General features: G+C 30.8%; 2 protein-coding genes across 2 annotated transcripts; one reads left to right on the top strand and one right to left on the bottom strand.

The window, feature by feature from the left end:
* Positions 1-27,808: 27,808 nt before the first annotated feature.
* LOC129911238 (protein lozenge) lies at positions 27,809-71,290 on the bottom strand. Its single transcript, XM_055988968.1, has 5 exons — positions 70,530-71,290; positions 59,961-60,200; positions 48,936-49,049; positions 39,213-39,434; positions 27,809-28,733 (listed from the first exon to the last, which is right to left on the bottom strand). The coding sequence occupies exons 1-5, from the start codon at positions 70,783-70,785 to the stop codon at positions 27,934-27,936; spliced, it is 1,632 nt and encodes a 543-aa protein (XP_055844943.1). The 5' UTR covers positions 70,786-71,290; the 3' UTR covers positions 27,809-27,933.
* On the top strand, positions 45,261-46,333 carry LOC129911239 (antigen 5 like allergen Cul n 1-like). Its single transcript, XM_055988969.1, has 3 exons — positions 45,261-45,414; positions 45,487-45,881; positions 45,947-46,333. Exons 1-3 carry the CDS (start codon positions 45,283-45,285, stop codon positions 46,185-46,187), a joined length of 768 nt encoding a protein of 255 aa, XP_055844944.1. The 5' UTR covers positions 45,261-45,282; the 3' UTR covers positions 46,188-46,333.
* Positions 71,291-72,089: the final 799 nt, after the last annotated feature.

The raw sequence follows: 72,089 nt of genomic DNA, 5'->3' as shown, positions 1-72,089 counted from the left end.
ATGCGTGTCCGAAACCAATTAATCAGGTGTTATCCTGTCTAACAACCGAAAACAAAATTTCCCTGATCCTTGATGTTTTGGAAATATTTTGACATTTTCAAAATTTTGTGTTTTTGTTTTTTCTTCTTCTTCATCGTGTTATTCATTCGGTCTAATGCTTGAATTACTTACATGCGTGTCAAGTGATTGGAAACAATTTTCGTTCTTGGTAAACATTTATTTTTTTTTTGGGAAAATATTATCTTATAATTGCTTGCAATGGTTCGCACAGTACAATGCCTTTGGGGAGGAGGATATTCATTAGGTAGGAGCAGATTATGATCAAGATCAATGAATATTCTTACAACTGACAGAGGGATACCGGAGGCAGCAAAAAAAAAAATTATACCAACCCAAAATTCAGATGCAATTTTCTGTCTAACGGAAGATGCTGATGGACATACGATTTTTGGTTGGTCATTGCAATAGCCTACGGTGAATTTGGATAGTAGCTGATATGTACGTCATGTCAGTAGGAAAGGATATACTCTTAACTCTTTTGGACATTCGATAGAAAGGTTTCTCACAGTGAAACCCAGAATATATGATTAAATGATTGAATTGCATTGCACTGGAAGTGGAACAATAGAAGCTGATGGTTGATTTCTTTGAATTGTTTCAAGTCTAGTGCACAGTGGTGGCAAAAAGGAGTTTTTGTTTTGTTTCAAAATAAATGTAGAACAAAATAAATTATCATTCTTTAAAAGAAACTCTAGTTTTGGGCTAATTTGAGTTAGGAATGAAGTTTGAAAGGTCTAGAGAAGGGACATCGTCTGACATGAAAATTTACGTTCAATTAAGTTGGCCAAATTGTTTGATGAGTAAAACAGCTAAATCCATACTCGCAAACCCCTTCTAACTCCATCAGAACGCCATAAATCAATAGTTATCTCATTAATAAATAAGAAATTAGTTATTAGTTGACATAAGGCTGACAGAGGTGATGAAAAAAACCTTATGCAATATTAGGTCAGTGTGAATAAGAGCCTAGTTGCATTCTGTAATTGACGTGTTCGATTGAACTAAGTATTATTATTAAGCTGGGAAATGATACTTGGAAGAAAGAAGGATGAAAAATGGAATTATTATAAGTTAAAAATAAAATAGAAAAACGAAGAACAACAATGCAAAAATTCTGAAAAAGGGGCAATGCAATGTTTGAAATTTTCAAAGAATAAGAGCATTCATATTTTGGGCTTTGAGTTTGGCTGAGAAAAAAGTTTTAGTAAATAGCCTAGTGACTTCTGCAATTGCTAAGACATCAAGAGGAAGAAAAGTTGTCAAGAAGATTTTACTTATCATTTCGATAAATTTGACACTATTTTCAGAGTATTCAAGGCTTTGATTTTAATTTTTTAAACACTCTTGGAATCAGAAGATGGACGGTTTTTCATTGGAAAAATAAAAAGATAGAGCAACAAACTTCTCAGTTCCGTGGTGGAAAAAATAGGTACGACCTCAGCCTATGGCTTTTGCCAAGGAATAGGGATGGGAAAAACCGGCCGCTTTAAACCGGTTTCGGTTTCTTCGCTTCCGTCAACAGTTTTTGGTTATTTTGTTCTCCCGGTTGAAACCGGTTTTTGCGAAAAAACTGAAAAACCGAAAAAACCGGCTGAAAAAAATACCTCGAAAAAAAAACCGACGAGACAAAAAACTGAAAACCCTCAAAACTTTCATTCCCTCTCTTAACTAACCATATTATTATAAATTTTCATTCATATTCAGCTTAAAAAATTCCTCAAAACTGCTACTAGGAGTGAGTTAAGAACTCTTATAACGAAATCAACCAAAAAAATGATTTGCTTAGAGATTTTCTTAAAAGTTTTTTTATTTTGGTTGACAAATAATTTAGTTTAATTTTTTGTTTTTGGCTGTCAAATCAAGCAAAAAAACCGCGGTTTAAAACCGGCCCGTTTAACCGAAAGGAAAAAAACCGGTTTTTGTACTAACAACTGCCATCCCTACCAAGGAATGTAGAGAGCTTGAACTTTATTCATTGCCAGCTATTTAGGCTGACATCAGTCACTATTTTTATTAATATTATAAAACCAAATCAATGCTGCAGAAAAAGGGCACCTTAAAATTAGATGAAGAGGAGAACCAATTTAAATCCCAACCTCTTAAAACAATACGATTTCGACTTAAAATAAGCGGGATCCGCTTAAATTCTGTTAAATTTAAGGTGAGCTTCATTCAAGCAAGGTGATCTTCATTTCATTTTAATTAATTTTCATCTTAAAAATTTTACTTAAAATAAAAATTTAATAACTATCGTCAGACTTCAGCTTTAATTCCAGCTTATCTATTTATTTTAATAAGTGAGATAGCTTGATGCTATAGCACTCGCGTAGTAACCCAATAGTTGTAGGATGGATCCCTAGTAATGGCTGACAAGTTTATTTTCTATATAAAATTGTTTCCACATAGTAATAAAATGATTTCCTCTTAAATTAAGTGGATTTCTGTTAAATACGCACATTCCAGAAATTAAGATGATTTGTTCGCTTAATTTAAGACGGAAGTCATCTTGGAAAAAATCCCATGCAAAAATCCGTTTCATTATGTAAATACCGAACCCGCTAGTTTCGTATTTGGATTTTTTTTTCAAATTAACAATCGAATTTTGACATTTCAATAATGCACATTTTCATAAAATCAATTGATTGACAAAAAATGTTAACAATCTTGACCAACCCGTCCTGAGGAAAGTTTTAACGTAACTGAAGATTTTGTTTTCAAAAAAGACAAGCCTTTTTACTTTTTATTTACAAAAGAAGCACTGGCTTCTAAAACCAAAAAAATAGTATGAAACTTCGTTCTTGTGGATTCTCATCAAATCGAGTGACATTTTTCATAAATATTGTAATGGCTTACAGAGCCGTCGCTTTAAGTAAAGTTTTTTTTCAGCGGAAATTCGTTACAGGGGATTTTGATTTTCGGGTTTTAAATTTGCGGGATTTAAAAACGCGGGATTAAAAGCACCCAAATTGTTTACAATTAAGCTGTAGGAAAATCGCTTTAGCAGTTTTGGCCCATTTCAGACAAAACTGTCGAATATGCTTTCACACACCTGGCAGCTGACATGAACTTACCTGACTTGTTAGCCGAACGCAAGCTTGATGTAGAATGAAGAAAAATTACTTAAACGCTTACGAGAACCCACTGTTCGATTGATTAAGTTCATTGTCACCAATCGTATCAGAAAAAGACCTCCTGTCCAAAGTGAAATTGTTTTAACATTTTCAATGAACCGATGCATTTTGTTCTTTGTTGCATCTTTTCTATCTGAAAAAGTGACTTTTCTGCCTTGTTCTACTAAATGCTGCATCTGAGTACCAATTATAGTGCACCATAGAAAAATTTGCATAAAGAACACCTTCGTTGGAGATATTATAGGCATTGTCATATAAATGACAACTTTTGGATATTTACAAAAGAAGTGTAAAGGTAATCTATCTATAGATATTGTCATGCAAAGCTAACACTTGTAGCTTTGCTGACGAATCTCGTTTGTGATTTTGACGATTAAATTGATTTGCGTAGAGTCTGTCTGGAATACTAATTAGATTGAATGGAAAGTGATACGTGCAGAAATAAACTATACGCTCAAATATAAGTGACTCACAATAGTAGACTCTGATAGCAATAAGTATAATGTGAGGGCCTGGCTACGTGAAAAAAAGGTTTTTTTTATTTGTAGATCCCACCAAAGATGCAAAAAACAAGCAATGGTGCATGGAAATACCAAGTTGAATTGTAGCAATACTTATATCCAATCGACAGTAGTATTTTTTTGTTCTTGGGAATTTTTTCTTAGTCGTTGGTAATGTTTTGCATTTGCATTTTATTTTCCCAGCACCTATTGGGCTAGATCGGAAATTCCAAAGGAAATTAATTAAATAACTAGATACTCTCATCCTATTTCCTCAGCGAAATTGTGACAGAAAAGCAAAGTTCTAGCAGGTCATGATTGTTAAAAAAATTAAATATACTCATTTGAAGTGTAATTTAGTAGAGTAGGGTAGGATGGTATAAGAGTGCGCGGTTGATAAGAGTGCGCAAGGCCATTTTCTACTGTTTGAAAGGGAATGTAAGACTGAATGCACTTATTTTGGAAAGATCTAAATGAGTTTGATCTGCTGTCAAAATTTCATGCAAATGTGCTTGTAAACAGAGGTGCTAGTTAAGTTTAAGTTTTTTAGCACTTTTTTTTCCAATATTTCTTGCCAAACAAATTAAATTTTCCGCTTAACAACAAAAAATAACAATAAACAAAGTATGGGACATTAAAAAGTCGACAAAAAGAAACATTTGAGGAACACGTAAGACTGGTCATAAAGTGCATTGTGAAATATATATATATTCTTCGATTACATGTCTGAGCGTGTAAGAGTGCGCACCATGATGATGTATAAGAGTGCGCGGGTTATAAGCGCAGTAAATGCTATCCAAGGCTTCAAAATAACTGGCATTTGTCCATATACCAGCAAACAGCAGCTAGAAAAAGCAATTCCAAACAAAAAGAAACCAAATAAAAGTTTTACAAAAAACAAGCGAATGAAAGTAACTAGGAAATATTGAAATTTTCTCGGAACCACTAATCGGAGACTAAATTGATTGTTCCTCGTGCAAGGAGTGATGGGTTGAAAAATACTCTGTTTATTTAAAGATAGGCAATTTTATTTGCGACTTTTGTGCGAACTTACACCTGTGCGCAGCTGCGCACTCTTACAAACTAAGCCGCGCACTCTTACACAATAGGATGTATAAGAGTGCGCAAATTTCCTAATGTGGTATTTTGTTTATAACTTTTGAATTAATACATTTTTGTTACCAGTTTTAAGTTTTTTTCGTTGTTTTGATTATAAACTAAAAACTATATATAAAAAAAGTAGTTAAATTCTTTTTGTTATTGTTTTATTTGGTATTTTGTCTAAAATGCGCACTCTTATACCACCTTACCCTAACTAAAGTAAATTATTAGGAAACCCGGCCGAAGAGCTCTGATTTGGACGATTTTTTTTTTCAAACGTAGGTAATTAAAAATACTTTAAAGTCTATAGATTAAAAATTGCCAATGTTGTCGTATTGCTTTTTAAAATTAAAATTAAATTTTTTTTGAACAAAACTTTGCTTAAATTTCATAAAAAAATAATAGCAAAAGATTCTCTAGGTAATTTAAGGAAAAAAAAAATATAAGGGAGTAAGGGACAATCTTCCATTGTTTAAGCGATAAATACAATTTTCTCATAATCTGACTTCAAACACAAAAAAAAAAATATTTTGAAAACAAGGGCAACACCTACAATATTTTGAAATACATTTTTAAAAAGCCAAAAGCTCATTCTTATTTCTTTAATTTAAATCCACTAAATTTAAGTAAGAGCTTTTGAAAAAAATGGTCCTCAAACTCAGAATTAAAAAAAAAAAATGTTATTAAAAAAATTTAAAATAAAGATTTCCAAATTTTTTTCTAATAAAATATGAATTTATTTAAAAGAAATTTTTCTCCATAAATATTATCAGTTAAATTCCGAAGCAGAAAATGTAATATATATCACACTTTTGAAAAAAAAAATTAAAAATTACTTCAATTTCAATGGGTTTATTTGATAAAAACTGAATTTTTGCATTGATTTTCTCAAAGATTTTGGCAAATAAGAACTTTAAACATTGAATAAATAAAAAATAACTTTATATTTAAATGTTGAACTTAAAAAAAAAAAATAAGTTAAATTTTTTTTTCAAAACTTCTATTAAAAAAAGTTCTTTGGAAATGAAATACTTTTAATTTTTTTTCATTAACTGTAATACATATTGACATTTCCTTTTATAATTTCAAATAATGATAAATATGGCCTAAAAAATTTGAAAAATAAATGTATTTTATATTACGAAAAAATTTTAAAAACCACATGTTAAAATTTTGTCAGTAATTTTTTTTTTCAAAAATCTGAGTTCAATTACCATTCTTATAGATAGAAGATTGTCCCTCTCTCCCATATATTTTTACTTGCGATATAGGTACTATAGGGCAAGTTTAGGATTCGTAAAAAAAATCGAACTCGAGATAACAATTTTATATGACATTACGATGATGGAGAATGCCAAAAAAGTGGGTCCGGCAATTCTGTCTGTCTGTCTGTGTGTCTGTCTCTATCTGGAGCTGCAGCCTAAACGAGTGAAGTGATTTTCTTCAAACTTGGTAGTTAGCAGTTTTTGGTGATTCCCTAGAGGGGAAATTGAAATTTTTTTTTTATGACCAAAACTAACGGTACTTGCCATATAACGGAAATAGAAAAGTTAATTTTTTTCAAAAACGGCTCTAACGATTTTGATTTAAATTTTTGTGTGTAGTACTACACATAAGAGCCAACTTTTAAAATAAAATAAATATTTTTTGTACAGTTATTAATGGTACCTGTCATAGAACGGTTTTTTTCGTTTCTGAATATCTCGTACAACATTAACCCTGATTTAAATGAAAATTTTTATACAAACGTGTGTAAGTAAAGATAATATTAAGAATTTAGAAAATTTTCAAATAACCCATTTTTGGATTTTTAAAAAATATTTCAAAATTTTTTTTTGAAAAATCAATTTTTTGAAAACGAATCAATGAAAAATTTTGAAATTTAGTTTTTATGTGTAAATTAATTATTTCTTCAAAATGGCATACCAACTTTTTTTTTGAAAAATGTTAAAAAATTTTTATACATAAAAAATTATCTTGTATAAAAATACCTTTTTATACAAGAAATAAAATGGCATATTTGTTTTTTTTTTTTAAGATAATTTAAAATGGAGTTTAATTAATTATAAAAACAGATTTAATTTTTTTATACTACCTACTTATGAAATTTCTTCAAAATATCAAATTTTAAATTTCTTGAATAAAAAGCTTTAACATTATAGTTACTTTAAGCATAAGAGCAAGTACGTGCGACCCCAGTCTTACAATTTATTTTTTTTTTGAATTTCCTAGACAATGTTTTGGCATCAAATAATTTATGAAATTTAAGAAAAATTTTTCTTTCACAAAAATCTTCAATTAAATTAAAAAAAATCAAAACGGCAACACCGGCAATTTTTAATCTATATACCTTAAAGTATTTTTAATTATCGACGTTTGGAAAAAAAGATCATCAAAATCTAAGCTGTTCGGCCGGGTTCCCTAATATTGCCAATTTTTGAGCTTTAGTTACTCCACTAATTTGCGTTCAAATCGATTCGATTCTGATTATGTCCTTAAAACCAAACCAAATTAAATATAGATACCGTATTAAAGTCTTTGCACAAAAGTTGAAAGCTATTTATGTATGTACCTTACCTATACCCATCAAACAATTCCAAAAATCACTAATTCAACTATTTAATTCGAAAAAGCAATAATAAAATTTTAACTTTACAATCAATCAACAGCTAAACAAGCATTCAAAGTAGGTAGGCTATGTATATAGGTAGGTAGATAAAGGTATACGCTGGTTAACATCATTATTGTGTGGGAAAAACACGCACTTTGTGCCCCCTAAACACTTCTAATTAGCGGTCGGAAGAGCCCAAACAAAACTACACATACCGGATGCAAACCACGTCCAATGACGCGTTGGCATTTCGCGCGCCAAATTCCAAACGAAAAACAGGACTACCGCACCACATCACGAGAACAAAAAAACAAAACAAAAATCTACTAAAAAACAATCAGTTTCATCAAAACCGCTAATCAAGTTCACAGGTCAATCAATGAAAATAACCCACATTCCCATCATGTTAGTGTAAGCCCCCCTTCAGATGGTCCCCCATCATCATCATCGTGTCGCGTCGCTTCGTCTGAATCTCGCACTCGCTGGATGAAGCTTTAGGAATTCGGAAATAAATTAGCGGATACGCGGCACAGCTATTAACCGTTTTGCATATAGTTGCATGAGCTCTTTTACTAACATAGCCAGCTTCATCTGTCACTTCTTCATCCATAGCCAGAGCCAATATGCAACAATGAGGTATAGCGGCGATATGTTGGGGTTAAATTTTCAATCAAATCCCGCGAATTAAAACGTACACAAAATACTGTTCGTTCCTAACACATACTTTGACTGCCAGCTTCAAACGGATGGTTTGTTGGAGTGAAAGTATAGGTGTTATAGGAGTGTAAAAGGAACATTGTTTTGATGCATGGCTATAAACCACTTCGTCGGACACCTGTCATGCCGATGCCACTGCACGCAAAAGGCACACGTCCTAATTTAAACCTGGATATAATGACGCGGTGTATATGGTTAAGTAGCGTCCCTCACTGCGATTCCGTACACATTGAGCGTTAGGCCCTAAAAATTTCATAATGCAATATACGAATATTCAATAAAATGAAAACAACAACAACAACAAACATGTATATAAAACCTAATCAATTTTATTTTTTGCCAAATTTTTGTGGTCACAAATTGTTTTGTTATATTGAAACATTGAAACGATACCTCTACATCTCTTCCAAACCGAGGCTAAAGCTGAGGCTGACGAACCGACACATAGACGAAAAACGTTTAACCGCTGATTATGGGGTTAAAAGTGGTTAGAAAACTGTTAGAGGTTTTGTTTGTTTTTATATAAAAACACTTTAATGTGGATTCGTTTTAACGTTTGAATTGATTGCCTTGAGGTTTGTTCCAGGAGGTGTAGTAATATATTTAACAGTATCTGTGGCAATTTCACTATCAAATATTGGTTTTGACGAAATTAATGATTTAGCATATTTATTAACTAAATAACTGTGACTTAACTTACAAAATGATCAAAAACATCTGTAGGATCTATGATTAGCAGTTAATTAAATTTTAACAATGATTTTGAGAGCTGGTAAAATTGTTGGGTCATAGTTCTTCTGAAAATTCTTTTGCAAACGAAAAAATCTGCATGACAGTAAGTTCTTGCCCGAATGATTTGTTTATTTTTAAAAAATAAATAATTCTAGTTTTAAGATCTTAAATTTTCAAACAGCCCTAGTCTGCTATTCACGTGAATCTCAGATGCCATTAAAACATTGGATCCAATCTTACACTACCTTGTCATTCTGCTATCCATCGGGAACTGCATTGTCATACCCCTATTTGACGTCTGCCTTAACGTGAACTTAAAACAGAAAAATGGCGCCTTTCAGAACCTTTCAGAATACAAAAACTTAAATAATATGGAAAAATTACCTAAAAAAAGTCGGATTTCTTAAGAAAAAAAATTTTATCTCGGTTATTAATGAAATATTCCCAACAATGTTATACCATTTTGAAAAGAGAATTGAACACACCAACTTTTAAGGCAACTACCGAAACATTGTAGTGCATTTTTTTTTACATTACGGCTCATTGAATTAGAGTCATGTAAAATTTTTTAGTACTAAGTTGGGTATAAAACTGATACAGCTGAGTTAAAATTTTTGAATGCATTTGATAGCAGGGTTATTCAAGGTTCCGTAACAAAAGAAAAAAATGAGAAAAATTAAGATTTGTAGTCACGGCACATGAAAAACCGTCACAGCGTGACCATTTTTTCGACTTTTTTTCAAATGCCCATAACTCCCAAAACATATGGCTGCGATTTTTTTAATTATTTTTCTGATAACTGTCACCACCTACCCTATCTACCTTTTTCGTTTCGACGTTAACTTTTGGGACACCCTGTATAATAAAAAATACTTAAAAAATTTATGAGAAGTGTGGCATAATTTAAACGATTGTGAATTTATTTTTACAACCAAAAGTGACAGATCGGCTGCATTTTTTATGCGGATTGCAAATGTATGGATCAAGTTCATTCACGTTAATAGTGGAATACCGAACAACACTACTGATATTATCGATGTGAGTTTAGATACCCCGCCGATGAATAGCAGAATAGGGCTGATAATTTAAGAATTTTCCTTTTTCTTCGTTTCTCAAAAATGGTTTTACAAAAGTTTGGTCATTTGGGATGCGCTTCTTCTTCGACGCACTTTCAATACGAGTATAACATAAATAAATAGAAGAGTATTCTTATTACTTTGCTTTTTTCTTTTCTTAAAATTTTAATTTACTAGTTACTAGAAGTGGAATCCATAGGTACAGTAATGTGTTTGAGTGTGAGAGGTTCGTTCGATTTTGGAGACTCCAAGTTGGTTGGAGTGGCACCGAACTTGAATTCTACGAAATTTTGAGATGGAGAGAGTGTATGTGTTAACCTTTTTTTGGTTGACTGCGAAAGCTGATAGAAGTTTGATAACATTTTGAAGAGAATAAAGAAAAGAAAAAGAAATTGTAACTATAAGCGAGTTTTGAAAACGTGTTTTTTTATAAGTGAAAAAGAGTTAAACCGAGTGAAAAAAGAGAAGTGTTCGAAAATCACCTGAAAGGAACGAAAGAAAGTTAGAATATCGAAGAAACAGGAAAAAAATATTATGTAAAATAAATATTTAGAATATTTAGAAAAATAACAAATTTTGAATTTTAATAATAAGTTTTGCCTTTGCTTTTAGTGCTTTTCATCTTAATTTTTTTTTTGCTTAGTTTTGTTAATTTGATATGTATACAATAGAGTGACCGCAAGAAATCGATTTTCGAAATTTGGTCGGGGGAACCCCATAAAATGTTCCGCCTTTGCAGATTTTTAGATAGCCAAAATTTCAGCTCGATTGGATAACTCTAAATGGTGCCGACACTCGCTCAAAGTATCAAAAATCTCTGTTTTTTCACTGTTTTTCGAAGAAAATTAGCTCTAGCTCCGAAACAGATCGGGTTATTTTCACTTTTTATATATTTAATTAAAGGTAGTGTTGCTACACATAATTCAGATGCTAAATTTGTTTAGTTTTACTAAAAAAGAAAAATTTTGTCATCAATTTAAATTTTCAGTACTTACCTCAAAAAGAGCTGAATGCAAACTCGATTTAAAATGAAACTTTGTTTTAAACTGTTTTATTTAAAAAAACGAAACATTTAACAGAATTCTAAGGCTGTGTGTGAATTGCGTTAAATAGTTAACACTGTGTAAAATTTTTGACACTATTGAGGTGAACAAAAAAATTTCAGCTGTATGGCTTATTGTTTAATATTTTTCTGCTATGAAACTCCTTTTTAATAAAAAAAAAAAAAACAAAATAAAACCATCTGCAAAAAAATTTAACTCAAATTTAACCAGGTCCCAGAGCCCAATAAATTTTTAACAGCTGCAAATTTTTTATTCACCTCAACAGTGTCAAATATTTTACACTATGTGAACTATTTTACGCAATTCACACACGGCCTAAAAAACAAAAAAAATAACATCGTGTTACATTTCTTATACAATGATGTAATGAAGTAAATACTAAAAAAATTTAATCAACAGATTTACAAAGTAGTTTTGGAAGAATCAGGATACAATTTTCGGCACTCACTGACTACTTGAAGACATATTGTTTTTGTTCCTCATCTTCAGTTAAAAGGTTATTAAAATCCGTTATTAATTTGACTCCTCTTTCTGTCGAGTCATTTACGACTTTAAGTGATTGCACTTTTTTAAAGCCTTCTTTAAAATGCGGGTTTTCGGGCCAAAGATTTGGAGGTTCTTTGAGAAAACTTGTGTCTGTTTTCAATCGGCTGAAAAAGTTCAATGTTTCTTTGTTCACAATATTTTTTAACCCTGCTGTGACAAATTGTTCATCTTCATGTGTCTGTAGCTTTGGATTTACTATACAATATATATACATACCATTCAGTAAAATGACTAAGCTCCCCATCAAGGATTTAAAACAATATGTTTTCTTTAAACTCATTTGAAGAAAATTTTCAGCTCCCTGTTTTGTAAATGATCCTACAAAAAAAGTTTCTGGAGCCCATTCTCCCCGTTAATACGTCCCTGTACTTAGTCTCCTTTCGATTTCGCTCTTTTCATAATATTCGTTTTACATAATAAATTCGTTCTCTTTTTTTGTTATCATCATAATAAATTCGTATAACCCATCCGTAGTTAACTAGACGGTGAGCTGCTTATTCAGGGTAGCAGTTGTTACAATATTTTATTTTCTTATATCTTTCTCTTTAATCTTTTTTCGATTTTTGACAACCTCTATGTTCCCCTTTGGATTACTCATTTATGTAATAGGTCCGAGGAACTAAGTAGGTAAGTAATCTCTGTTATACAATTAAAATTAAACAGAAAATAAGAAAATGTTTTCAAAATCCCTTGAGCCAGAACCAATCAAATTGGTGATCAAAATATTAAATTCATATACCTATGGAAAAGACAGAAAACTGCAAGCCCTTGCAAGACCTTAAGTGCTGTATCCTATTTAAAAACCTTCGCATGCTTCAAGAGTAGAAAAAACTTGCATTACAAATTTTACATAAAAAAGTTGCACATCTCAAGTAGCACAAAAGTCTAAAATACACCAAAATATTTGGAGTATTTTTTGCACTTTCGTGATATGCATTTTGAATATAAAAATATACCATTTTCTCGTATATAATAAACTCCGCTGGTTAAAAAATTAAACCGATTTTGGTATATAAATAGAGCTAATGGTATAAAAAATTAACTGGTTTTTGGTGAAAAATTATTCCTTTGAAATTGAAAAATACACAATAAATCTATGGATAAAATACACCATTATAAATAAATTATTCTGATTTATAATTTGAACCAAAGTTTATTTTTTAACCTTAAATAGTTTGATGAATTAAAATGTACACTATTTCTTATGAAATAAATGAAAATAAATTATTCTCTATCACAATACAATTAACTAATGATTAAATATGAATTTGAGTGCCTAATTTAAGAATGAAACAAATTCCATCTACTGATTTTAGATACTACCCCGTCTAAAAATCGATCGCCTCAAAAATTTTAATGAATTAATGATTTTTTTTCGATTTTAAAAATCAGTTTTTCAAAAATAATAATTTTTTTGTTGTTTTTACATTTTTTTAGAAGCGTTCTCTTATTATAATTTAAACGAATCGAAAAAAAGTAAGAATGCGGGATAAATAGGCCGATATAGTAGGTACTATTAAAATAATTACTATAGTACTAGTACTAGTAAAATAATTAATCGCTGACTTCATTATTTAAATGGCGGCCATGGAAAAATATGACGTCTCCCACTTATGCAGTCTGGTGAATTTTATGTCCACAGGGTGTACTTTCTACACCAAATAGAGTGTACAAAATATACCGTTTCGGTTCATTTGAGAATCGAATAATTTTATGCACCAATAATGGTGTATTATAAAAACAATTGAATTTGGCACGGAATCTTAAAAGAAATGTTGAAATTTTGCACAGAAAAGATGATGGTATAATTTGTATACCATCTTTTTTGATAAATACACCATTTTATTCAAATTTCTCAATTTTACATTAAAATTAATGAATTTACACCAATTTATACACCAGTGTGCTACTTGAGATACGCCACAGTGACCGTATTAATTCCCTTTGATTTTATTACTTACTAAGTATAGTTTAACACGTTCACTTTTGTTGACCATTTACCATTTTTTTGAAGCCTAATTTTAGATTAGTTGGGTTTTATTTATTTATTACCTATTGTAACTAATTTTTCAAACAGTCAGGAAAAGACTCGATTTGCAGTTTTACTGTTTGCACAAATTTATATTACCTGCAGAAAAAAGTCAGACAGGAAATCGTTCATCATCTGCTAAAACTTGTAATTAGTACCTACTCCCAAAAAAGAAATCATGGATCCGTCACTGACTTGCCACTTTAATGCTATTAGTCAAATCTTCAAAATATTTAACCTTAAGGCCATACACGTGCGACCCATATGAATATTTAATTTTTGTTTTATTTATTTATTTTTTATTTTTTTTTTCAAATGACCAGTTCAAATTTTGTTTGGAAGAAAACTGCACTTAACTTCCATAATGCACCGTTTATTGGCCTTTTATAAAATTGAAAGTTTAAAATCATTATTTTTTAGCAATTTAACATTATTGTATTAATTAACTATATGACAATAATCAATTATAAATTCTAAAGTGTTGGCAAAATACATATCATTGACACAATCATTTTGTTGCTGATGTTTTAAGTCACGAATATTTAAAGTCTGTTTGATTTGATTATAAACAAAACACGTTTTGTTACGGAGAAACCTAGTTATTAAGATTTAAAACCCTACTCAATGACGTATGGGAATCAACTTAATAAACTTGTTAACATTAATAATAATTCATTGCGCAAAGAAAAAACAGTAAAACAAAAACCACACCGCAAAAATCAAATGCGTCATCATGATGTCCAGCAGGTGTATGCGAAAATAACCGAACCTGGGGCAACACAACAATGAAAATAGACGCAAGTATATTGTTTAAATTTATGAAAATAATATTAATTATACAACAAAAAAAAAATACGTCAGGGAATTATTTTTTTTTTTTTTTGAATACATTAATCTGTTTTCTAAGCCAATGGGTATGAACAAATTTTTATTAGCATCAACACAAGCCTACAATATTAACATATTTGAGCCAAAAATTATAGATATGGGTATTTTCTTTTCCCCAAAATTGTAGACACACGCAAGATCAAATGACAACAACAAAATTGGTTAAAAAATACGAAAAAAATATTAGAAGTTTTTATTTTAATTTATTCAAAATTTAATCTAATCGCGTGAATATATTATTGAAAAAAAAAAAAATGGAACCCCCTTTAATATGGACTTTGACGTCTTTGAAAGTTCAATGTGAACTTATTTATAGTTTTCTATTAAGTAAGTTAGTTTTAGTTGGAATAAATTGATTCATAATGAAATGAATGATGACGTTGGTAGTCGACAACACTGAATTTTCACTTCTGATTATTATTAACGGTTGCCAATATGAGGTAATTGTTAAAGATGCATTTCTTGTTCGGTCTTTTGCCTCTAATTTGTCGAGTTTTATAAAATATTTCACAATTTTCAAAACTCAAACGGTTCATGATTTTCCACAAGATTGACTTCTGCAAAGAGAAGGACAATGATTAGCATTTTCTGCATATCCCATTAAAAAAAATCGAGTAAACCTTCTGTAAAAAAAGTAAATAAAATAGGACTCAGCTCATACTCTTGTCTTATCCAATCTCTCTTTTTTTTTTCAAAGAATTTTAAATCCTTTGCACCTTTTCATACTGTTTTCAAATTTTAGAAGACGACGTAAACTTTTCTATTTTGTGTAAGAATCTAGTCAGCTTGAATACCAAATTATGCTGAATAGCTGAATAAAATGATATGAAAACGGCTTGAAATTTTTTCAAAAGGGTTTTTTTTTAGACATTCAATATTGTGTACGTTTCATTCCGAAAATAAATGCTTCTGTAGATTATAGAAAAACCTCCATTAGAAATGGTAAAAAAAATTCTTCTAAAACGAACGAACCGATTTCGATGAATTTTTGTTTTACCAAAGTGGTAATCATGGGTCATCTCCATAATCTCGCTCACTCTGCAATGACGTAGGTTTTTGTTCGATTCAAAACAGCTGATTTCTAATGAACTTTGAATAAAAACAAAAACTTTATTGATTTTATTAGGTATTAAAAGCTTTTAAGTTTTTCTGGTTTTGATAGTAAAATCGATGAAGCTGAATATAAAATTCATTTTAAATGGGGAATTTGAGAGCGAGATGGTTTGCTGAATTTGGAGATGTTAACTCAATTGATTTTGTTTTTGTAATGAAATTACGAATCTGAATTCTTGTTATGCTTTTATCAACCCGTCACCGTCATATTAAGGCGATGAGAGAGTACAATAAAAAAAAAAGGAGTAGTGAGAAACATAATCACTGCGCAGTGTCGCTTAACAGGCGCCCGGGCGTGTCTTCTTGTTTGAGTATAGTAAGATTGAAAAAATAACGCCCATCGGTTTATTTTTGAATGAAAAATATTTTTATTTTATTTTAAAGTTCATTAGATAAATATGTTTGTATATACCTACATACAAATATGTATGTAAATAAATATGAGAAATAAGTGGGCTTATGTGTAAGGGAATATTTACTTACATAGTTATGTAGGATAGATATGTACATACATTTTGATTAAGATATATTTACATAAAAGATTTTATAGCAATCTATGTACAGTATATAAATAAAAATTTGTAAGTGTATTATAAATATTTAGCTTAACAATAATTAGATATTTATCAGAATTTGTGAGTTTATGAAATTAATGAATGTAAGTACTACCTAAACATATCTCCTGCTCTTATGTACATACATAAATCTACATGTGCTTGACCTTTTTATTTTTTAAACATTTTAACGATCCTTAACCACTTTGTAGGTATTTACTAATCATGATTTAAAAAGGTTCAGTTCACAATTGCCAATTAGTTTTAGAAATCTAAAAAAGGAATAAGATTCCTAATCATATGTTTACATATCGTTTCCAGAAGAAGTTTACAATTAAAAATTGATTGCTGACGTGAAGTAGGCATTGGATAGATTTGAAATTGAAATATAGCTTACTTTTAACTTATTCTCCTCATTGCCTCAGTCTCTTGACATGAACCATAAAGCAAAATATACATAGTATTTTAAAGGATTTTTGTATAGTTTTTAAACAAAATTAAAACAAAAATTGTTTCCATTATTTAACTACTAATGAAAAAAATAAAAACAGTCTCCACTAACATGTTGTTACCAAACACTTACCTATAAAACAATTGAATTTTTCAATTTATAAAAAGTAAACATAATAGAAAATTATGTTTAAAATAACAATCCACTGACTAAGCAAACAAAAACAAAAAAAAAATATCTAACTTTAATTCGAATTCAAAATCGCTATTTTACAATTGCCTATGGGGACAAGACCGTTTTTGTACTATGTATGTTGTATGAAAAAATATTAAATTGGTAGGGCTTTTAATATAAAATAAATGGATTCTGGTAGGATAGATTATGTCTGTAAGTGTGAGCAAGTTTTGTTGAAATCCCGAAAAGTTATAACAAATTTTGTGATTTTTCATCAAATCGTAATGTTTTGGGTGAAAAGAAATTTGTACTTTGTTAAATGAAATATTTAAAAGTTTAAATTTTTTCTTTTTATGTAATAAAAGTTTGGAATCGATTAAAATATATAGCATACGATTGTGATTATTGCAAAAAATTCCATATTTTAAGATAGAAACGGTTTTATTATCAAAACATGGCTCCAAGGCGTTTTTTGTTTGATGTTTTTTCAAAACGTATTATATTTTGTTCAGTATTTTTTTATATTTTTTTAATGATGAGATTTTCTACAAAAAAAAAACATTAAAATCAATGAATAAACACTTTATTTCAATTAAAAGATGTTTTTTTATTGGTTTTTACGACGGTTAAATACTTAAGAGGCAGTCTTGCCCCCACTTCCCCTACTGTATATATACAAAAGCTATAATTTTCAGCAAAACTAATTAATTAAATTTGCTTTTAATAGTCTATTGAATAGACCCTTTTCAATGGAACAAATTCGTTCAAGAGTTTTTATTGCTGATTATGATTCCTTGGCATAAAAGAATACTCCCGCCAAAAGTGCTACTAAATCCATTGGTGCATTTCTGAGAAAACGGCAACACTGATCGGTTTTCAGTTTTTTTGATTTAACTCGAAAACCAAGCCTAACTTTGAAATGGTTCAAAAACACTTTTCGTAGCAAATTAAATTTTCTGTCAAGTTAAGATGGTTAGAAAATTTTTAAAATTATTTTTGACTAAAATTCTAACCTAAAATCAAAGAAAAAAAAATTAAAAAATTGACGATTTTATTTTTTTTACTAAATCAAGGCAAGGGGCATTTTGTGTATGTAGCCGGTACGTGCAAACTTTGTACTAATGAAATAAAGTAGAGGTAAAATCCTTTGATAATATGCAATTTTTTTTTTTCAAGAAACAACTTAAATGTACCTATTCTATTTTTCCAAATTTTTGACTTTTTTAGTTAAAAGCAAGTTTTTAAAACTCGATAAAATCGTATAAATTGGTAACTTTTAGGCTTTTAAAGTAAGCATACTTAGAGGGATTGATTTAATATAAACTAAATATGACAACAAACAAATTTATTTGTATCCTTATGGGCTTGTGTGCAATTTTGTGTATGTGCATTTTTATAAATACAGATCGAATGGATCGACGGAGAGCCATTAGCTTTGGTCTATTGCATAGAAGAACATTTAATACCAACTCTTTCACTGTTTTCAATGGCTTGAAAAACAATTCTTGTAAAATAAGCCACCAACGAAAAGTTTCTCTTGAAAAACGAAAAAAATATTCAAATGAGTTTTAAACAAAATAGGCCAGGCAAATTAGTAAATCAAATTGCATTTTTCGCGGGACAAATTTTTTTCATGGAACGTGTTTGGATTTATATCCTTATCGTAAAAAGGAATTTTTTGGGATGGTAGAACATCGGGAACAGCCACCATCTTGGAAAAGAGGTCGGTGCCGTTTCTATTTCATAGCTCCATTTTTACTCATTTAAACCAAAAATGTCCAAGGACAAACTTATTCACAATGAAATTATCTAAAAAATGATATACAAATGAATTCCGTCAGTTAGTTAAATTCAATTTTATAGTCAGTCAAAGTCCGGGTTCTTGTAGCAAGGTTAGGACAGTAAGACATTTCTTTAAATATCTGAAGAACTTTTGATTTGTTTTGAATTTTCTTTAAGAATTTTTCTTTTTAAAATTTTTTAACCATTTCAAAGTTAGGCTTGGTTTTCGAGTTAAATCAAAAAAACTGAAAACCGACCAGTGTTGCCGTTTTCTCAGAAATGCACCAATGGATTTAGTAGCACTTTTGGCTGGAGTATTCTTTTATACCAAGGAATCAAAATCAGCAATAAAAACTCTTCAACGAATTTGTTCTAGTTTTGCTCTGGAGATCCGGTCTATTAAATAGACTATAAGGACTCTTTTTAAAGTTTAAAAAAATATTCTAGCTTTGACGAACAAAATTGTAATCGTTTTTAATTTTATAAACTTCTGCAAAGACTATCGACAAACTCAATTTTTTGGATAACTTTGATAGCATTTTAATTTTGGACAATGGACTTGCTATTAACAATTTTACGACCGCGTATCAAAGTAAACAGGTTTTTGCTTTGCGTAGATCACCGCCACCGAACCGATGCAAATCCTTAGGATTTTTCTGTCAACCATTTGTAGCCCCCTGTACATGTAGCAATTAGTGATGGGAATTATCGAATGATTTGAACTATCGAATAGTTCATTCATTTATTCATTCGAAAAAACTTTCGAATAAACTATCGGGTAAAAACTATCGAATAAACTATCGAATAAAAAAAACTATTCAAATGAAAAAACTATCGTTTAGGAAAACTATTCAAATGAAAAAAACTATCGTATAAAAAACTATTCATATGAAAAAACTTTCGTTTAAGAAAACTATTCGAATGAGAAAACTATTGTATAAAAAAACTATTTGAATGAAAAAACTATCTAATAAAAAAAAAACAATTCGAATGAAAAAACTATCGAATAAAAAACTATCGAATGAAAAAACTATTCGAATGAAAATAGTAACTAAATGAATGAATAAATGATTTAAAACTATCGAATGAATGAATATTTTACAACTATCGATAGTTTGATAGTTTTTATTCGATAGTTCCCATCACTAGTAGCAATGTAATGTCGGTGAATCTGTTTGTAGATCAGCAGTTTCGTTGACTCGCTTTATTCACTTTTTCTCTTCATCTGAGAGTAAAGGAATGGAATGTTATTGTTGTTACTTGGAATGGTTGGATTGTTTTGTTTTTTTTTTTTAGAACTTAACAAAAATGTGGGTAGAATCGCAGCTTGTTAAAGTTGATTCGTATACCTTGGCGTTGCGTTTGGTCTGCAATTAAGTTCCTTCAAGAAGTATCAATGTGATACTTCGATCCGTACCACTTAATCGCGGCCTACAATATTTTAAAACAGCTACATATATTTGAAATTATATCGGATAGAGCTGTTGGTGAAATTTGTAGGACTTTATTTTGTTACTTTTTTTGGAAATAACTTAATAAATAGTAACTCTGAGTCTGTAAATTTCATCAGAGAGCTTGGTCACGTTATCTTGAAATTCATCGAACTGAACTTTATGCTTACGTGTCCTTTGCAAGTCTTATAAAAAGCTATTTAAACGGTTAAAAAATCAGTCTGTATTAGTGTTAGTTAAATATCCATTGGCAAACTGCTAACAACGAAATTGATGATAAATGAAACATGAATCTTTTAAACACACAAAAAAGTGCCTTGACAATCGGTAAAAAAGTGTTTAAAAGTTTTGCAACCAAGTAATAAATACGGTAGCTAATAATCTTGTCTAGTTATTATTTAATCACAAAAAAAAAAAGAGCCAAGTTCTCCTATCCTTAAAGAACTGAGATGGTAAAGTGTACCAAGTTCTTTAAAATTTGTATCAATTAAATTTTGATTGTTTACTTGACAATTTTTCTTTTAATTTTATTGATTTTTAAGGTAACTGGTAAAAGTACCAAGTAAACAATCAAAACTTAATTGATACAAATTTAAAACCAAACTTTAGAACTTGTTACACTTTACCATTTCAGTACTTTTAGGAGGAGAACTTTAATCTTTTGTTAAAAGTTATGTTTTTGTGGTGATTTCACTACTTTTTGCAAGTTATTTTGCAATAAAATTTAAAATCTATATTATTTGGTCATTCCAGCACCTTTCCCTAGAAAATATAATATAAGCAATGCAAGATTCTATTAGAAGTGCTCAATAATATTTCGAGACAGTTCAGCTCAGAACTAAAATGGGCGGTTATCACGCCCCTGGCTAAAATTCGAGTTGGAAATTTCTGGCATATTTGGTATTGAAGTTAGAGGGGGGTCGAAAATGACCTGAGTTGTTTCCTGTAAATAAGGATGAAGCGCCAAAGTTGCTACATTAGAAGCTATCACAAAAGCAAAAGTCCATGATTTCAGTGCTTACATTTCTATTTTTTGACATAAACTGTTTCTACAGCTTATTTGACCAAAATGGAAGATAACAGTTATAAGGAAATCAAGTTAACGAAAGTGACATACTTTTTCTAAAGTCCGTTCAAAACAACTCCTTGCATAGTTAGCAATTCTTTTGTACCGACTTAAGATCAGCGATGGATTGGACCTTCTCTTGTCATTGAGTGGAAGGCGAGGATTTAACTATTGTCTACAAGAGCTTTGCAAGGAAATTGATCTGAGCAAAAAGTTGCAGACACGGCTACTAAGATATCTAGGAAAAGTAGTAATCCACCTGTTAGACTCATTGGGTTCACCTCAGAAAGCGATGACAAACGTCCCGTTTTAAAATTGTTCCATTTAAGCCAAGCTTCTTATGGAAGTATGTCCAAAGGACCTGCAAACTCCAAGCACCACTGTTTGGAAGGTTTATCGATCTATTTATTGATGAGTTAGCTGAAAAGAGACTAAACTCTAGTCCTACATCCATATCTTAGAACCATCCACAAAATCCAGTTTATCAAAATTCTATCCTTAAGGAAAACTGGGTTCATATCTTTATCAAAGCTTCGTTTGGAGTATTAAGACTTTAAAATGTTTTGCTTATACCGGTTACCAACGAAACACCCGGTCAAAAAGAACTTGTATCTATTTTTACCTATTTGAACCACCCACGTTACTGTGCACATGCATTTCACTCCTTGATGTAGAACTTAATTATCGTTCAAAAATCTGATGGACCCTCCGACTCGCATGAGCCACTGGACTTTGCTGTTGTAGTCGTAACAATCTTTTCTGTCCTCTCCTTCCATTGCAGGTTTCTGTTTAGTCTTTTTCTTTGTCCCGAATAGAAGCAGCTTGCCCTGATCATCAGTACAAAATAAGACAGTAACATCGTGGATGATGAAGAAGAAGAAGAAGACGATAAAGAAGATGAACAAAACAGTGTTTATCCGTCACCATCGATCGGGCTTCTGTCAGCACTCCAGGCTGCCTCCAAAAGATATCACAATACCTCTCCTCTTGTTTTAGCTTGTTGATATTTTTTTTTATTTTGTTTGCCACCAAGGTAATACATTCCACGTTTTGATTAGAAAGTTTCTACCGCAAGGTGATCAAATATTTTTTCCGATACCTACACCCATTTTATATGCAGGCAAGGAGTATCAGTATAGAATCGATATACAAAAAACGTATCGATCGATAAAACAGCTCTAATGCAGGAAAATCCAATAAAGTGAAATAGAATCTGGAAAACAGAGAACTTGAGTATTATTTTTTTTTTTGTGTTGTTCTGGCACTGGCTTTTATAGCTCATCGAGAATGTCTAGATAAAAATACGTGTGCTGCTGACGATTGGCCTCCGCTCCAACTCCAAGCGTGCGATCGATTGCTCTTCATCGTTCTGCGAGCTGTAGTACGCTCCTACAAAGACAACAATAACAACAACAACAACGACGAACTTGATATCACGCCAACATTTTAATGTCGCTGTCGATTTCGCGCTCGAATGATGATGCATGTCTGTCCGAGTGCGCAAGGCATGGCAGTTGGCTTGGCAGTGGTGTGTGCATGGCATGCACTTTCGGCTTTCGTTTGGCTTCAGTTGCTGACAAGGGGTTGTCTCACTGTCGCCATGCGACTGGTGAGGCTTGTACGTATCGATCGAATCGATACTTGCGACAGATCGGTGCGTTAAGTGGCGCGTAGTATGCTTCTATAATTGCACTCCATATTCGATTCGATGAACGTATAACTGGGTTTTTTTTTTAAATCTATAGATTTGATTGGGTCTGAGGCTGTGGAGATATGTTTGTATAGTTAGGAGCTTTGGGTAGGTGTTTTCAATGATTGTGAATATAAAGAAACAACGATTGTTGATGGAGACTGCATTTAGTGATCATGTGTTTTATTTTTCATTAGCTGTCTAGACTAACAGAAAAAATTATAAGTTTATTTTTATATTATTGGTTAAGAAATTCTAATTTATTTTTTTTAATATCATCTCACTCAACTATTTTGTTACTGACAGTAAAATTTGATCGCACAGCTACTACCTTTGTTTGTATACGTTACTTACTTATACGATATCGTAGGTAGGCATTAATTTTAAAGTTATATTTTTTCAGGGTTTTACTTGGCATAAGTTCGACATGCTGTCGAAAAAATTATATTTTGTTTCCGGTTAATTTCACACTAGGTTGGCGGTTGGCACAGCTTTTGTTCATAGACAAACCTTATTTAAAATATCGGGAAGGTACTTGTTTTTCACCTCAAGTATCACAAATAATAACGTAATTATCTCACATATTTGCACTAGCAAGGTATCTGTTTAAGGAATTCATGGGGTTGACCTCAGCCCAACTTCTTTTCAAAAGAAATAACGTAAAAGTGTCTTTACATTTTACCTATCTCAATTGCTTTTGCGACTGAAAACATATGCAATGTTGATCTAAGAAAAAAACACGCATTGTTTGAACATGGTATTATACAGTCACCATCTATTGGTTCCTTAAATAATTCTAAGCCCAAAAAGATATGGTTCTTGTCTTCGCTTCATTTTTAAGTTGTAATATGTTATTTTTATGTTTTCAATTTCCTTTAATTTAAAGGTCCTGTCTAAATTGTTATTAAAAACTTTGAAAGGGTTTAGCTCCAAACACAGTTTTAGGTACACTTGGGCGTATACGTACTATTTATTTTTTCTTTTCTTAATGGGTCAAATTTTTAATTTCCAACGCGTGTTGCAACAACGACACGCGTTGTTTTGCTATATTCACTTTTCACGAGTCAGTTTTTGCCGTGCGGCAAAACTTTTCGGCGTGCGACTTAAAGTGCTGTTAAAATCGACTCGTGAAAAGTCGGCATTATTATATTATATCGTCAAGAACCAGCTATCTTGATTTTCAAACTTTTGAGAAAATTTGCATAAAACACATTCACCTGGCTGGTAAGACTCATTTTTTTCCTGAAAATACTGATAAAACGATAGTATATAACAACACTAGAATCGGAAAATTAGTTATTCGTTTATTGGAGTTAAAGCAAATCGGTAAAAAAAAGAAGAAAACCAAGGTATATCAAAAACGAAAAAAATCGAGTTAGCTGATTCTTGCATTCAAGACTATATAACATAAATACATACATTTTTTGTTATTTGTTTGATTTGATAAAACAAGATCTTTACATTCATCATAAAAGAATAAGAAAAACGTGTACCTATAGGTAATCGTTGAACTCTTCTATTTTGCGAGTCGTTTTTAGGTTTAAAATATACATACTTTACATTTTATCGTTGCTTCAGTAAAACACTTCTTGTTAAGCGATTAAATGGCGTTTTTAGCTGGATTCTTGCAACTAATATGAAAAAGAAAACAAATTTAACCTCAATTTTTAAAAAATATTACATTTGATAGCTATTATGAGTTTTTTATACACTCTCTGAAAATCAGGGGTCGAACTACGGCATACGTTCGTTAACGTTTTGACGTATTGATAGAGACATAAAGCGTCAATACGTTCAAGTATACGTATGCCGTAGTTCGACCCCAGTATTTATTTTAAATAGTATTTTGCCCATCATCTTTCTTGTCAATTTAAGAAAGTTAAAAGTTGGCATTATTACGATTAGTACAAAATATTTTGAGATTATGTGAAGGTCACAAAAAAAAAACCATATCCATTATCTTCTAAACGGTTAAACAACCAATTTGAGGCCAAGAACTTTTTTGTAGAACATTTAAGCCCTTACAATAATCCATCTTACTAATTTAATAACAATGACTTTTTAGTTAAGTAGAAAATTTTGAAAAGTAAAAAAAGTTTTTATATTTTTGTTTAACTTTCCCCTCGAATATCTTTCAAATGTTTAGATTAATAAAAAAAGTTAATAAGACCTTTTTTTTTTGGAGCAATCTGTTTCCTACAAGAATATTTCACGCGCGTTTGATTATTATAATTTTTCAATTTGTTACAAAATTAAGAACACAAAACCAATTTTTAAAGATTTTCTCGATTTTTGGACCTCAAATATCTACTAAACGGTTAATTCATTAAAGTGTATTTAACCTTTTTTGTAGAGCGTTCAATTTTCTACAAGAATATGTAAAGAAATTGGCTAAAAATTAATAAAAAAAATATTTTTTTTGTAGAAACTTGATGTAAAAATGGAAAATTGAAAAGCGGAGGACCTTCCCATTAAGATAAAGAGCTCATATTTGGTGAGTATATTCTAGAGGTGTCTAGCAATCGAGTTTTCGAGGTACCAAATCAAAAAAACGAATTTCGATTTTTTTGACCCACCCTAATATCCATATCCCAAAACAGAACGAATAACGATTTTGAGAATGCTGTATGCTTATAAAAAGTAGCTCGAACTAAAGATGTTATTCTGTTTATACACCATGCAAAATTATAAAAACTTTAGAGAACGATATCATACGGACTAGAATTCTAGGATTTTGAACCACAACTTTTAAAAATTTTATTGGCAGGCCGTTTTCTTTATTTTGACTGCATTACGAGGTGATTTGAGTCGAACGTTCGACTGCTGATCACAAAAGGCTTAACTTAAATTTTTGACTCTTCAACAACGAACTTACGAATTATAGTACAATAAAATAATAATAATAATAATCTTGGAATAAATGCTAATAGACTTTGTTTACTTACAATAAAAGTCGAGAAAAATCTAGAGTAGCAAAGTCGCGATTGCCAACATCTTTTAAAAACATGACACAAGGTACTTCTTAATGAAAAACCTATCACATCAAAAACATTACTGTTAAAAAAAGAGCCAAGTTATCCTATGTTGAAATTATGCTGGCACAAAAAGTATTGAGATATAAAAGTGTACCAAGTTCTAAAGCTTGGGTTCAAATTCATATCAATAAAATTTTGATTGCTTACTTGACAATTTTTGTTTTAAATACCGATTTTTAAAGTTATTTCAAAAATTTGCCAAGTAAACAATCAAAATTTTATTGATACGAATTTGAACCCAAGCTTTAGAACTTGGTACACTTTTATATCTCAATACTTTTTGTGCCAGCATAATTTCAACATAGGATAACTTGGCTCTTTTTTTAACAGTAATGTTTTTGATGTGATTTCACTACTTTTTGCAAGGTATGGCTGTAGAATTGAAAATCTCTATATTTGATGAAAATTCAGTGAAAATGGGCGGTTGCCACGCCCCCTGGCTGAAATTCTCAAACTTTAATTTTTTTCCTTTGTATAAACTACCATCTCTACCATTCTACCAAATTTCAAGATACTCCGATAATCAGAAGGGCTCTAAAATATTTAATGAAAATTCAGCGGAAATGGGCGGTTGCCACGCCCCCTGGCTAAAATTCTCAAATTTTAAATTTTTTCCTTTGTATAAATTACCAGCTCTACCATTCTACCAAATTTCAAGATTCTACGATAATCAGAAGTGCTCTATAATATTTGATGAAAATTCACCGGAAATGGGCGGTTGCCACGCCCCCTGGCTAAAATTCTCAAATTCTAAATTTTTTCCTTTGTATAAGCTACTTGCTCTACCATTCTACCAAATTTCAAGATTCTACGATAATCAGAAGTGCTCTATAATATTTAATGAAAATTCAGTGAAAATGGGCGGTTGCCACGCCCCCTGGCTAAAATTCTCAAATTTTAAATTTTTTCCTTTGTATAAACTATCAGCTCTACCATTCTACCAAATTTCAAGATTCTACGATAATCAGAAGTGCTCTATAATAATTGATGAAAATTCGGCGAAAATGGGCGGTTACCACGCCCCCTGAATTGTCAGTTACGGTTTTCGCGATTTTTGAAGTCCTTTATCTCAGAAACTACTCATCGTAAGAAGCTGAAATTTTGTGAGGTTCGGCGAGCTCAACAAATGTAGCGAGTTTGAAATTTCTGGCATCTTTGGTGTGGAAGTTAAAGGGGGGTCGAAAATGGCCTGAGTTGTTTCCTGTAAATAAGGGTGTAGTGCCAAAGTTGCTAGAGAACTTGGCTGGGCACTACCGTGCCCCTTGATTAGATCAAAATTACGAACGGACAACCATAACGCAAGTAATGTATTATTGTATGTTAGCTGTATAAAAGTTAAATTATTACAGAAAAACCATTAGATGCTATGGTACGTTAATTTCATTTTAAATGAATACTTTGTTGGTTTAAAGGCAACAAGATCTAAAATATTTCATACAAATCTTAGAGTAAATATAAGGAAAAAATGTGTTTTTAATGAGGAGTATTTAGTACACGAACTGCAAATAAGTATCAAAAGGATCAGTGAACAAAATGCTACTATTGTTAAATTCCGTACAACCACAAGCAACAACTGTTTTAAACAAAATCTCTGGCGCTGGAGGTGTCTCCACTCAGAGGGTCGAAAAGGTTTTCGAGATATCACTTTTCAAAATGTTTCAATCTTTTCAAAATCGAAATTTTTTTCAAATTAAAAATCTTATTCTATCGTTAACCGATTTAACGAGAATACTTACACTTATTTACTGTTCTCTTTTCATCTCGATAGTACCAACCGTAAATATCAAAAAACATGTTTTTAATATTTTTATAAATTTTAATTTATAAATTTTAAGTAAATTGATTGAATATTTATGTATAAATTATATGAAAACTATTTACACTTTTATCTTAAAAAAAAACAAAATTTTCGCTTCTATTCACATACAATTTAATGAAATATTCAAATAAAAAAATAAAATTCAACTAAAATATTTATATAGTTTTTTTTTTTTGTTTTTAATTTTATTTAATGTTAAACATTTAAATAATCTCTCCTAGCTACCTACTTAAAAACTAAATTCTTATCATTATAAACTTATTACACTTTATAAACACTCTTCAAACAACAACAAAAAATTTAGATTCTAATTCAGTTCGATTTCAAAATAATTGACTGACGGTCAGTAAGGTCGCCACACACTGCCCGGATCCACAACATCCTCATCGGTTCGATGGTCTTGTGGAACTTCAGTCTCCTGTTGTACTTGTACGTGTTGCGGGTGTTGTTGTTGTGTTTCAGTTCCTCCTTCATTGCTCATCATCGCCGATTCATGATCTGATGTTCCAATTCCAATTTCAATCCCCGATCGACTACCACCAATTGAACTTATAGTTAGGGAGTTTTCAGGACCAAGGTATTGCTCAAGCTTATCGGTGCCATGCAGGTGTAGGTGGATTTGGTTTTGGTTGACAGTTGAGTAGAGCTGAGGATAGAGAACCATAGTTGGGGCTGTATGTCCAGGATACTGAGCTTGTGCCGCACAGCTTCCATATTGGTAGTTATTGTAGCCATTGGACCAATTGTTGTACGATGGATACGACGGATTGAGAGAATCAATTTCAGGCTTTGTGGATCCATAGGTTGGGCTACAGATTGGTGGTTGGGTGTGAGACATAATTCCACTTGTCGCTGCAGTTGGAGCGATTCCCGTGTGGTGGTATTCGGAGCCGGCACAAAAGGGTTGCATGTCTGTCAACACAGTTGGCAGATGGAAATTACCATGATGATCTGGGGCTGGCGGTGGAGGTGGTGGCCCTGGCGGAGGATTACCTGCTGTGTGACTATCATATCCATACGCTGCCGCTGCACTTGATGCATTCGTTTGCAGTTGCTGGTATGTATGATACGAACCAATACCCGGCGTCGTTGTTGTGCTCGGCGTGTAGCCCGTCCAGTCGGCAGCACCCATCAAGTTATTTTCTGCAAAGACAGAAAAATTGAAAAATATTTATTAATTCAAACGTATAATTTTGTACAAGGCGAAGAAAAGTGTAGAAGGGTGTAGAGTAGACTGTTATTGGCTTGGACTTTAATAGAGCTATTAACAGTGGGTATTTCTCATTAGGGGTATAATTAATGGGATTGTCATCGAACGATGACAAGTCCCTTGCAATTTACCAAACGTCAATTGAGGGCAAATTAATGGCAATCGCACGACAGTAAATGTAAAGAGTTGTTTTTGTTTTTGTCTTCTAGAAAGACCAACAAGAAATAGAGTCATTATCTATTATTTCTAGCAAAATAGGTTGTAAGTTGTATTTTGTGTATATTTTGAATTAGGGTGACTGGCAAAAGGTAGCGACAAATTGAAATATCACCAGACAAATTTAATATTTAAAATTATCTTAGGGTGAAGTAATAACTTGAAGTATTGATTTCGAATATGTACGTAAAACGAAAGGTATTTGAAATTGATAGAGTCTTGATTTATTTGTAAAATTTTTGTTCGATTTATTATTATTACATAAATAAATTACAAGCAGTCAGGTTTCAAATAATAAAAATATTGTTTTGAGCAAAATGGAAAGTATTTAAAGATGGTTCTGTTTATCTGTTAGTAACGAATTACTTAAGACAAGTAAAGGGATGGGATTTATGGAGAATCCTGATATATCTGATAGTCAACCTACAACAAACTAAATCATTTTTGAGCAATAGAGTACAAACTTTTGGTGACATTCTCTTCTACCTTAAAAATGTCGGTTGACAACTTCAAAAATAACGGGCAAATACTCGGCAACCCTTCGAAAATGCTAAAAAAAGCAGAAAAACTATTTTTTCAACAAAAATGTATGATATTTAATAGAGTTAAAGTCCAAAAGATAACATATGGTATCACACATTTTGGTGGAAAAAATTATATTTTTAGTGTTTCTTAGCATTTGCATAGGGTTGCCGAGTACGTGCCCCCATTTTTGTGAGCTAAAGTTTGATGAAGAAGGTATAGTTTAGCCATTAAGTGCATACAAAATTGTACTCTGTTGTTTAAACAAGATTTTTTAAGTTCTTTTTTTTGTTAATTTTAATATGGTTGCCATATTTGTAAATCCTTATTAGACTGTTCAAGGTAATACCGAAAATATTTTAGGAAATGACCAAAAAAAAATTCTGTAAAAGTTTCAGCCCTTAATATTACTATTAAGTACCGCTGCGTCGCAAATTTTTATTTCCCATAGGTATGATTTACATGGGAAAGATTGTGTTTTTGAGTTTGGAAATTTATAACTTTTTGATGGTTCACCAAAAAGGCTAAATTTAATCATTTTCTTGTATAAAATTATAAAATTGAAAGCTCTACAAAACTGCTTTTATAAAATTTTTAAAAAAACAGACGCGAAAAATTGATGAAAATAATTTTTAGTTGAAAAAATGAATAATTCTAATTTATTGAAAAATTCTAATATGATAGTATTAGGAGTTTGAGAGTTAAATAAAAAGATCTGTGAAACCAAAAACCAACATAGAATACAAATATTGGAAAAGTTTGAAAAATTTTTCGTCAAAAAATTGGCAAAAAAATGAAGAGAAAATTACATTTAATATTTGAAAGTTGAATAACTTCGAAACGGGTCAGTTTATCATTTCCTACAATATTTTCGGTATTACTTTGAACATTATATTATATTATTAATTTTTTTTTTAACTATTTAGGCTTTGTTTGGCATTTCCAAAATGTTCTTATTTGATCATACTACAAAGATATGATAGTATTAGTTATATGCCTGTCATTCTTTTAAAATAGGGTTTAGGCAGGGTTCCCATATTATAAGTGGTAGCCCTTTTTTTTGTTTTTACTGTCTCTATCAACTTAACTTTCATTTGACACCGTCCCTCCGACTATTGCATATCCTTACCCTGTTTTACATTTTGTATATCTATAACTTTTTTCCCACAGCGAATTGAAGCTTGTCGCCAAATAGCAATTAATCTAGGCAAAAATATCTTTTCTGTGACATATCGTCGGTGAAACCAGAAAAGTGTGTAACTCCAAATTTTCTGAAAATTAGATTTGAATGCCATCTGTTAGACAAACCTAATATCTACCGTTTCTTAAACTCAGAATCCCCTTAAAGTTCATAGTTTTTATTTTATTAGCAAATTAGAAAATGAAAACTCATACAAATGCCTTCAAACCGTTTTTTTTTGCTCTCCTATAAAATTTGCTAAAATGGAGTTACACACTTTTCTGGTTTCACCGACGATATGACTTATCGTTTTTGGTCTGAGGGCCAACTCCCATACATAAATTATATCATTGCCCTTTATTACTGAAAATCCGTTTAATTTTCGTCATTATTTAAATCTATACCAAGGTTCTCAAAAATAAGTGGATATCTCGGAAGAAAGAACTAAAGCTACGGTTTTTAATACTTATGTAGGTATATGGAACTAAGCCTCAATTTTTTTTTATAATGTTTTGTCTTTTCTTGCACGGATAAGCCAAACACAAACCCAGGAATCCTGGGTTAGGATGGATCCTAATCTCTATAATTAAATAATCGGTTTGCCTTAAAGAAATATTTTGTTCTTTTCCTTAAGATACAAGACATCTTTAAAACATTTCAAACAAAAATTTCTTTTTTTTTTAAGACTAGTAGGTATCTTCTTGGAAAAACATTTACTCTTTAATTTTAGCATATTGTTCAAAGAATTTTCTTAATTAATTTTTCAAAGACACACAACTTTGACAACCCTTATAGATTCCAAAAATAACATCGTGCGAATATAGAACTAATTAGTTAAAATAATGAAAACATTCTCTTACAGCGAAAAGGTATAATTAATCAAAATATGTTGCGAAAGAGTTTTTGAAGATAGAAATGACTTTGTTGAAATCGCGTACCTACATTAGAAAATACTTCGATTTATTATAAAATAAAATATTTTCTTAAGAACTAAGAAAACAGCTTGTCGCCAAATAATATAGGGCATGGTAAGGGCATTTCTTTCAACCCTTTAAACACACATGAAAAGGTGTATCGTTTATTTTGAATCTTTTTATGTTTTGTTTTTTAATTAGACTTCTAAAATATGAAACATGATGAAGTGTCAATGTAAGGCTTAACCAGATGACATGTGTTTGACACCATATAGGTTAAAATTTTAATTAGTTTTATATTCGTATGTGAACATTTTCTCAAAATATGTCTATAGAAGGATTAATAATTATATTTGCTTTATGAGGAGGGAAATAAGTTTGTGCTAATCTGCCAAAAATTAAAAATAAGTTTTTTGGAAATTAGAATTTTTATGCCCCTGATTTGAAATTGTATCTTAGAAATCTTAAATCAGAGGTCCTAACAACTTTAATATTTTATTTCTGGCAATTTCTTTTTGAATTAAATTAAAATTTAAAAAAATATTTTTCTTAAAAGTAATCAGCATCCCGTTGATTTAAGGAAGGTCTTATTTTGATTTCTTTGTGATGACAGTTTTTGGGGGGCTCACGCCCAGTCCAGGGTTTGTTGCCCATTTGAATAACTTGTAAAAAGTGGTAAGCATGGGGTATATTACTGTCTGCATCACTCTGGATCCCTCTGTTTCTATTAATTCGTTGATTTCTACGTTCCATAAAAATAGTCATAGGATACAGCTTTTACTTTCAAATTAAGACGCAGGAGGGATTTCTGAACGATTTATTGAACAAATTGTAAGCATGCCAAAACTATTTTTTTCAAAAACATTTTCAATGTATTGCAGTTTTCACAAAAAAACATTCTATCGATTTTGATTTAACTTTGAGGTGCTAAAGTAAAAGTATGAAAATTTGTGATAATAGAATCAAATTATAGCGTTGTTATTACAATGTATATATTGTATATAACCATCATTTTAACATATTGGAACACTTAATATTTTACATAGAAACATTTATATGAGCCTTCTTAGACTTATAAAAGCATTGAAAACTTTAAGAGCATTGTTCTCTCTGTTCACTTGATCGCTTTATGTTAATCATTGTCGGTATGCGAAAAAAGAAAACACAGCAAATTGGATTGGGTTTGATTTTTGCAAGACTTACACTGAGGACGCTACATTGAAATTTGCAGAGCAATCGCAATTCGCAACTGTTCTCTGCTCAGTGAAATAGCAGAGTGATTGAGAGCAGCTATTGCAAAAGCAGGCTCATTTCTAGTTCTGGCTTCACAGAGTTAAGGATTCAAGGTTATTTAAAATAAAATGCACGACTGGGTCGCACGAATTTGCTCTTAGAGTTAAAGTTGCTTAAATTTTAAAGACTTTTTATAAAGAAATTTGGAAAATAAATAAAATTCGTTTTTTAAAAAAATAAAATAAAATCTGAAATCAAATTGCCCTCCAAAACAAGTATGCAGTTTTGATTGATATATTAACATGCATTTTTAGAAAAAAAATTTTCAAAATCGTTAGAGCCGTTTTTTAAAAAAAACAAATTTTTTATAAATAATTAATTTTTTGGAAAAAATGTTTTAAAATAAAATTGGTATGCCATTTTGTAGAAATCACTAATCGACATCAATGTCCCGTTTTCGAAAATTTGATTTTTCAAAAAAAAAATTTCAAAATTTTTTTAAAAATCCAAAAATTATTTTTTTGTAAATATGTTTTATGGTTTATATTTAAATTGTATAAATGCTTTGAATTGTATAAATTGTATGAAGCTTTTAAGAAAATTGATGTGAGGTTTAAAAAAAAAAAAAGAGATAGGGTAACTTCGGGCATTATGGCGCACCATTCAACTACCATACTTCCAATACTCGTATTTAAATAAAACCAATGCAGAAACTTTGGTCTTCGTCGAACACTAGCCTTGTGACGATCACAGGTCAGTGCTATTATTTTTGTACCAAACAAAAAACAAAACAAAAAAAATATACCGGTTCTGGGTTCCAATATAATATCGCTTTGTTTTTGTTTGTGTGTATCTCGGTAAGTATACAGTCAACGTGTTTGTTGTAAGAAGTGAAATGCAGAGTACAGTTTTGATTTGGTTATATCACTTGTTATATTTTAAATGAAGTAAGAATTGTGTTTAGTTTTTGGAGTTTTGTGAATATGTGTATATTTTGCAATATGGCGCAGACGCAATAAGGGCATTATGGCGCTACATTATACCCGACTGCGCCATATTGCCCTTATGTAAAACTAATTTCAAAAGTAACTTACATTATGTCTCTGCATTTTTTTAAATTTGAAAATAACATCAATTTAACGTTAATTTTATGAAACTTATTTACAATTATATTTCAGAAATGCCGAATATACGTAAAAAAAAACTAAAGGGCTCCGAAGTAAATGGGGTTCGCCATATTGCCCGTTCATAGGGCAATATGGTTTTTTTTGGACTATTTTTAACTTAATTTATTTTTTGTTAAAAAGCTTGAATTTTTATTCTTTAATAATTTATATATGTTACGTTTTTATGAAATTTAATTAAAAAAAAATGATTAAAGTAAAAATTGTTGTCCGTAGAAAAGTTATTTGAGTTTGTGCTTAGGTATGCCATAATGCCCTAATTTACCCTATAACAAAACGACATAAATGACCCTATGTGGCTTCACTCAATAGCATCGTTGTGTCATGATTTTTGTCTAAATTTAGCTCTGAAGTAACTCTTTAACAATATAAATGTAGGTAAAAACAGTATTTGTTCATCATCAAATTACATCTTCTCTATGAAGATACTATGTACACAGTTTGAGATGCTGGCGCACGCTTTCTTTTTCCATCAACGTGCGTTCTTTGTAATGATGAGCTGATGCGAAAATAAAAATATAAATCTGCCAATGTGAAGCCTGAAAAAATCCATCAATACCTAAAAACCCTAACACAGCTTCATCATAAAACAAGAATCAGAACATAATAAGACCCTTCTATAACGTTCATATAACGATGCTCTCTACACAATATATTGGACGACAACAAGAACAACGCGTCTCGAGACAACAATTGAAATTCAATCGGTTCAATAAAGTGTATGTTTACCGATTGGAAAATAATATTTTGTCGCAATATTAATTTCACCTTTCTGCATACCTCGTCGATATAACTACAATAAAAATAGCAGCATGCGATGTTCCTTTTTTTTAACTTTATCAAGAGAACCTATACATATTCGCCCTCCTGTCCATCATCACACTACGAAGGTATTCCTTGCCTGCTTCTCTCTGAAGCTAGTCAAAATCGGAGCGATACTCGTTGGAGCGAAAACAATGAAAATGTTACAAGACTAAGAAAAAAATGTACATTAACTCCAACTATTTGCAACCTGGAAATAAGGAATTCTACCGCTCCACGAGCTCTTTGTCACTCTGGCAGCAGCAAGCACAATGCAGCGGCATCAGCAGCAATGTTATAGCAGAACAAACTCTTAACACACAGGAGTGGGCAACCTATCAAACTGAACTTGGTTAAAAAAAAAGAATGAGATTGACATGCAATGAAGGGGTCGTCGAATCCAAATGAGTTCTTATTTTTTTTTCTGCCTCTGCTCGCAGGTATTTGATTACAATTCGGGATTCAAAGGGGACTTGAAGTCAAACTGTTTTGCATCTTTGAATGTGTAGATCATGCGTGCTTGTACACATCCTTGATGGTCATCGTCTTTTATTGATGGCAATATAGTGTGATGATGAATACAGTTCATGAAACAATATTATTTCAATAAAAAAAACGGAATTTATCTGCCAAACTTCTTGGGGCTTGACGTTTTTCTCACACTCTCTGTGAGCTGAGAAAAGGAGTCCCTATTATTATTCCCAGAAAAGAGAGGTCAACTTGTTGCAAACTTACACATGAATGCTATTTTGCCATCAATTGATGCAAAACTCCTGGAAAATTAAGTTTTCGGCAAGGCAATCGACGACGAAGACGGAAGTCGATGTGGTTTTGGGCTTCACCACAACTTCGTTTCGGGGGCCAGAACGATGTGGTTTGTATTTATTTTTGTCGGTTTGGAATATAGAAGTTACCTACCTTCTATAGAAACCTGCTGCATAAAGACTTGTATTGCATTTTAGTTTAAAGGATTCACTATAATGGTGGGATATATTCATTTTAATATTTTAACTGTAATCTTAAATGAAAGAGTGATAGGTTGATAAAGCTGCTTTAAATAGCTTCTTTTACTGAGATGTCTTCTTGTGCACCTTAAGTTCAAAGACTTGCAAAAGGTAAGGCATCTGTGTAACCACATTTTGATTGATTTGCGGATGTCCGCAATACAGACTTCTATTTGCATTTTTTTTTTATAAATTTGTGCAAGAAAAACTTAAATTGGATAAATACTTTAAACCGTTATTTTAAAGTTCCAAACCATTTTTCAGTACACAATGATTGTTTCTTTGACTAACAAAATATTTGTCATCGTTCTGATTTTTTGATAAAAAAAAAAAAACCTGATATTGCTAGCGCCTTTCCCATCGTAGTTGATGATGCCCAGATTGAAGCATTTCCGGTCATTAATCGTTTGACAATGGTTCATTTTCGTACCGGTACCCGTGAAGAAGAGTTGAAGGTGGCAATATCGCATTTATAACCAAATTCAATAATAATTTGAATGTTGTTTACTCATAGACCTATAATTCTTATTATCAAATGAGTGTTAATACGAGTTTTATGAATGAAGTTGAAGATTTTATGACTTTAGTATAGGGGGAATTGTTTAAGCTACCAACATAATAATATGATGGCTCATGGAATACTTTGTCATGATGGGGTAGCCCATAGTTTATAATTTTTAAACAATTTATTGATTGAATAAATTAACAGGTTTGATATTGGTACTTTGATTGCGAAGAAATTGAGTGAGTCAGAATAAGAGAAGATTTGACTTTCGTATAGACGTTTGAAGAGTCATAGTCATGAGAAGGTTAACAAAATGTATTGCATTTGAATATTTTTGACGTTTTAAGCATGACTGGCCAACCTTCAGAAAAAAAATATTTGTTTTGAATGAGTAACGTTTTTGAGTGTTTTTTTAACTCAATAAGTAAAAGTGAAAGATTTGTTTAAACTTTTTAATTTACATGCATTAAAAAAATCTTTCTGTTGTTTATTGCGATATGAAAAAGCTCTATCAATAATGTTCGATTGGAAATATTTAGAAAAATAAGCACTTTAACAAGCACTATAATTGACCTCGTTTATACAAAAGAGCTGAGCAGCGAACTTTGTTTTTAATTTTTTTTTTAATTACTTTTTATTTTTTACTTAAAAATATGAATTCACAGAGTGCAGTGAAAGTAGAAAATGAATGTATTTGCTCGGAATCTGTTTTTGAATACATCATCTCTGTTTTTGCACTCAATAAGTGCAAAAACAGAGAAACAACGGAATAAGAATAAGTAAAGATTTTTTAAGTGAAATTACGTTTATTTTACCAAAAGGAATATGTAGTTGAGGGTCCATTAAAGAACAGTGGTCATACGTTTTCAAGGTCAAATGTCCGATTTTTAGCATATAACTTTCATAGGGTTAAAAAAAAATTATTATAACACAACTCGTAGGTAAATCATAAGATTCTCCAAAAAGGGTTGGGTTCGATATCCCGCTTTTTATAATCCCGCTTTTTAAAATCCCGATTTTTATAATCCCGTTTTTTACTATCCCGATTTTGCAAGCAAAACTAGTTGTTTTATTTTAAAAAATCACGCGATCGGGATACTAAAACAAATTAAAAAATGAGAGATTGTTCTAAACGCATTTAATTAAAACCTTTAACAAAAAATATAATTTATAAAAAAAATAAGAAAAAGCAAGAAATGTGATACTAAAAAGAAATCAATTAACAAACTAATATTTACTTTAAAGTTTCAGAAGAACAATCAAATCATGATAATCCCATAGATTAATAATAACATTAAATGATCACAACACCTTAAATTAAGTACACACTACATAATTAAAAGAAATTTCATTAAATATATTTCAACTTACATTTGGATGCATTTCAACAATTTTGATATTTAAATAAAATTTCTTTTACTTGAGAACTCAATTTAAGGCTTTAATCATTTTATGTTTTTATAAAAGAAATTCCGTTTTCATAATGTGTTGAAGGTACATAATTGTGTGGGCTTTACAACTCAAAAAATCATTTTTACTAATTTTTTGTCTATTTCTCATGATTTTTTTATTTGTGAATTAAGCATGTATTTTGTAAAAAAATCGGGATTTTCGGGATTTGACGGGATTTTAAAATGCGGGATTTCAGAAAACGGGATTTAAAAAAGCGGTATTTTAGTAAACGGGATTTTAAAACTTTTTTTTTTGGGATTTTCGAAAAACGTAGGGGTGGTATTTTTAGTTTTTTTATTTGTCTTAGCTCAAAAGTTATGGCAAAAAAACGCATATTTTTTAAAGTCGTCACTTGCATTTTTTCCGCGGAAAATTTATATTTTGCCTGGGCTTATAACATAGTTAGTTAATACGATTGGGGCTTGGGAGTAGTCACCAACTTAGTATACAGGTTAATTGTATACACCGTTTGTGAACTTCTGTTTCATTTGAACACACAATCACCAATATTGATTCAATTAGAAATTATATCAAGTAGCTAATATTACGTAGTAGCTAATATTACGTTTAGTTATTTTTTTCCTTTTTGTGTGACTTTTGGGTTAATTTTTGGAATCAATTTGTAGAAAACTTATTTATCTCTATATCAAGAGCTATCCACTGTTTTTATAGGCGGAAAACTGTAAAACATTATATACCATCAAAGTTTACTTTGCTATGTTGAGCTTCCCGCAATGTTCACGCAATGGTAAAATTTCATTTAGGGGCAAAAAACGATTCTTTTTGCCTTAAATTTTTGTGTGGCAGTGTCGTGAATTTTTTACCGATTTAAGTGTTTTTACCTACATATTTTGAAAAGAATGTTTTTTTGGGGGGAAAAACTAAATATGAGGTTTTACTGCGTTCAACTAGACATATTTTGTTCATTTTGTTATCAGTGATATTTTTTATCTAAAGCAATTACTGCAAATAGATCTTCCCTTTTTCCCGTTCCCTTACGTGTTGGAAACAATTCTGATTTTCCTGAATTCACTTAAAATAGTTGAAGTATGTATGTATTTAAATCAGTTTTAACGATTGCTTTATAAATTCAAGATTCAAATATACACACATTTGTACCTATCTTCATTCAAACTTATTACACTCTAAGCTCCGATAGTACCAAATTTGTCAGTTTTGTACCCCTTCTTATAAGACTCAAAAACAGTAATTTAAGAATAAACGAACCGCATTTATCCACTTTGATACCATTATTTTTTTTCTTTTAAAACAAAACGAAAACATCAATGAAATTAATCAAATAAAAAAGAAGGTTGGTACTTTTACAATTGCTCTATTAACGAAATAATATCATATGAACAAAAAAAAAATCAAAAAATTTGTATCTTAATCTTTTCTTACCTTGTATGTGCGGTGCATTTGGTTTGTAACCCTGTCCGTCGGGTGAATTCATTGTACTATTGGAGGATGAGTGATTACTGGCTAATGGTGCTAGCGATGAACCAGTAGTTGGAGCCTTACGTCTTAATGTCTCTAATTCACGAACATGACTATAGAATGGTGGATCGAGAAAGGGTCGTTGACCCAAACCCACTGCTCGATATTGATGACCACCGGTCGGACCTATGAAAAAGGAAAAATACAAAAAATACAAAAAACCGTAAATAAATGTGAAAAATGAGGTCAATTTATCGTCTTTTTTTTTTTTTGGAATATTATTTTTTTGTAAGTACTTTTGTGGACGTTATAAAATTCAAAATATTTTTTATAAAATTCCGGAAAAGTTTTATTTTTTATGAAAAAAGGCGAATAAAAGAACCTTCCCTTATCTTTGTAAAATTTGCTTGCACTTGCTCTGTTGCAATTGTATAGTTTCTTTTGTTTTCTTTTCAAAACCACAATAAACAACAAACAATGAGGTTCTGCATCAGTTTCTATGAAATTAAAAATGTGGCTACAAACAAAAAAAAATATAATTCCTGCAAAATATAGTGCAATTCTTTGATGTTATCCTGACACACTAACCCACAACATACCTACCACCAGCTAGTACCACGCTGACATAACACGAAGAATAAATTTAAAGAAAAAAGAAAACTAGGGTTGTTACATGTGACGAACAAAAGGTCGCATAATGGTATCCAATTACATAAAATATTTTTTTTTTCACTCATTTTAGACATTCTAATGTTTTGACATTGAAGTTAATAAGGAAACCACCTCCTTAAGTATAATTTGTTTTTTTTTTTTTGAGAATAAAATTTTCATAATTGGTAGTTATGATATGAAGGAAACCGGCATTAATAGGGTATTTATTGAGATGATCTGCATCAAACACATGCTTGATGTCAAGAAAAAAGAAAAGGATGAAGGAGATGTTAATATTTATGTCGAGTATAACAGCAGGAATCAGGAAGAAGAAAAAATAATCAGGACATTAAAGAATTTAAGTTTGAAAAGTACCAGAATTTGCTGAGATTGTTGGAAAACCTTGAAATTATTTGAAGAATTTCAGGAGAATTGAGAAATTATATTGAAAAAGAATCCTTTTTATATTTAAAAAAAATTATGACATGATTTTCATTTAATGACGCGTCACATTATTAAAAAATGTGATTTTTTCATAACTGAAAACCAAAAGTTGCATTTTCCTGATCAGTGGCGTAGCTAGCCCTTTGGGGGCCCTGTATCCAAATTTTTTTGGGGGCCCTTCCATCTCAGACTTATAGCCCCGGAGAAATAGATTGTTTCAAGGAAAAAATTTGTAACAGGCTAATTTTTTCTATACAGCTTGGTGTTAGGGTGTTTTACAATCTGTGGAAAGTCCTGAAGTTTCGTCTGTCCTATAGTCCCATTATAAGGAATAAAAGGTCACAGCATTTTTTATTTTTAAAACGGTAGGTTTTCGACAAAAATTGTGTTCCGCAAAATTGTAGCTGAGGTTATTTAACAAAAAAATGCCGTATAAAGTTTTCTTGTATCACGCACCGTTTAGAAATTATATCACTCCAAACTCTCATATGTTTTTCTTGATATTTTACATTTGTTATTTTAATCAAATTACATGTTGTTATTTCTAAACGGTAGGTGATACAAAGAAAACTTTATAAGACAATTTTTTATAAAATAACCTCAGCTACAATTTTGTAGAACGTAATTTTTGTCTAAAACTTACAGTTTTTTTAAATAAAAAATGTAGGGAGCTTTGACTCCTTATAACGGGACTAGCAGACAAAGGAAACTTCAGGACTTTTCACAAATTGTAAAACATCCTAATACCAAGTTGTATACCAAAAATCAGCCTGTTACAAATTTGTTCCTTTCTTTGAAAATTTTTCATCTACTCTTACTGGGCTATTGGACACAGCTTAACAAGCTTTTTTTTTAAACTAAAACACTTAGTTTAATAATTTTCATTGCACCAAAACTTTTCAAAGTAGTACTTTCCTTGTCTTTCAGCAAATTCGCTGATTAAATCTTCCATAGCTGAACAAGATCAAGATTTTTCGCTTTTATGGATAAAATCGATAAGTCCGATAACCATCAATGTCCCATAGATGTTATGAGATATTTTTTTATTTTGGCTTGAAAAATGATTTTTCAATTGTCCTAGTAACCGGAAGGGTCAACAAACCTCAGATAAATTTTTAACAAGAATATACACTTCGATAACCAATAATTTAGCCTTATGGCGGAATAAAAAAAACATTTCCCCAGGAATTGTAGCTAGTTAAATGAGAATTTGTTGCATAAAATGTTTTTGTTAATAAAAGTTAGCTCAAAAGACACCTTTCAAAGTCCAAAAAATGCGAAATTAAAAAAAATTGTTTTGGTAGAAATTTGAATTTGAGATCCAGATGAAATGCTAAAACATCGATTTTGTAGCTCGGATAGTTTTCTACAAAATCGGGGATGTAAGCGATTAATCTCGGTGTAAAAATTTTTAGAATTTTGAGTTTTTTTGTATTATGAAAGCTTACTTTTGAGCTCTAACTTGAATTTATAAAACCTAAAATATTTCAAAAAGATTTGAGCTACAAAATCGCATCGTAAAAGCTACAATTACTGACAAACAAAAAAAATTAAAAACAGGAGGTTTTTTTCTACCAATTTAGTTGATCCTTGTTTTATTAAATCAACGGAAATAGTTTATCTGCTTCTAATGTGTCGAACACAATATTCAGGTCACGAAGGCACTAAAATCATTGTTGATTTTGACCCATCGAAATATCCAGGCGGCAATAGTAAGCGTTGACTTTAAAATACGATTCCGAATTTGAAATTCTTACTTTATTACTTCTGCCAACTCATGTTATGTTCCTGCTTTTACTTTTAGGCCCATTTGCTCATACGGATCATAAATTTGATTCATAGCTAGGTCAAACATAGGTCTTATTTTTTACTTAGTTTATTCCAAGTTTTCAAAAAAATAATTATGTTCAACCTAGCAATGATTAAGTTTCATGCTAGAAATCCCTGGGAATTTTAATTCAAATGTCAAATAAATTTTAAATTCAATTATTTTTCATGTTTTCTCAATTTTTTGGATTAAATACTAGTTATATATTGAATTGTTTGTGTGTGTCCTTTTATCTTTTTTGGAAAAATTACTAATATTTCGAAAATTTAAAAAAATTTATTTGACACAAGAATAAAATTAAAAACGTCACATAAACCTAAAATTGTGAATAAGTTGGATGAACGTCAAATTTGTGTGCTGCAAAATCTTGTGTAGAAAATTTTACCCTCCACGGATGTTTAATATGGAAAATATGTTTGCACGTAAGTTAAGTTTAATTTAAAGTAATCTTTTTTACTACCCGTGGCATTTTTTAAGCCATATTCCCTCGTATTTTGTAAAATAAATTTGCTTAAGTAAAACCTAAACTGCTTAAGTTCTACAATTTCTTCCACCTAAGTTATATTAAACTTAAAGGAATTTATGACACAATTTGAAGTTCGTGCAAACCATTATGTAGAACTTAAAGGTTTATGTTTCACATTAATATTTAAGACTCGTTTCAGCAAATGGGCCTTAAAAACATGTCTCACTTCCCAAAAGAAAATTTTTTCTTTCTCTTAGTCATTGTGTTTATTCTGATTTTGAAGGAGTTTGGAAACAAGATTTATAATTATTTCAAACACAATAATCATAGGTTTGTAAAATGTTACTTACATTATTTTTTTTTGAGACACAAAAAAATCCATCTCAAAGACACAATGTACAAAAACTGGTTATCAGAAAATTTTTAATACACAATTTTTTGGGGGCCCCTATATCTCGGGGGCCCTGTTACATGGATACAGCTGATACAGCGGTAACTACGCCACTGTTCCTGATATATTTCCAACCAAACATTTTCCTTTTTCCATGGCAAAAATATATTTTATATTTTACAAATGTGCTGTGGTTTAAAGCAAGGAAAGCACTTTATGCAGTTTCTTTCAACAAAACCTCGAATCTTTTTTGACGCGATATTTTGATTTAAAAAAAATGGACTACGAATTATATCGAGAATGGAAAACTTGCATATGTTATGATTGCATTGAAAGTAAAAAAAAAGAGGATTGCAAGCTAAAACTGTCAAAAAAGTAAAAAATCTTAGGTATGTTAAAAAGGCTGAACCTCTGTCAGTTTTTTTTATTTTCGATTGTAGGTAGGTAGTATAGGGCAAGTTTAGGATTCGGGAAAAAATTCGAACTTGAGATAACAATTTTACATGAAATTACGGTGATGCCAAAAAAAAGATTCCGGAAATTTTGTCTGAATGTCTGTATGTACCTCGAGCTACAACCTAAACTACTGGAGCAAATTTCTTACAACTTGTTAGTAAACACTTTTGAGAGATTCCGTAGAGTTGAAATTGAAATTGTTTTTTAGGACAAAACTAACAATGTCATATAACGGAAATAGAAAAGTAACTTTTAAAATTTGTGTGTATATTATTTCACATAAGAGCCGTCTAATGGAATAAAAAAACATATTTTTTGTACAGTTATTAACAATGTTTTTTTAATGTTTTTTTATTTATGAATTTCTCGTAAACGGCCTAGCCAATTTCAACCAAAAGAAAGGTAAAAAAAACGTTATATGTATTTTTTTATAATCAAAAAACACATCTTTGGATTTAAAAAAAATACATATAGATATTTAAATTTTTTTTTGAGAAACCAATTTTTTAAAAACGTGTTGATGAATTTTATCGAAATTTTGTTTTTATGTGTATATTTTCTTAAAAATGGCATACCATTTTTTTTAATTTTAGAAAATTTTTATATATAAAAGATTTTTTTTTAACGGCTCTAACGATTTTCGAAATTTTTTTTCTAAAAATTCTTTTTATACAAGAAATCAAATGCCATTATTTGGTTTTCTTTAAACAATTATTTAAACCGGTGTAAATTAATTTAAAAAATAGATTTTATTTTTTTTTTTTGTGTACTATTAAAATATAAAATTATAAATTTCCCTAATTTTGTTTAGTAAAAAGCTTTAACATAAGAGTTACTTTTACCATAAGAACAAGTACGTGCGACCCTAGTCGTGCATTTTGTTTTTTAAGATTTGAAAAGTAGGTAGTAATTTTTAGTTTTTTTTTTATACATTTTTTTAAGGTAATAATTTTAATGAAAATCTAACCAGCTTAAAAGTGACCATTATAGACATTTTCTCAAAAATTCAATATGAGAATTTATTGAAAGAAAAGTTTTAGACATACTAAGATCCCACTATTTTACAATATTATTATTAATAAAACATAATATTATTAATAATAAAAATTTGTGAACTCAATAGTTCAATAGCACATAGTTCGACTGGCTTCAGTTTAAATACACAAAATGTGCTTTTATTTTAGTTTAATTTTTGTTTTAAAATTATTTTTAAAACAAATATCATAAAACTCTCATAATCTTTCAGATTAGTGTTGCCAAGTCACTTTGTTATTATTTGCTAAATAATTATATGATCTCGCATAACTAAGTAACATACATTTCTGAGAATCGCGCGTCTTTATTGTTCTGTTTTCAAAGTTCTAACCTAACACAAAGCTATGGTTATTATTATTAACTACAAGGTAGTTAATAACTACAAGGTAGTTAATAATAACTTTTTCGTGTTTGAACGTTGAAATTATTAGGATAATGGTTTTATTTGCTTTATTTGACTTTGACATTGACATTGACGCTCTTCTATCTATGTCTTACTTTTTAAAGATACAAAATATTAGTATGTTTCAGGTAATAAATTCTAATATTTGCTCTTCTATATAACACTGAGAAGCTGAATAATAACTAGTGTTATGATGTTTTTTTTGTTTATTATTACCTAAAAAAATGATTTATGAAAAATGTTATCTGGAAAGATAAGAACATGATTAAATGAATTTTTATATTTGTTGCCTCTATTTTCTTCTATAAATAAAAGTTTTCAATTTGAAATAGAGCAATCTCAAATCATATCTCAATCAGAATGAAGTCGACGGAATTCCTTTTGGTCCTCATTGGACTTATTGCCTTTGTAGCTGTTTCTCAAGCTGCTACCGACTATTGTGATAAGGAGCTTTGTGGAACTGCAAAGCACATTGCTTGCAATGCAACAGGGGTAATGTTTTGAATATATTTTGACCATATTTTGAAAACAAAATTAATTAACTTTCTTTTTTTATATTTTTAGCAATTTGCGAAAACTTGCTCCTCAGATAGAAAACTTGTCGAAATGACTCCAGACATAATCAAAGCTATATTGGCACGAGTCAATAAGCTTCGAAACACATTGGCAAGTGGAAATATTACAAAATTCCAACCATGTCCAAGAATGGCTTCGGTCCAATGGAATGCTGAACTATCCACACTTGCCAAATATAATTGTCAAACTTGCAAATACGCTCATGACGCATGTCACAATACCAAAACATGTCCTCAATCTGGACAAAATATTGGCATTGTATTTTCTGATCAACCACTTACTAATTCACCACTTTCCATGATGCTTGGTATTATTGACGATTGGTGGGCAGAAAATAAAGACACAACAATGAATGATATCAACAAATATCCTGAAAATCCAAAGTTTGTAAAAAATTTTCATATCAAAATTTATGATTTTTTTTTATTCTTTTTTTTTTCATTTATAGAAATGTAATTGGTCACTTTACGGAAATGGCAATTGCATCTAATAATTTAATGGGGTGCTATGGTGCTACTTTCAAATCCGCACAATTCAATAACAACTATGCATTTTATTTTGTTTGCAATTTTAAGAAGATAAATATTATTAATGGCCAAATTTATCCATCTGGAAAAAGTGCAAGTAAGTGTACGTCTGGAGCAAATTCAAACTACAAGGCATTATGTTCTGAGAATGAAAAATATTAAAAGTGAATTGTGAATGAGACCGACGACGAGACGATATTCCGAAACGACCACCTTTTAAAAATGTTTAACTTTTTTATTAAAAAAAAAACAATATGAATAGTTTTTTGATGTCAGCAAGTCAAACGTGTAAAGAAATTATTTGTTAATAAAATGGCTTTAAGGAAAATTTGATGATTTTGGATTAGTACAGAAAAAGTGAAAAGTGTTGCATTTGGTATCAAGAACCAAAAGTGCGAAAAGGCGCACAAAAAGTTTTGACAATAATTGGATGTGTACAACAGTGCAATCATACTGAGTTGCTTATACCATCACTTAATTTTGACATTTTGAAACAAAATTATGTAAATTATGATGTCGTTTTTTATTGGCCGTCCGGAAGCATATCCGAATTCATTCAGAACCCTTGTGAAAGTGTTTTATTCGCACGAAAATGACAGAGAACGCTTCTCAGAAGCGAAATTCTTTTCTTTATTTGAAAACAGAATTCACTCAAAATCACTAATATTTAAATAATTAAACGTCAAACCAAATTTCCTAGTCGAAAAGCATATTCTCTTGAGGTAAGTTATAGAATTCCAGAATTTGTTTGAGCAAAAACAAAATTCTATCAGTATTCATTCCGAGGTTAAACCCTCATTTGACTGGACTATATAGATTATATAAATTTTACAGCAATACCTTGCAAAAAGTAGTGAAATCACAACAAAAACATAAATGTTAAAAAAAAAAACATTTTTTCCTATGTTTAAATGTATATGTTGGCACAAAAAGTACTGAGATGTAAAAGTGTACCAAGTTCTTAAGTTTGGCTTCAAATTTGTATCAATTAAATTTTGTTTGTTTACTTGACAATTTTTCTTTTAATTACACTGGTCGGCAACGAAAATGGAGCTTGAACCAAACCATACCATAAGCATTTTCTAAAGGACTTTTGTGTGCTGATTCCGAATCTGGCACGTCAAGTTTTGGAAATATTTAAATATTAACAGGTCAAAAACGCGTTTTTGTGGTACTTTTGGCGTTGAATTTCATAACCCTTAAATTTTTTTTCGCAAAACTACATAGGTATGCAATATTCAAAAGCCATATTTTATCGTCTTAAAAACGTTTATTTTTATATTCAAAATTATTTTTTTTCTAAAAGATATTTGGTATAGAAAGGTATGATATCTCAAAATCTTGGTGGTTAAGGTAACTTATGGTTTTTGAAGCATATTTGAAGTAAATTTCAGTTTTCGACTCCTGATTCGGTTGAAAAAATAGCAAAATATTACGGAAAAATAATATTTTTAGATCAAATGACAAAAAACATTTCTTTTAAAGTTAGTTTTTGGGACTTTATAACTAAAATTGTGATGAGCATCGGACCTCAAAAACTAGACTTGATGGAAAAAAAAAATCTGTAAACTGTTTTGAATTCATCACACTCAAGTTTATTAAAATCACCTTACAGAGTTCTTGCTCCCGACTTTTTTTGTTTTTTTTTTTGCCGACCAGTGGTATCGATTTTTAAGGTTATTTTACATCTCAGTACTTTTTGTGTATAAGCATAATTTTAACATAGGAGATCTTGGCTCATTTTTTGACATTTATGTTTTTGTTGTGATTTTAACTTTTCACTGTGTACGATGATGTATCAGTTGATATGTTACATAACTTCATCGAAAACCTCAATTTGCTGGGAACACAACTTTTCGCAAATACTTCGCTTTCAAACAGAATTTTGACCTCCGACCTTGGGAGACTAAGTTTTACCATGAAGGAAGTTTTTTAAAAGTTTTTAGTGATTTATTCCGGCCCAGTTGCGCTAATATCCCTTTTTTTACGTCAACTCATTTAAAATATAATGAAGAAGAACGAAAGCTTATATTGACCGAAAGTACGGCTTAAGGACCAATAAATACACTGGTGATCTGATGGAATATATCTGACCAAAAAGTGAAGCCTTTTCATCCCTGACTTTGGAATGGCCAAGTCGTGTTGGATAGTTTTATGTCTCATATTCATTATATAAATTCTAGTGTGCCCTATGGGGAAGGAGTTTTGTCTTGTCTTTTCTTATAATCAGAAATGACTTCTATTCAAAGACTTTAAATCCTTTCCATATATTTCGTTTCCTGCCCTTCAAATCTAGAACTAAATAGAACATTCTATAGCCTATAAATAGTTTTTTTTTTTTGTAAAAAAGGTTTTATTAAAATACTTATTTGAAACTTGGATTCAAAATTAAGTTATATATAAGTTATATAAAAACTTATTTAAAACTTTGTATCAAAAAAGTGTTTCTAAAATACTTTTCTGAAACTTTTGAAGAATTTCGGTTATTTAAAAAACCAAATTAAAACTTAGGTTATTATTTAACCAATAAAAATGCGTTGAAAAACTACCAAAATATAATCTGTGTTTAATAAAGGTAAATTTATACCCATAATATTTCCTTAGTTTAAAAATGGAATTTTTTTAACCAATTTATGACGAAAAAATTTATTTTATATATAATTTTACACCAAAACAAACCTCTGAGTTATTTTATAACTTTGGTTATTTTGCAACCGAGATTAGAATTGTTTCTTGAAATCTTATCTTGACAGCATTGTTAAATAATGGAAGTATTATAAACCGAGTAAATTTCAAGAATTCGAAAACTCAATGGCACTATTCGTGAGTAATACCTTCATCAATCTCAATTTCACTAAGCAACATAAAAATGACCGATTAAATCTGAAGAAAGAAAAAGTTTAAACTTACTTGTTTTAGACCTTGGTTCCCTTGGTCCATCAACTGTCACTTTGATGGCTTTTCCATATGTGGCTACTTGTGGTGGGCTGGTTGACACTGTTATCGTCAGAGTAAAGCTCTTCCCTGCAACAAAACAAAAAAAAAAAAAAAAAACAATAAAACAAGATACACTTTAAAGTGGAAGATAAATCATATGATTTTCGAAACACCAAAAAAAAAAATAAGACCACCAAAAGTGTTAATAACCATGTCGATCGTAAAACAAACGTCTACCGTCTGTTTAAATCTTTTCCAGTCACTATACACATCTCACCGATTCTCTCATTCAAATTAATTTTTAAAATTCTACCTGTCAAGAAAGAGCGGTAGATTTGCAAGTTGCCAGCAACACGCGTTTGGCATTGCGGCGGCATTTACAACAAACGAACAGTTCGCAGTTCCGTTCTGACATTAACTGCAACAAATTATGTGATCATTCAAAGGATTTATGTCAGAAACGATACGGTACGTAAAAAAATGGCCTTCCTGAGTTATTATTGGCAAAAAGGTGGGACCCAATATACATTGTTGCAGAAAAATTTCATGTCCTTTTGGTAGTAATTAACTCCCGTGTATTGAATGCATTTCCTTTATAGCAAAAGTTAAATATTTTTTAATGAGCTTTACATTGCCTCAAACAAATAGAGACCCACACACAAAAAAAACTTCATTATCCTCTTTATAGTATAATATGACAATGCAGACACAATGCACTGGTAACAACCAACGCAGTAACACAGTTGAAAGGGCTTTCTTTCCCTTTCTTCGAATTTTTAAGGACATTAATTCCAGTATTTACAAATAATAAAACCACAAAACGTTTCGCCAAACTACATAAATATTCAAACGAAAGGGGAGGTTTTTTGAAGCAATTGCTGGGTATTGTTGCTACTCTGCCACCCGCCCAATGCCACACTCACGACAAATAAAGTCCGCACAAAACCGCAAAAGCCTCAGTCGGAGAGAGAAATAACAAAACTGCAATGGAGAGAGCGCGCGCAAGGATATCAAAAAAACGTTGATATTTGTGGGTGGAGGACTCTGCACAACAAAAAATACAAAAAATAAAGGAACCAGAACATAAATACTTGTCCACGGTGGGTCAATTATACGTTAACAATCCAACAAAGGACTCCTCATTCACTGATGGACACCGGAGCTTGAATGAACCAAACACAAAAAGCATGCTCCATCATATACATAATAACAACTCTTCGCGGAAGGATAAATGTCTCCCATTCAAAAGGGAACTCCTATGATTCCATCAGGAACCATAGAACAGTACATTAAAAGTGTCCTTTTTTTGTATTTAGGACCATGTATTAACTGATTCTTCAGCTGTCAGTTACAGGAAACATTTGGAATCTGATCGCTGACGAGTAAATTGAAAAAAATGGGCGGACGAAAAACATAGTCGTTGGTGGGCTAATTGTTTCACGTTTTGAGCGGAAGGACACGTTAGATTGCTGGAAACAAAATATTACGATGACCTTTTTTTTTTGGGAAGAATATTAGATATTAGTGAGAGTGGGATGATTGGATTTTTTTTAAAGAACGATGGGAATTTTTGAATATTTTTTTTTATTTTTTCGCGTTGTTGACATAACAGTGTAAATGAATTTGGAACCCTGTGTTGTTTGGTACAAATACAAAACATCTAATTATTGTTTTTTTTTTGTGACTGTGGAGCCATCATTAACAGGATTAAATCATTGCTGACATACTGAACATTTTTTTTAATAATAGGATTTTAATGAAAATAGAAAATTTTAAAATGGGTTTCAGATTCATTTGTTGGGCTGTTTTATTAGGTATATGTTTAGCTGATGTGAAAACATGCTGTAATTTTCTATTCTGACTTTGAGAAAAGCTTTCGCGTTGTTATGTGTAATTGTCAAGAAAACAAAGCGAATATCATACAAATACCAGGAGCCCACCTCACATCAGTTTCAAAATCGGGTAAAAGTTCATAGGTATAAGAATAATTTTAATTTATTTTTATGAGAAATTTTATAAGAACAAACAATAATCATTTTTATCAAAAAAAAAAAACAAAACTGACTTCCATGGACCAAAACTGGGTTAAATGGTTTTTCTCATAGTTCCTATGGTTCAAAAAGAACGAAATTGCAGGCACCAGCTTTCCAACACAAAAAGAATTATCAAAATTGGTTCACTCCGTCCAAAGTTATGAGGTAACAAACATAAAAAAAAAAAAAAATGCAGACGAATTGAATACCTCCTTCTTTTGAATTGGTTATTGGCGATTATTTTTTAATTAATAAAAAAAATCACAGCAAATAAAAAAAAACACCTGATTTAATTCATTTACTAAAGAAATAAATCAGTTCCTAATAAACCTGATTATTCATAAAAGTAAGTTGTTTTTAATATTTATTTCTACTTTTAATCCTACTAAAATCCACTTAAAGTAAAAAATTTATATACAAAAAATGGACTTATGTATAATTTTTTTTTTAATTTTTAAATTTAATTTTTATTATTTTTAAAATTTCTATTATTAATGAAAGTGGTATAAGTCCATATGGGGGTAGAAAACCGTTAACTTTCTTTGAGAATTTTGATAAATTTCATTGCATTTTAAAATAAGACATTTCATGAATCGGAGATGCATCACCTGAACTTCCTAACATTTAGCTATATTTTTAAAACCTTAAACGCAAACCCTTAAATATCTCGAAACATGAAAAAATGGACTAATATACCTACCAATTTCAAAAATAACGGCTCAATAATGTAATTGTTTTTTTTTTCGAGAAAATTTTTATTTTGGAGCAAGCATGATTTAAAAGTATTTTTTAATGTTAAATTAGTATGAAGAAACATCTTACTTTACTGATTACATACGCTCTCAGGTAAAAATAAATGTAAGCTGTCATCTTGTGGGTTTAAAAAAAAAACACCAATTGGTGGATTTCGGGTTCTTCGAATTATCTATAGAGGAAATTCTGCGTCAATACCAATCATTAAAAATGTATGAGTTCATTTTTTTCGACCTTAGCTCCTACCTTTTCTGGACTTATAATATTATGATTCATAACACTAGTTTTTGTTTTTTTTGTTGCCGAGAATAAAAAATATTTTTCGAAAGGTTTTTCGGGAGGCTAAACTCGAATCCGAAGTCAGAAATATTCAATGAGCTCCCATTTTTGAAATACTACCGTTAGAAGAGTATATATTTTTCTTTTAGATTTTCTAACGGAAATATATATTTTTAAAAACGGGATCTGATTGCATTTTTATAACTTCGGATTCAGCACACAGAAAACTTTTGGAAAAGTAATGGAAAGTGGCCTAAAATGGCACCCCAAGGTAAAATGGCCCCCTTGCTAGAAATCGTAGAATCGAAAATAATTAGAAACTTTCATGAACGCGATTCTTTACTTTATTTGGCAAAACCAACATATACGAAATTTCAGGAACTTCAAGCTATTATTTGAAATTTGACAGGTCAAACTGTCTCTATCCACATCAAAAAGTACACTCGTTAAAATTTTGTGAATTTTTTTTTGCAAAAAAAAAGTATAAAAAACATTGTATTTTGGAAAAAGAAGTTAATGTGTGTACACATTAGGGTGGTCCAATTTTTTGGTTTTTACATTTCCGTTGTTCCCCACTCAAAAATTGGTTGCATATGTGTTTTGTATTACACACGTGAAATTTCAGCTTTTTAGGTGAAGTGTAAGTGGGCGCTCAACAAGCTCAAAGTTTTTGCTCACATGCTGTTATAGCTGGGTCCTCATGCCTAGTAATTAACTCTTGTTTTGATTTATCAAGTGGATTAAGTTATGATGTGGTAAAGTTTTTCATAAAAAACCAATAGTTAAGTGATATTTTCACAGATAATAATTTTTGTTCATTTAAATTCGTCTGTAAGTATTTTTTGCTTAAAGTTAACAAAACAGAATTAATCAATGAAATACGAGCTAGTGACTTGGTTTTGAGTCACTAGCTCGTATTTCATTGATTATAGAAACATGAAAATCATTTACATGGTTGTCGGGAACATGCGTGCTTATCATGTTTAAGCCAAATTCCAACCTCAAGCCAAGTCCTAATACAATATAATCAGATATTAAGGGTAAGGTAAGGGTAACAAAGTCTAATATTGCAAAGCTGATGAGCGCCCTCTTCCTTTTACTTTAGAGGGCTAAAACTTTCAGCATGTGTTGGTATTGATGTCTGAAGCAAAATAATGCGTGGGGAACTAATGAATTATATGGTTTATTTTTTTGCCTTATAACGTGGACCACACTAGTACACATGAAGTATTTCTTATTAATTTACTGAAATAAGTTGGTTTAAAACGATTTTAAATTTTTTGATGTACCTAAAAATTAAATTGAAAAAACTCAAAATGGGCAAAATGGCCTACTTAGTGCTCGGGTAAAATGGCATACCTATTTCACATGTCATTTTAAATTTTTTTTCACATTTTATTTTTTTTTTAAGTGAAAATAGTTGCTATTTATGAACGATGTACTGAGAGGAAGTCCTGGACTGAGGAAAGCCCTTGATTCCGTCAAAAACCTGGAAAAAAGCATCCAAAACACTCAAAGTTGCAAAAACTACAAAAACGAGACGAGCAACCAACATGAACTGGGTTTTGATAGACTCGATGAAAGATCTGGGGGGATTAAGCACCACTTGTTCCAAGAAAATTGAAAAGAAGCCCTTTGACTCAATTTTGCATTTAAAATCACGTATGTTTGGACAGTGTGCCATTTTACCCGGGTAAATTTGATCAGTGAAATTTGTAGACGTCTTGAAAATTAAAAAAAATTAAATACTTTTTGGAACTTTTTCAACTCGCAAATGAAAAAAATGTGAGAGTAATATATTAAACTTTGAATTGTATATAGCATTTAAGTTTGAATGCTACTGTTTTTCGAGATATAGGACATTTTCCTTAGGGGGGCCATTTTAGGCCACCTTCCCCTATAATTTGGTTTCGGCAACAAAAACCTTGTAAACTAGTCTACTCAGTAGGTACTTCAGCGAACAACTTCACTCTTAAAGCCCTCTTGAGGTTTAAGACTAATGAACCATAATTTTTGCATTGAATTGAATAGCTTCCTTTTTAGTGCGTCAATAAATCGTCTCTTGTCAAATCTACGCTCGATTATTATAAATTGATCAAAAAAATTATATACAATTGTCCTTGCAATATTATTTGGACAGAACCCTACGATGGTTAACACAGGGAGGGAGATGAAAACAAAACCACCTTGAAGATCTAATTAAGGACATCAATGATAAAAATTCGAGATTTCTGATTATCGAAAGCCTAAATTCTCATAATTTGTATGTATAAGAGTTTAATGAAAGCATGGGTACAAGTCTAATCTCTTTAATACCTTTAATTTACTTAGCTCACGCACGTTTTATATAAGCCCTAAAACAAGAAAAAAAAAAAACAACTTACAAAAAATCAAACCTTTAGTATCTAAAATCAAAACTACTTATCCGTTAATCATATAAACATCTCAATACGCGGTGTTGGTTGTTGTCTTTCTTTCATAATAATGGAATCATCAGCGTCCCCATCATCAAGCGGTGTGTGCCCGTGGTTATGATTAATATCAAGCAGCGCAGATAAATCACTTAAGTTTGGTATTTCGAATCTAAAATACCCATCAGACTCTGAGTCGAGTCAGTGGTGGTAAGGGGTCATAGTTTGAGATATAAAGTTGTGTTTGGAGGAATAATTTATTTTACAACTCCGAGTGGATATACACATATAACTAATTTAACTTTAGGAATATTAAGACAAATTTGGTAAAAGCTAAAAGTGTTTCAAGGCAATATTTTTTAAGGGAACAATTTTTCTTCTTGAGAAGAAATATTACGTGTTTTATTAAATATAGAAATATTTAATAAAACACGTAATCTTTTAAACAAAACGAAATTCAATTTAAGATAGAACCTAAGTAAATTGGAACAGTTAATTTACTGGTTAAACATTTTTGAAATAAATACTTGCATCCTTTGTGGCTAAAAATTTGTACCTTACATCCGTGGTAACATCACATCCCGAACTATAACACAACCATTCGACAATCCTTCTTTTCATCGATATAATCGATGCGCGGTGTTTGGTTTGTGCTCTTTATATAGAAAGCGACCTGCTAAATTTTACACAAAAAACATAAAAACAAAAAAACAATTTTTTGTCGAAAAGGTTTTCATTGCTTTGTGCTTTTTATTCATCAAAAGCAATGCCATTGTCGAGTAAAAATGTCTTCTTTTCTTTGATGAACGAACTCTTCTTATAAGCGGTCTTCACCCAGTTAATCTAAATTAGTCATCATCAGTTGTAAGTAAGTCATTCCTAAGTAGGGACATGAATGAAAGGCGCTTATTGATGACGCGTGTCGGTCATTTCAACAACCTTTTTTTTGTTTTTGGTCTTTTGGGGGAGAAAAAAAAAAACTTAAAGAACGACCTTATGACAATGATGTTGTGGATCTAGCAAAATGTACAATTTTGGAAACTTTAACTCATTTATTTTATTATGTAGCTACGAAACCTTTTATTTGATAAAGAAAAGCCGCAGTGGTCATTATTTTAATATTTGTAAATTACATTATTTTCTTTTTTTTTTTTTTGTGTTTTTATAAGAGCATAATAACGTCTTTCTACACTAGTAGAAATAAATTGCACGACTGGGGTCGCACGTACTTGCTCTTATAGTAAAAGTTACTCTAATGTTACAGCTTTTCATTGAACAAAATAAGGTATATGATATTTTCACGGAATTTCATAAGTGGAAAAAAGAGTAAAATCTTTTTTTATAAAAAATAAAATACCATTTTTAATTGATCTTTTACAAAAAACTAAGTATGCCATTTTATTTCTTGTATAAAAAGGAATTTTTAGAAAAAAAAATTTCGAAAATCGTTAGAGCCGTTTTTTAAAAAAAAATATTTTTTATATATAAAAAATTTCTAACATTTTTCAAAAAAAAAGTTAGTATGCCATTTTGAATAAATAAATAATTTACACATAAAAACGGAATTTAAAAATTTTTTACCAACCCGTTTCCAAAAAATTGATTTTTCAAAAAAAAATTTTGAAATATTTTTTAAAAATTCAAAAATGTGTTTTTTGAAAAATTTAAAATTCATAATTCATAATTTAAATTTAATAATTCATAATTCAAAAAAACCATTCTATGGCAGGTACCGTTAATAACGGTTCAAAAAATATTTTTTTTATTTCCAAATTGCTTTTATGTGCTACACTACACACAAAAATTTTAGTCAAAATCGTTAGAGCCGTTTTTGAAAAAAATTAACTTTTCTATTTCCGGTAGCGTTAGTTTTGGTTCTAAAAAAAATTTCATTTTGTCCTCTAGGGAATCACCCAAAACTATTAACTGTTAACTACCAAGTTTTAAGGAAATCACTATATTAGTTTAGGTGGTAGCTCGAGGTACACACAGACAGACAGACAGACAGACGGACAGACAGGCAGACAGATAGACAGAATTGCCGGACCCACTTTGTTTGGCATTCTCCATCATCGTAATGTCATGTAAAATTGTTACACCGAAAAAAAAAAACCAATATCAATTTAACATTTTTTAAATATCAAATTTACATTTTTTAAATATCAGCCAAAAATGCTCTATTAAATTTGTTTTATAATATTTAAAATGTTAAAACAACATTTTTATTATCAGGATGATATTTAAATGTCACATTTTGGAAATTTTTTTTGATATTTTATTATCAATTTTTCATATCAATTTCTAATTCCAAATTATTGAAAAATATTAAATAAAATATTCTTAATGTGTACTAATTTAAAGGCGCTTTGTGTTTTTTCGAAGTAAAATGTATGATTTACTGAGAAAATTTGATCGGCACTAAGATTTTACTTCACATAGTTTGGGAGAAAATAACAAAACAATTATATCACCTATAATAGAAAAAATAATATCACCATTATTTTGTAAAGAATATTCCCTTTCAGTAATGTTTTGAAAAAAGAAAGAAAATTCTTAAAATAATAAAAATAATAAAAATGAAAAGGAAAGAAATAGGTTTCATTATAACAAACTAAAACGTAAAATCTAGTCAACATTGACATTTTAAATGTCAAAGTGAAATTTTCACTATCCACTTAAACTTAAAAAAATGTCAAAATGATATTTTAATTGTCAAAGTGAAATTTTCACTATTCCACCTGAAATTAAAAAATGTCAAAATGATATGATAAAATATCAAAATTGATATTTTAATTGTTGGACGACTTTTGTCACTGAAAAATGTTAATTTGATAGCTGTTATTATCAATTTTTTTTTTCGGTGTATCTCGAGTTCGATTTTTTTTACGAATCCTAAACTTGCCCTATGGTACCTATATCGCAAGTAAAAATTATTAGGGATCAAAAAAATCCCAATTTTTGAGGTTTTTCGAGTGAGTGTATTTCTCTTACAAATGGTCGTACTGGAATTAAAAAAAGGGTTTTAAAATCCATGTTTCAACTACAAAATCTTTTACAAACAATCAGCACAATTTTTTAAGAGTATGTCAAGACTCAAGACATAACTTGCAACACAAAACAAAGCTTCGATAAATCCTTTAATTTCCTATTCAAAACATTCGAAGCTTCTAATTACCATAAAAATCATTCTTCTAACATTAAAGAAAAAAGTTTTTAATATCACGGGTTAGACATCTTTTTGTCACGGTTGGGGCAGTCTGAGTCATTCAAATGAATTTTCTCTGTGTTCGAATTCGAAAACACAAATGTCTTTTAAACTATCATTAAACACCTTGCGCCCTTGCACATGAATAATTTAGACTTTAACTCTGCGATAGTAGTATTTACTAATGAATCATCAGGTCAAGAAATATCTTGATGAATAAAGTATTATCAATGGCCATCACGTTCGGCTTTCGTTAGATACAACAGGTCTACCGGTGATTTGATGATGGTAAAATGAAAAAAATAGAGTTTAGAATTAGAGTAGATTGCTTATAGAACCGATGAGTTAGGTACCTACTTCATCAGTGGATAAGCGATCACCTGGTTTTAAACGTTTTAAAATTAAATAAATTTAAAGATTCAAAAATTAAATGCTGGTGTACCACAGGCAGGGGCGTACACACCATTGGGGCAAGTGGGGCGGTGCCCATGGTCCCCTGACACACCACGGGCCCGACAGGAGATAAAGCAGAAAAGGCAACTTATTATAAAAGTAACGACCCGAAAAACAATTTTGGTTCTATAAAGCTTTACAGATGCAATTGTTGCTTCTGTAAAGCATTATAGAAGCAAAATTGTTAGTAGGGAAAGCAAACAGATAAGATATTTGACATAAATCACTTCGGGCACAAGAGAGAAAAATTATATTCTTCAGTGTCATATGTAATATTTCACATAAAAAATTCACAGGGGCCCTAAAAAATAAATCAGTTTTTTGAAAGAAAAATTATATATTATTCTAGGGCCCCAAAAAATATTACTTGAATAATCTTAGTAACCAGCAAATGATTATCAAGAGCCCCAAAACAAAATAAAGTAGGGCGTATACGTACTTTTTTATTTGTTCTTATTCATTCTATATCAAAGGGGCCCTCAAATACCAAAGGAGCCCCAAAATTAAGTCTTGTCCAGGAGGCCCCGGCAACTCAACGTACGGCTCTGGCGGCCATAGGACTGTGTGTTGTCTGTGAATTTGTTTCTTATTTTAATTTACGATATCCTACTTATTTACAAACACATTTCAATCTTTGTATTCTGGAAAAACTGGTACGCATCTAGAAAAGTTGTGAAGAATGCTTTATGTACCCGATGACACTGAGAGCTTTCTGAAGTTTTTAGATCAAAAAAGGACGGAAGAATGATACTCTATCATTTTTCTATTTCAATATTGTTCTTGAAAAGAGGAGTATCTAATATCTTATTGGAAAATTTCCTTCGTGAAAGTTTTATATCACTATTTCTAAGCCATCTATGTACTTATAATTTATATATTTTCTTTTCCTGAAAGTTTTTCATCGTTGTGGTTAGAATACTAAACTCTTAAGAAACAGCTAATAGCACGGTTATCGCACAGAAAAAAAAATTCTGCAGAACTCTGTTCAAGCTACATTATTTGCCACTTTGCATCTACTAAATTAAACCGAAATAACTTGATATATACACATCACTCATTTTATTATTAACAACGCACAAGTGCGGGGGATTTTAATTTAATCATTGACTCTCTTAACTCTGAGTCACTTCAAAAACTGAGATGAATCAATGGTTAATAAAATTAAATTTTAGCGGAATTGATATTACTTCTGATGATAAGCAAATTTAGACAAAAAACAATGACGTATAATCATCAATGTCATAAAAATTACACAAAACTTCAACTGAATAAGGTACACTCATAGTCACAGATATAAACCTACTCTTATAATGATAAAGAGTTGCCACGAGTTGTCACAGTATAAGTTCGAAGTGCCTTAAACAAATAATTACAAGTGCGTGTGAAATAAGCAAGCTCAACACAGTGCGCATGCGCACAATCACGCCCACCTCATTTCCCCAAGTACGACTGGAAGTCAGAAATGCATTTAAAAAAAAATTGATTATATTGTCGTTTGCGTGTCAGAATTATATACGAACTGCTGTTATGCGTTTCGTCAAAAGTAAGGAAGAAATTGCATGATCGCCAGAAGCAGTTCATCGAACAAATGTGGAGATGACTTCTGCTCTTATTCTTTTGTGTTTGTGCAATTACGCACCAGTTCTTCCAGTTCTTAACTCTCCTACAATATATTCTTAAAATGAAACAAATGTTTCGAAGTAAGAATATGGTGGCATCAGGCGTATAAACAATGCAAATATAAAAATGAGATAATTAACCCAGCAAATGAATGATGACGAAGATGATGGTCTGTCTTGGCGCATGCCATCACATATGGCAAAAGGTAGAATTTTTTTTTTTAAGCTTGTTAAAGAAGACTTACCTCGTCCACTTCGTCCGACAAAACGCAGGTCATTGAATTTGGCAACTTGATTCTTCATTACCGCTGTACAATTTCTTAGTTCGGCACAATAGTTTTCGTCGTTACCAGCACGTATCGTCACTATTGTGCCGTCACCGACATCGACTAGAGCAACCACTTTGAAGGCCAGCGGAAGTGTTTTATTGGATCTCCAATGGGTGGGCAAGGCGGAGCAAAGGAAATAAGGACTACCCGTTCGAACTGAAAATATGAAAATATTATATTAATTAGTTTGGTTATGGTAGAAGACAAAGTCAACAATTTGGGAAATTAATGAACTGACGGGAAACTTTGCTTCTATAAAGCTTTACAGATACTTCTGCTGCTTCTGTAAAGTCTTATACAAGCAAAATTGTGAGTTAGGTATTTTCTATCAAAAAATAAGGTTTTTGAAACTGAAGGACAGTTTTTGTGTTTAGTTTAGTGCTGCTTCTGTAAAGCAAGCAAAATTGTGAGCTGGCTATCTTCTATGATTAAATAAGACTTTTGAAACTGAAGAACAGTTTTTCGTTTAGTTTACATGCGGTTCGAAAGGTAGGGAATTGACGACGAACACCATACTAATGGAGCCTTATAGGATGAAGTTATGAAGTCAGGAAGCTGTGATACTAACAGAGATCATAACAATCATCAGCCAAAGAAGAAGAAGTTCAATAAATTTTGTATTGCTTTTAGTAATTCAATTTTAAATATTAGAACAAGGACGTGATAACTTTTTAGTCTTTGTTTTGTCATGAATTCCTTTTGCAAACTATTTTTGTTTTTTTCTTCTTTTACCATCTTCATGTTTGCTTGCTAACCCACAAAAAAATAATCTGGCGCGTGAATCCAAAAACATAACCGGGTTGCTGATCACACGACATGAAATTGATATTGATATGATACTGTTATTGATCCTTTTTTTTTGTGTTAGCTTATATGTGGCTTCATTAATATTTTTCCCAAGCTTATTATTCTCCTGCTTTAAGTGTGTATTATATCCTATTTTTCCTTTCTCTTATGTGTGCAAAATTTATCGCATGTTGAAAAAAAATCAGTGAAGAAGAAATAAACAGAATCTGATATTTTTGGAACAATAAAAATACTTTTTCTTGACTTTGATTTTTGGTGATATTTGATATATGAATCAGTGTTCACAATGCACAATGATATACCTATTGATTTTTTAGTGCTCCTCTATTGAACATTAATATGAGGAGGACACACTTCGATCCACATTTCGTTATTTCATTTATGCTTGTCTTTCAATTTTAAGCTTCCAAACTGTTTCGTTGGATTTTTTTTGTTCTTAATTTTAGTGTGTGAATAATTTATTGTTATTTCATTCATAAGAACTCAGTATCTATTCATAAGGACCATCTTGTGCTGAATTAACTTAAACTATTTCAAGGTAAGTTTATTCTACAAAGTATGCATATTAATCTGAAGCTGAATCAGAAGTCGGTTTTCCATGAAGAATTTGAACTTTGATCCAGCAAAAATCTTTTAACATTACACGATGTTACGCTTTCTGGTTAAGTCCTTGAAGAGATAGACCCTCTTAATCGTACCTCAAACTAGACTCACAATCTACTAAACTTCAGTGAACGATTAAACATCATAACCAACTAGATTCACCTCAGTCAGAACTAGGGTTCCCAACATTTTTGGTGCCGATTATAGTATTTTGAAGAAAAACCGTAAAAAAATATAGTACTTTCCAAGCAAATATAGTATTTATAAGAACATAAAGAAGTCAAGGAATTTTTGTTTAAGTTTTTGCATATTAATGTTTGTAAAACCTGTATTTTTTGCACTTATTGCATTATTCAAAAGTTTTTTGTAGACAAAAAATTATCATAATGTTTTTCACATTCAATATTTCAATTTCAATTTTAGCAGAAATGGAATATCTGATCACAGTACACATAATAATGGTAATGGGCACGTTCAGGAAATATTAGGGACTAGATATTTAGGTATAACGTCATCTTCTGAACGGAGATTTGAGTAAATTGACTAAATTTGTTTGGATCTGATGTTATTGTCAAACTTCTAAAATTATTGAATAATTTTATAGATCGCATGGGGCAGAAACCAAATTTCACTTAACTTTAATAAATAAATAATTTTAATTATAACCGATAATGCACTTTTTACTCGTTTTTCACATAAATAGATACAATTTTGCTAACATAATTCTAGAATTAAAAACAATCAGCTGTCATGTTGACAAAAAAAACTTTCCTAAATTTTTAGGGAGAATTTTCTTGCCTAACTTTCCAGTCAGATTTCCAATAAAATTACCTAAATTGGAAGGATTTTTTTTGACAGTTGACCAATCAGAGAACGAGAAATTACCTAAATATATAGTCCCTAACGTTTCTGAACCTGCCCAATTACAAACATTGTCAAAATTTGTTTGTCAGGTCGGCGTTTAATTTTTATATATATCAATCGGAGTAACAGGAAATTTGTTTTTGATTATAAAATGTCATTTGAAAAAATTATAAATTGAAAAGTAACAAGTTTCCCTTGTGTTTCCTGTCGAAAAATGGTCAATAATTGTTAAAAAATTAGTTGTGTGCGTTTCATCGGTAATTTAAAACAATTAAGAATAACGGTAGCTGTCACTTTTATTCAAACTGACATTGGTCGCCAAATTGTCAAAGCATAAGATCGGAAGATATTACCTTTTTATGTGTAGTGTGATATCTTAAAAAAACATTTGGGAGGTGTTTTAATTTTAACCTTGGTTAAATTTTGACACTAGCATGATGGTGAATAAAACAGGTTTACATGTATTCTCCTGTAGAGAAAGCTTAAATTTAACGAAGATAAAAACTTTAACCCAAATACTAACTTAATCGACACACGGCTTTAGTAGGCTAGGCTTAGGAGAGTTAAGATACATGGAAAATATAAAGCAATAAAGTTCAATCAACATAAGAAATATTTTTGTTATTAATTTCGTTCGCCTCATTAAAATATAGTATTTTTGCGTACTATATATTTCTTCAACAGTATATAGTACGTAAAGCTCAAATATAGTACAATACTAGCTGCGTTCCTTTGGAAATATTTATCTACTTTTTAGTACTTAAAGCTGCTTTGAACTACTTTTTCAGTATAGCAAAAGTAATTCAAAGTAGTTTTAAGTTCTAAAAAGTAGATAAATATTTCCAAAGAAACGCAGCTACTATATATTATAGTACGGTTGGGAACCCTAGTCAGAACGGCTACAGTGCGCTTCTACAAAATTTGCGCTTCTGGAGAAATAATGTAGGTACGCAAAGTGCGCTATTTTACGTTGTAGTTGTCATTGGTTCCCGATTTGTTTTGGGAATGAATGTGTAACTGATGAGTTCAATAAAATTTTAACAAAATTGTACATTTTCGGACAAAAAAAGAAAGCGAGCTAAATCAACAAATATAATTCTAAATATTGATTCATTTTCATTCTGGGATCTGTTTTTAGAATGAAAGTTATCCAAAACAAATATTCAAGAACCTTTAATGCACATGCATTCGTGCATTACCTACTTGACTAAATACAAAACCCAGAAGACGCTTTAAGACCTGCTTGATTAAAGCAAAGCAACTTTTTTGGAACACAATCTGAAACTTTAGTTGAAGCAGTTCGATGTTTAATTTTAATAACGGTCCTTATACCCAAAAAATGTGTTGTAGAATAACAAAGAAATCGACCAGACAACCAGTTGGTTATGGATTGATTTGGATTTGGATCACTAAATAATAAAAATAATAACAGGTGTTGTGGATTCTATCACCAAAACCAAGTCGTTAAATATACGATTTGGTGATCAAATCCACAACCATTTCTTAATTAAATTGACAACTTTGGTTATCGGGTCGAATTCATTGCGATTTCTACAACACATTTTTTTTGTGTATAAAAAACAACTATACCAGCTGAGAGTTACCCAATACTTAATTCATCAGAATATGGTCTCCATTTATTAGCTTGTAAAGACCAAATCCAACATCCAAATTCAAAGCTTGGCCGTCGTCCAACAAAAAGAAATTCCGTAAGTACTCCACATTTCGTCAAGACAAACACATTAAAGAAGTTCCAATGGTTAACTGCTCAAAAGTTACGCCATGTTGCCATTGCAAACAATGCAGTTAACCAAAAGTTCTTGGGAATGCCGTATCTTTTCATCCGCTGCAACCATTTTGATAATTTCTAGTCTAGTTTCCATCTCTTTGAGATGCATGATTTTTTCGAGACTTGAGCTATTACAAGTTAATGCTTTTTTAAGCCAAGTTTGTGGCAATCAAGGAACTTTCTTAGTGTTGCAATCAATTTTTTAACAAGGTCATTTGCCTTGCATTCAGTTCGGCTTTCAAGAGAATTACACTACACACTGCAGCCCATCAGGAAGATTCATCAAGGCATCAATTCAGCCTTAAACAACCATCAAGTTACCGTCGCTTCGCATACTTTAACAAGCTCCTGAACAATCAACCCTTTGATGAAAAGAAGAACAGGATTAAGTCAATCAACGAAAATCTTGATCTACAAGTAGCTTTTTTGTCATAATGGTAAATAGCAAGTTCAATAGAAGACCTTGAAATGAATTCAAGTTTAAGTACAGAATTGAAATTACCAAAAATTACCTTTTCTACTAACAAGTGAATTCAGAGGATTTAACCTTTCAGAAATGTATTGGTTGAGTCAAATATAGGAAATGAAATTGCATTTTTCGCAGTACAAAATATGTTTTTGTCGAAACTGATACTCTTTCTTCAAGGGTTTACATAACCTGCAAAATATTTACTGATCCCGTCGGCGCGCCGACGGCGTCGGTAACAAAATGTATACGTAGAAACATATTGAATTTCAAAGTATTTAACAGAGTTGAGCTATAATTACTGAATAAATGCAAGAATTTTGTATTTATCTTCTTACCATAAAAATTTTATCACATAAATCATGACTTCTGACAGTGAACATTCTTTTGGATGTAAATAAAAATAAAAATTTTGATCGTTTGGTATAATTTTAAGTTGAAAGATAAATTTATGTTAATTCACAGAGGAATTTTGTATCGTCTTCAGTTGTTGTGTTTGTTATTAGAACATGATCGAATTGGAATTAAAATACAAAGTTGAAAGGATAACTTTTGAAGAGATTCAATTGAAATATTGGTGCACTTTTAAAAACTTCAAAATTTAATTTTTTTTTCATTTGCATTTTTACGCGCTCAAGTTATGTTCAAAAAAAAAAAAACTATAACTATTCCTTAAATGATCCGAAGGCACTTTTGTTTATCATTTTTCTTGACCGATCTCGTGAAACTAAAATAACACAATGACTCGCTTTCGTTTAAGAAAAACTCTATGAACTCTCGAGTACGCAGAAAATAATGATATCAATTTACCCTAAAAAGAAACTATTTAAATTTCAATTTCAGTAGCGGCACATTAAAAGAAAATGAATAAAAATTATTTTTTTATTTATAGAAATAATCCATTATAAAAAAAAAAAAATAAACAAACAAGATATGTCAATAGGTTTTTGGCCTCAATTTTATTATGCAAAATGAAAAACCACATCTTTTGAATATGTATAATTGGAATTTTTTTTTTGTTACTATAACTTGCCACGGAAGCCGTCAACTAAATTTTAGAAGCTTTGTTGATGCTCGTAATGTATGTATGAATAGATATAACTTGTTTTAAGAGTTTGAATATTTATTGTTACATGATTTTAATGTACATATATTGAACAACATTTTTGGGTATCATAATTTCGTAATATTTTGAAATTACTGATAATTTTTTTTTTTTTTTTTTGAGAAAGAAATTTACCAAATATTTGATTCATCTGAATTTACTAGAAAGGTACGTACTACATTATGAAGTAAGTGAAGATCTTTGTTTTATAACTGATACAAATATTTTCTTGCTTTGGTTGGCTATAAAAATTTTGCAAATGTAATGGAAAAAAAATTGATACAACGAAAAAGTACTAGCTAATCAAATTTAAGGTTTATTGCCAAATTTGAAGAAATGGAATATTTTGTTTCAAAACTGATAATTTATTAGAGAATGCTTTTGAATAGAATTAAGTAAAATAAAATTTATTTAAAAAGTTTATTCTCCTAATCAATTCCCATTAAATTTGGAAAAAATTATATTTTTTTTTTAATAATTTATGGACAATTTTGTTAAGTATAAGCAAATACAACTGACTGTATTCTCTTTCAGCATGTGTTCTAAGAAGCTATCAAACTAAACTATACCATTTGTGGTGTGAACTTCTGAAACTTAATTATTGAAAAAGATAGATACATAGTATAAGTTACCTATGAACTAGATTATCTTAGATATAACTAGATTTAGGTTGGTATTCCCTCAGCGCACATAAACTAAAAAGCTAATTAGGTTTTAATAGTTTTTTATTTTTTAAAAGTTAGGGATCATAACAGAATAGTGTGGTCTGTGGTGAAAAGGCTTATCAACCACTCATGCTATGAGCACCTGAAGAATACGGGCCTTATTCTTTTTTTATTTAAGTTATTGATATTATCCAATACCAACCAACACGGTTATAATTTCTTCAATTTTTTAGGAGTACCTTGGACTTTGAATATGTGCTAATCCACCTTCCTAGAAGAAGTAACTTCCTTCCATTTTATAGTACCTAAGTCATTTTTTGTAAACGACAACAGATCTTAAAGCAAAATTTCTATTGCTTATCGTTTTTAGCCTTTATTAAGCCGATATTAATTTTAATGATTTCTTGGACAATTGATGATAAAATTATGAAACAAAGATGCTTTTCACTCTCAAAATTAAAAAAAAAAAAAAAAAAAATACAAATAAATGTTGTTTATACCTCGCTATTTTTTAGCGCTTACGACACATTGTCGGAAAGGGCATGTTATTGTACAAAACCACAATATTTGTTGAAAGACAGTGGTAGTCATATTTGTAAAGTTTTGGGCTCAACTTGTTTGTAAGCAATCCTTTTTTGTATTTGCCTTCAAAAATAATAAAAGAAAGACTTTTCAAAGATTCAACTTGCCACGAATATTTTCGATTATCTCTGTCAATTCAATCAATTTTTGTAATTTATGTTTGATAGCACGATGTGGGGTGTGGGGGTCTATGTTTTTTTATGATTAATTAATCGAACCGCCACTGGAACACCATTTTAAATTTGTAGTTTTGATATTTCATAACCTAAAGCCACCAAATTATGTTTCATTTTTTGCTGACAATTCAAGAAAAAGTTACTAAAATAGTCTTATCGTTGGTATTTAAATGCTATCGAAATGGAACATACCGGATGTTAGGTTAACATACTTATTTTTTTTTTTTTTTATATAGAACAATAAGATCAGCAAGTGTTTGAGGTTTTTTTCTTTGTTCAAAAATTAAAAAAAAAAAATTGCTCATGAGAATTTGCTATTCATTCTTGTTGGATTTCAGTCTTAAATGCAAAGAGAAGAATTTTAATTATTTACTTATAAGTTCTTCAATTTTGTCCTCACTCAACGAAGAAAATGCCTTTTTCATTATTCAAAAAAATAAAAAGAAATGTCCATAGTTCCAAAAATATACAAGCCTATAAAAAATTGTATTTTTTAAGCTTATCTAAACTTACTTTGGGTTTAAGCAAAATACAACCTTATCATCAAATCAAAAATTTCCCGGAATTTGATTAACTTTTCAGAATTCAACGAAATTTTCCGATTGAAAACCTTTCTCCCAGAAAAATGCCCTCCACTTTAAAAAAAAAGAATTTGAATTCATTAAATTTTGTATTTCGTAAAGGTCACTGCTAAAAGAAACAATTTAAACTTGCAAAAAACTGATTATAAATTAACCGTTGAACTCCGTTTTTGAAAGCAAAATTACAATAAATAGACTTGTTTATTACTCTTTCAATTATTCCAGCAAAGAAATACAATTAATTCCTTCTAAAAAAATTTTAAGTTAGTTTTTTATCGAATCAATGCAAAATTTACTTCGTCTACTTTTATAATTAAGGGCATATATTCTTTAACTAATTTTCATATGCAACTTTGCGTAAATAACCAAAAGAGTTGGGTGGCACAAATAACATCCTAGAAAAAAGGGTTTCACCTACTTTTCGGCATTTCTGCTTATGTCTTCTATAAGACGAATATTGCTAACTTCTAATTCTAATGCGTCAATTGTTGTTCGTTTGTTAGCACATTACAACTTTGGGTATAACTCCCGACAAACAATTTTGGTTCTATAAAGCTTTACAGATGCAATTGTTGCTTCTGTAAAGCATTATAGAAGAAAAATTGTTAATAGGGCTCCCAAATGGAGGTAGTAAAAAACTCGCAATTACTTTATTTTCAACGAATTCAATGCAATATCCTTCTACTAGGACAAAAGATCATGTGTAGATCTAGTAGTAAATATTCTAGATGATCTACTCATGAGTACTTTACCAGCATATTGTTCGAACTCAATAATTCATGTGTAGTCTACTTCCAAAGGCACACGACTATTAATAGTAAAATTGTAATAATACCACTTTTGAAAAAAAAGCAGCACATTGCGCTATATTTATTGTACTATCGGATAGATAATGTTAACCTTAAAACTAATATTATTATTCTTAAAAAACTCTCTGGAGCAGACATGATATTTTTACAGGTTAAAAAAACACCATGAATATTTACATTTTACTGACTTACTAAGGACTAAATACAAATACGATTTTAAATAGATCGCTATTTCAATGAAACCACTATTCTATTCCCATCTACTGGGGGAGAAGAGTACTTAATTATACTCATGAGTATTTCACATATCTAATGGAAGCCGACTAATAACCCCGACAAACAATTTTTTTTTCTATAAAGCTTTACAGATGCAATTTTTGCTTCTGTAAAGCATTATAGAAGCAAAATTGTTAGTAGAGACTGGAGGTTTCACAGCTGAAACCTACCAAGTCAAAAGAAGAAAAAAATTCAAATCTAGTGCCAAAATCTAGGCAAGGTTTGACTCTACTAACGTCTTTCATTAGTTTGATCCAAAATTGTCATTTTGTTCGAAAAACAAAAAATATTCACCATAAGATTCAATGGAAACGTATTTACTTAAACTCGATATAGCTCCGGATTCGCTTTTGTGACTTGGTTCACTTCAGCTCTTAGACATCCAACTAGAAAATTAGCTGAACGCACTAATTTTTCATAAGCTTGTGTACCTAATTGGCAAACTAGCGCTAATGCCGACTTTACACGAGTCTATTTTAGCCGCACGATATGTCGGTCGACTTGGATTTTTCTATAGGGAATGTCACTTTAGTCGCCTGCGACTTACGTTCACACGAGTCGAAAAGCTTCGCCGCACGGCAAACTCTCCAAACAAAATTTTCTACAAAAACTTTATTTTTAAGCTGCGTCCACATTATGTTAAGTTGTGATAATAAACACGCTTGATCATCAAAGTGGATCAAATGAGGACGTGTTGATCAATAGCGCTGTTCAACTTTCCATGACATGAACGCTACCCGTTTGAAACCGGTAAAGATCGAAAAATGTTGCAAATGTTCCATCTTATTGACAGTGAAATGGCACTTGAATAAAAAATTGAAATTTTACTGACATTCAACAGGAACAATAACACGTCCTGGCTACCTAACAATTTAAAAAAAAAAACCTTCCAAACCAATTTTGCAGGAACAACTTACTATAAAAATTAATTGAGATTTGAGCATTTTGTTTGAAAATGTCAGCCTTATTTTAATGCTTCTTTATAATAAAAGTGAAAAAGTCTCAAAAAATTATATTTAAATATCGGCTTAAATGTTGTATGTATATTTTATTTCTTCTGATAACATTATTTGTTATAGTTTTATTTCACTGTTATTTTCAAATTAAATTCCCAAGTTAGTTAATTCGCGGCAATATCTGAACACACACAAATTTAATGAAAATTCGTTTTGCTAATAAGAGTGACTTCACCTTTGGGATATAGTATCGAAACATAAAATAACGATCATAATGGGTCAAGAGATCAAGCTTTTTTCTCACTTTTCAGAGTAGGTTTTATGGAGTTCGATCTCAAGAAAATGTTCTAAAAAGTTAGATATAACCTGTTTTCACTAGAGTCCAAATGAGATAATTTCGCAAATTAGGTATGTTCAAATTTTAAAATATAATTTTTTTCCTATGCGATTTGACATTCGAAATGAGAAAATTTAGGAAATTTCCTCATTCGGACTCTAGTGAAAACAGGCTATTAAACTCATCTTGTATAATTTTCAAAATAACTTCCAATTCCGTGCACTTGAAAAATAGAAGAATTTCAATACGAATCACTTTAAAATCGTTTAGTGACAGATAATTAAATTGTTTTTTAAATTTGATAATTAGATAGAAATTCTCGCATTTTTACAAAACATTTACTTGATACTGATACTGATATCACTTGTCAATACCGACGTGTTGTATAGGCATAAGAAATTTTCAAAATGTTCCATCATAGAAAAATATAGCCAAACTCATAAAATCTCTCCATTTCTTGAGAACTCACCCAATTCACCAGGATACTCCTGTTGAGCATCCAATATCAATCGTTCCGTCCACCAAAGCTCTTGTGATGATGAAGGCGGTGAACTACTGCCACTATTATTGCTTGGGGGGTCAATCATTCCCCCCTTATTATAAATACCACCGCCACTGGACTGACCACTCCAATCTGCCGCCGATGATACGGACGATGTCGAAGTTACCGGTCCGGCAGTGGAGCCAGTGTAGACTGCCGTCGTTGTACCGGTAGGCAGATGCATTCGATGATAATAATTTTTGGGAGCTATTTTGACGGTTTTATTTTAATATCTGATATGGCAATATAATATAAAATTATTCAAACTCTAACCACTACACTGAAAAAAAATTTTTTTTTTCTTGACTTTTTGATTCTTCTTTAATATTTTTTTTATTTTTTGTTTTATTACACTGGTCAAGAAATATTGGTTAATGTCGACCAATTAGTCACTATACACTCTTTTCAGGTTAATACACTTGCGTTTTCTTTTAATTTGACAGATATAAACATTAAATTGACAAACAGAATTGCAGCAAGACATAAATTTGACAGGCCAAAGTGGGTGACTTATTTAATTCTTTTTTTTTCTCAAAGAAAATAACACAAACAATTAAACTTTACCAGGCGTAGCAGGTAACTAGTCATATCTAACAGGTTCTCACCGTGATTCCAAATAAAACAAAAGACAATACAAAATACAACAAACGTCAACAACAACACTCATGTTAGCAACGACATTTTATTTATTTATTTTTTTTTATTCAGACCTAAACGAAATAAGTATAAACTGATTCATGAAATTCGCGGAACCGCTAACTCCAACCGAACCGGTATAGGTATTGCACAGCGGCGGTGTGTATATTAAACTTTTGGGAAGTTTAAATTTTTAACCCAGACACAAATCCGTCATAACAAATAAAGCTTCCGGTTAATATTGATCAGCTGAGAACTAAAATTAAGATATAATTGGCAATTGGTCAACGTAATTTGCAATTTCTACCATAAACGTCAAAAGTTTGGATTTTCCCGCAATTTTTTTGACGTAACTTCTGTCACACTATAACACTCCTATAAGTGATTCACAAAATACTATTCCAACAACCGCTGCGCCGGATTCAAGCTGTAAGCTGTGTATTTGCGTTCGGCTCACAGTTCTAACTGGTATTTCGAATCACGACGAGTGGCTTCGAGACGTGAATACGGCGGCGGTGACTTGGAGAAGCTTAATAGTGTGAAACGCCTCTTTGGATGAACTGGAGTGTGAATGAGAGAGTCAGCATGAATTCAGCGATTACTTACAATACATTTCCCCATATAACTTGCTGGTTATGAAAAGACCGCCTGTGACAGATGATGGTTTCGGTTTTGTGTGATGTGAGGTGTTCTCTCCAGCTGCAGTGTGATTAGCTGACGAGGGTTGGTCGACATTGTTAAGACGGAGTGGTTGGTCTCTCTTACCCAACTACTTGTGGTTCGTTTTGTGGATTTGCTATAGTGTTTGGGTACCTATCTTGTTTGGTATTTTTTTTCTTGTTGTTGGTTTTT

The sequence above is a fragment of the Episyrphus balteatus genome, chromosome 2, assembly GCF_945859705.1.
Source record: "Episyrphus balteatus chromosome 2, idEpiBalt1.1, whole genome shotgun sequence".
Taxonomy (NCBI): Eukaryota; Metazoa; Arthropoda; class Insecta; order Diptera; family Syrphidae; genus Episyrphus; species Episyrphus balteatus.
Note: the sequence above shows the minus strand (reverse complement) of the source record. Positions and strands in the feature narration are given on the sequence as shown.

Bases quoted from the DNA above. Each gene is read 5' to 3' on its own strand.
- LOC129911239 (XM_055988969.1), top strand. From the start codon at position 45,283: ATGAAGTCGACGGAATTCCTTTTGGTCCTCATTGGACTTATTGCCTTT. The intron at 45,415-45,486 runs GTAATGTTTTGA...TTATATTTTTAG, and splicing joins TTGCTTGCAATGCAACAGGG to CAATTTGCGAAAACTTGCTC. The intron at 45,882-45,946 runs GTTTGTAAAAAA...TTTCATTTATAG, and splicing joins AAATATCCTGAAAATCCAAA to AAATGTAATTGGTCACTTTA.
- LOC129911238 (XM_055988968.1), bottom strand. From the start codon at position 70,785: ATGCATCTGCCTACCGGTACAACGACGGCAGTCTACACTGGCTCCACT. The intron at 60,201-70,529 runs GTGAGTTCTCAA...TCATATTTTCAG, and splicing joins GGAGTATCCTGGTGAATTGG to TTCGAACGGGTAGTCCTTAT. The intron at 39,435-48,935 runs GTAAGTTTAAAC...CCTTTTTCATAG, and splicing joins GGAACCAAGGTCTAAAACAA to GTCCGACCGGTGGTCATCAA.